The following is a 67,796-nucleotide window of genomic DNA, read 5'->3' on the forward strand; positions in this document are numbered from 1 at the left end:
CGGGTCCCCCTGAGCCCCCCACCCCGGCGGCGGCGGCGGCGGCGGCGGTGAGAGCGGCGGGGGAGGCTTCGAGCGTGGGGGAGCTCCGGGGATGGGGGGTCTGCGGAGCGCCCTGGGGGGCAGCAGGACCGAGGGTGCCCCCGGCAGCCCCGCAGCGAGCCGTGGGGTGCTGCAGGGCGTGCGGGATGCTGCAGGGCGTGCGGGGTGTGCATCCCGCTCAGCCCCCGCCTCGGCTCGCAGCGTCCCTGCCCGGGCTGGCGCGCCATGGGGAGAGGAGGGTCATGTCCAGGGTGCAGATCTTGGGGTGCAAAGCTCTGGATCGAGGATAGGGAGAACCCCAGGGGTGCGCAGTGCCGCCTCCGGTGGGCGAACGCCGAAAGCTCCCCCTTCTGCTGCCGCCTCTGAGGACGGAGCATCTGGGAGCTCCGCGTGAACTTCTTACAGTTGGATAAAGCAAATGCAGCATCTCGGGGTATCTGGGGGCTCTGCACAAACTGGAGGGGTGCCCCGAGAACTTTGGAGGCTGTTTTTGCACTGGAGGGAGATACCGGCGGGGTGCGGCTTCGGTGCAGCCAGGAGGGGGACTGTGGGCAATGGGGTGGCACCGGGCAGCATCCGCCAGGCAGCTCCTTTTCCACCGTTGCCAAACCCTCCCGGCTAGCCCGGCTGCACCAATCACCCGTGGGCTGCTGGGGATGCTGAGACGGTCTCGCACTGCTGCTCCGAATGCTTGTAGTTGAGGAAAAACTCCCCAGTGCTCAGCCGGGTCTGATAGCTGGGATGCGGGGCTGCAGCCCCTCAAGGCACGCGGTGCCCTGTCCCCATCCTCACAGAGGGCTGTCCCAGCACTCTGATCAACGTCGCTCACTCTGATCGAGGGGCATTTGGCTTACTCCAGCCTAACGCGTTGCCTAATATCCTGTCAATAATTAACCAAGTGCTGATTCTGGTGAAGAACCGCCTTCCTCCTGGTGGGATGGGATGGGTGCGGAGCGTCAGAACGCAGGGACACGATGAGCATTTCTCTGCCACGGCCGTGCTTCCACTCGCCATTACTGGAGAAATGTGATTATCTCTGGTCTCAGCGCTGCCCCGCGAGGCGCCTGCCGGGGACGATGCTCGGACACAGCGTGGCCCGGCCCTGACCCAAAGCGTCTTCCTGAGTGCGGAGGAAATGCTGTCAGCGATGGTGTGGTTTGGTTTGCTTTGTGGCAAGGCTGGACCTGTGCTGGCAGTGGGGCTGAGTCGGTGCCCGGGGAGGGTCCGTGCGACTGGGAGAGAGGCAGATACTCACCCTGATGGGGCCATGAACCTCCCTGACCTGGGGGTACAATAAACCAGCCTCTCTATCTGCCAGGGTGAGTTGTCACCCATCAGCGGGATGTGAGTGGCTTTAAACACTCGTCTGGTCTTTTCAGGACCGGTGTAAAGAAGGTTGTTTTCCTTAAAATATCCAAAAGTCAGCTTGTCAACCATGGTCTGTGGCTGGCTTGTAAATGCTGCTCCCCATCAGCAAATGCCCTTTTTTGGGGCATTTGGATTTTGCCCCAAGACACCAGTTGACATCAGTTTTATTCTCGGTGGGACAGTTGTCTTACAGCACACCTCCCTGAGCTTCCTTGTGCCCTTAGTCTTCCCTCCACCCCAGCCTGGATTGCAAAAGCTCCCCTAGCTTTTTTCTTTTTTCCTTTTTTTTTTTTTTTCTCTTCCTGGTATAAGACTGTAGAGAGAAAAATTGCTTTAATTTGCGGGCAGTGCTGGTGCTGTGCAGAGACTTTGAGCGGGGTTTGCACTTCCCCTTCCGCTTCCCTCCCACCTCCAGACCCAGAGCATGTTCTGGCAGTTTGCTCAAAGTCAAACGCTTTCTTAAAAAAATAAACAGCAAGGCAATTGACCCCTTTAAAGGTGGAATATTCCCTCTTAGTTTTTTACAGCTGGGATGCCCTGCCTGGGCATGAATTCTGGTAGCAGCCTGGCTGTCCTGCAAGATTTTTATGGGCAGTTCTTAAGCGTTTAACTGGGTTTGTCGGTGCTGTGGGACCGTGTCTCCCGTGGGCTCTGTGGCTGTGGACGTGCTGGGACCAGGAAGTTTGGCTCCCTCTCTCCGGAGCCATGTGCCACCGATCAGGTTTCATCCTCTCCTGTGTGTGTAACTGAGGTATTTTGGAGTTTTCACCAGTTTCAATGTTGCACAGATGTTGCACAAACCCTGAGCGTGAGTGCCTTTCCCAGAGGGCTCGTCTAAAGGAGGAGTCTTCCAGAGGAAGGAAGGTGAAACTGCTGTCGGAGGGATGCCAAGGTGTTCCCGAAGCTGCAGATGTCAGTTCTGATTCCACTGGGAATGCGCTGCCCCCACCAGCTTCAGAGGAGCTGAAAGGCTCTTGGAGGCTGAGTGCGACCTGGGTCCCGCTCCGGGCATTCCCAGTGTGGAGGTTTGGGAACAGCCTGACCCCACCAGCCCCTTGCTGCCACCATCTCCCCCCGTGTCCCTCCTGCCCAAGCCAAATTCCCGGGACAAGCTGAGCCTGCAGCCGCAGGAGTCTCTGCCTCTGCCCTGGGGTCCCAGTTAGCTTCAGCTCATCACTCAGTTCCTGGGGAAAGCCGAGTGGGAATGCTCCCTCTTAGCAAACGGTCTCTCTGGGCTGGCACAGGAGGGAGCAGGTGCAGGGATTTTCCCTCCTGCAGCCCAGCACAGGGTCCTGCGGAGCCACACTCGGAGCAAACTGTGTCTCCCCAAACCACTGCCCAGGTTCCCAGTGTCTGTGGGTTTTTCAGGAGCTCATGATACTGGAGCAATTTGACTGGAGCAGCTTCCAAGCAGCTCCAGAGGGTCTGCAGCCCCTGCCAGTGCTGTGCTGCCTTTGCTGTCTTGCTGGGGATCAGCAGAGCATCCCTTGATGCCCTTGGGCAGGAGACACAGTGTCCCATGCCCTGTCCTGCCTTCATAGGTGCTCTCCTGAATTTTTATTGTTTCCCAAATTATTTCATTTCAGTGGAAAGCATTTTCTCTGCATCAGTCAGCAATCAGGCAGCACCAGAACCTCTGCTATGGCTCCAACCTTTCTTTTTTTGTGGTAGAACCAGAGCAAAGAAAGAGCTCCCGACCCCTGGGCTGCAGAAACAGTTTTAGTCCAATGGCCGTGACCTTGTTACAGGCAGAGGATGGGATATCCTGGCTCTCTGCTGGCCTCAGCCCATTCTGGGTCAGGGCTGCTCTTTTTCACTGCCAGCCTGCACTGAGTGCTGCAAGTAAAGGTTTGGAAGTGAAGGCACAGAGATGAGTCGGGGTGATTTAGCTCTGGGTGCAGAGCTGATGCCGTGGCACAGTGACCCAAATCAAGCCAGCGCTGCCGTGGGAGTCCACCACGGAATCCCACGGCTTTCCAAATCAGAAACCTGCAGCTCTGCCCAGTGCCAGGCTCGCTGCCAGGCCTTGAGAGATAAACTGGGCTGGTGTTTATCCACTGAGCACGTGTCCGACCTGATACACACAGAGAAGTAGGATTAGGTGGTTCCTTCCTGGCTCGGCAGCGGGTGGGTGCTGTGACACTGGGATGGGAGGTGAGGACCTCTTTGAGGTTGAGCTGGGAGGGTGGGTGATGCTCCTGCCACTTCCAGCTTGGTGTTTGCTACCTGGAGCTCTAGCTGGAGCGGCAGCTTCAGCACGCCCTGCCTGCCTCCCCCAGCACCCCTTTAATCCCAGAGGAGGGAAAAGGATTCTTAACTAAAAGTGAAAAGTATTTCTGCAGAAGCAATGCAAGGTTTGCCCTCCTCCTCCATTGTCCACTGGACCTCAGCTGTAAATCTGTCTCATCCCCAGTATCACTGGAGAGCCAGTCCATGGTGGCTGCTGGTCAGGAGCCCTCGGCATGAGGCTGGTGGCTTTGCTTAGCAGCACACCCTGCCCGCGGATGTGCCTGGGCATGTTTCCTTCACCCCGACCACGTGGCCCAGCCACCAAACCCTGCAGCATCATTCCCAGGGACGTTCCTGGCCTCTGGTTACCCAGGAAACTGATGGCAAATGCCGGAGCTGGTGGCCGGAGAGGGCAGTGAGCCGTCAGTTGCTTTCCTCACCGCCAGGGCTGAGCTCTCCCAGCCGGATGTTTACTGAGCTGCCAGCTGGAGAGATGCTGGCAGGTCCCTGTTCCTGCATGCCCATCTCCTGGCCGTGGGTGCTGCATCCCAGGAGCAAAGAGGGTGGTTCCTTCCTTAGTTAATTCCAATTAATCTTTTGTGCCACGAGGGCAGATGCGCTGAGGGGCTCGAGCTGGGTTCCTCCCACTTGTTGTGGGGCTGCCCAGCCAGCCCAGAGCAGAGAGCAGGAAAAAGAAAGAGAAAGTTGGCAGGAGGGAACCGAGGTGGGGGAGGCGCCGGCAGCAGGAAGAGGAAGTTGGATAATGTGGCTGTGGTCTGGGGGGAGCTCTGTGCCCACTGTGGGGGCCGGGGTGGGTCCTCTGGGGCAGCCTCCACTGCTTTGCCATGTTGGGTGGTAAATGCTGATGGTCTACGGGCTGTGGCACACGGGACCAGGCTGAGCCCTGCTGAGAGCCAGCACCACTCAGCAGCATGATCCCTGTGGGACATGGTCCCCTGGGACCTGGGGTGGTGGGGGAACAGAGCTAGGTGAGTGGGTGGGGGCAGACCTCAGGTGCTGGGTTGCCGAGTGTGAGGGTGTCTGGGCGGGGCTCCTGGCTGTGCTGTTGCCTCTGTGTGCACCCAGCCAGGAACTGTCTGATATTTCCTGCTAAGTTGCTTGTTCCTTGTTCCTTTGTCAGGCTTCATGAGCTCGCACCAATGGCTGGTAGGTACACAGTGAGCTAGGACACATCCACTCGCTCCATGGCACCTCCTCTCCCTGGCATCACCTGGTAGGACCTTCCCAACATTCATTTTGCTCTGCTCAAGCCACCACCAAAGATGCCGACAGCCAATGGCCCAGGGGTGCCGCTGGGCAGCCTCCAGAAGCATCTGGAGCTGCTCCTGGTCTGCTCCAAGTGCAGCGTGAAGGAGAATGAGATCACCTACCACCCGCGGGAGGTGGAGCACAAGTGCATGTACGAGATCCTGCTGGCCCGCTGCCGCAGCCACCGGAGCACGGCCTGGAGGAAGGTGTCCCGGCGGCCCGGCTTCCCCAACCCAGCACGCTACGCCGTCTGCAGGTACTACGTGATGGGGATGGGCTGCACCAGGCACAAGAACCAGTGCACCTTTGCCTGGAGCGTGGAGGAGGCCATGGTCTGGAACTTTGAGAGAGAACACCAGCTGGAGCGCCGCTGGCTGAAGGCGGCAGTGCTGCAGGCGCAGCTGGGGAGTCACCCCCACACTGCCCCCCACCCCACTGCCAGCGCTGCCAGTGAGATCACCAGCGAGTTCGGGGGGCACTTCCAGGAGATCTGCAGGCGTTGTTTTTTCGGCTGCCCCCAGCGCATCTCGGTGGGTGGCCACAGGCGGCTCTGCGAGTCCCACCGCGCCTGGGACCCGCTCCTGGTGCACGTGGTGCTGGACAGCCGGAAGAAGCAGCAGTACACAGCCATCCGGCCCTGCCCCGAGTTCATCTCGACCCTCAGCTACTGCCGGTTCGTCTCCCGGGGCCAGCCCTGCAGGCACGGCCTGCACCGCTGCCAGTTTGCCCACAGTGACGTGGAGATGGCCGTCTGGGAGGCCGAGAGGGAGGAGGGCTTGCTGCGCTCCGACCTGCTGCCACCCGTGGGCACCTGCAGCACCAACGGTGAGCCAGAGGCACCCACACCAGTGCACTTCTACTGCCGGATCTGCCTGGTGACCTTCAGCTCGCAGGAGAGCTTTGAGAACCACTGCTCCTCCATCGAGCACGTGCAGATGCTCTCGGCCGACGGCTCTGTGCAGTGGGTGCACCGCGCGCCGCCGCTTGGGCTGACCAAGTTCTCGCTGTGCAGCAGGTAAGACGTCCACCGGGGAAGAGGGCAGGGGCAGCAGGCAGCTGCCGGCTCCCTGAGGACCCCCATGCCACCGGACACGGGTGGCACCTGGGACACCTCTCTCCCGACAGAGCGGAGGTGTGTGAAATGGGGAATAGCTGCACCAAGGCTCATTCCAAAGAGGAGCTGCAGGAGTGGATCCAGAGGGTGAAGGTTGCCGACAAGAAAAAGAAGCAAGCCCTGAAGGACGGGCTCTTGTCCTACCAGGACCGGCTCATTGCCGAGTATCGGACGTGCTCCAACGAGGTGTTAATTGTGAGTGGCGGGCACAGGGTGGGAGCGCGTTGGTCCAGTGCAGGAATCTTCTGGTGTGAGAGCTTGGGAATGGAACCAACTGCTCACCTTCCTAATGGGGATGCAGAAAGGGATGTGGCATCCCCCTTCCTTCACCCCTTTTGAGATGGCAACCTGAGAGCCTGCTCGGGGTACCCGAGCTGTGCCATAGGTCCTCCCGCTTCCCACTGGGACATGGAGCAGCGGAGGGACTGTTGGTCCCTCTTGGGAGGATATAGTGTAAAGCCCCATGGAGGGCTCTGCAGTGTGTCTCTGGGACACTGTCTTCAGTCCCTCTCATGCCTCCCACAGATGTCTGAGCATGTTGAGGGTGCCAGAGTTGTGTGTGAGCAGCCTCTGCAAGTGCAGCTGGAGGACAGGAGGATGAAATACCAGTGGAGGTTCAAGGTCCACGCTCAGGTAAGCCCAGCCCTGTGCAGAGGGAGGCTGTTCGCTGCTGGCAGTGCCTGCTGCTGGGTGCAGTCCTTGTCCTTTGGAGGGTTTTGTTTGGTTGGGGCTTTTTTAATTATTATTTCTGCAAGGGGCAGAAGGACAGGGCTTTGGGGATGTCAGAGTGAGGACATGTGTTGGGTATTCAGGAGCAGGTCAGGTGGTGCCTGCACCGGGGCTGTGTGTGAGGGGTGCAGCCACTGTGCCTCCCATCTTCTGCAGTGGAGCTGGGGTAGACTTGGCTCTTCTTAACACCTCCCATGTATCATCACATTCAACTGCTTTTCTGCCCAGGATTTTGTGGGTGTTGTGGTCAGGAGCCTGTCCTCTCCAATGCAGGAGATTTCCCGTTTACAGCACACTGGCTCCATTGATATTAAACTGAAACCTGAGGTTCTCTGAGACCTCAAAAATAATTGCTGTGAGATTGCATGAGGATTAAGCTATGGTGGGTCTGACATGGCATTTCTCTAGGAAGTGCTGCTGGAGCACTTCACCAGATGCTGGGCTCTTCCCGTGGGCTGCCCTCACTGTATCCCTGTCTTTTCCTCAATGGCAGATGTCTCTGCAGCACGTGGCCCTGCTGAAGCGGGAACCTGGAGTCAAATTCTACTTCTCGGGGAATGGCCTTTCCCAGGACCTCCAGTACCTCCGGGGGGAGCACGTGGCCATCGTGTCCTCCTCGCCCCGCACGGCGCTGGTGGAGGTCAGCATGGAGTGCTGCACACTGGGGGTCTTCGAGCAGTGGGTGGTCTTTGACTTCGGCAAACGCCCCGTCCTCATGCAGAAGATCAAGGTGAAGGTGGGCAGGAGGGAGACCCCCCAGCACGTCCCCAGCAGCAAGGAGAGCAGCCGACTCGTCAACTTTGAGCGATGGGATAGAGGTAACCGGATCATCGTTCCCAGCGTGCCAAGGACTGCCGAAGACATGGCTCTGCTGGCGAAGTACAAACCTCCTGCTCTTGCACTGGATTACCAAAGTGAGGGTGGTGCAGTGGTTCCCATCACCCGGCTCAACTATCGGGACAGGATGCACAGCTTCCTCTTCCGTGAGGAGGAAGCCGAGCAGGCTCTGATTGCCAAGTAAGTGCCAGGTGTGGATCCAGATGGTTCCTCCTTGATGAGGACCATGAGCCCATGGTTAAACCTTGGGGCCTTGCTGCTCCTGAGGTCTCTGTCCCTTCTGGGTTGGGTCCTGGGGTGCTTTCCCAGAAAAATGGGAACCTGCCAAGGTTGGCTTGCTGAGTGGTGATAGGAGGGTAAGAGCTGGGTCTTATCCTGTGGCTGTGGATTAGTGAGAAGCATGATTTCTGTCCCTCTGTGCTTGGGGGGCTGGCAGACCCTCTCTGGGTGTGGGTAGCAATCCCCCTTTCACTGGGGAGGACTCATGAGCTGCTGGGTCTGTTCTCTGCTCTTCATTCGGGTGTTTCCTCCTTTCAGACTCAACCTGCGGGTCCTCATCTCCCTGACCCCCATGCTGCAGAGCCTCTCCATGGGGATGAAGTTTGCCATCTCTGGGGAGCTGTTTGCTGAAGTGCCTACCCCATACAACCTCTCGCCGGACACGGACGAGGGGTACCTGCTGAGCAGGTCCGTGCCCACCGCTTTCCTGGCACCTGACCCACCTATAGACAACCGGGTTTATGAAGTTATTGTGGAGCACAAAGCCACCACAGAGAAGACCATCTGGCTACAGATACCAAACAGATGCTGCTTGGAGCTGAACTTCAAGGCAAATGCCTCCCACAAGGTGGAGATCCAGTTCCAAATCGACCAGCTGCTGTTCCGGCAGTGGCACCAGGCTGTGGACCGCCTGTTGGATGAGAAGTTGGTCCTGCCAGATGTTGCCAGTTGCACCATCCCCTACTCTCTTGGGTCACCACAGAGAGGGAATAGCAAGCAGAAACAAGCCATCTCCTTCATCACAGGCCAGAAGACCACGAGCCGGCAGGTCCCACCTCTGCTCATCTATGGGCCTTTTGGTACAGGGAAGACGTTCACCTTGGCCATGGCCACCTTGGAGATCCTCAGGCAGCCCAACACACGGGTGCTGATCTGCACTCACACAAACAGGTTAGCAGGGAAGAGGCAACCAGAGTTTTGGGCAGTCTGGTCCATTGCTCTCCTTGGGGGATTGAGGGGGAGCCCAAGTGTATGAGCCAGAGCTGAGCTGCCCTTTTCTCAGTGTGCACTTCAATTGTTTGCTTAAATAGGTTAGTTTTTACTGAATACATCTTAAACTCCTCTAGCAGTTCCTGCTAGGAGGAAGCCAGGCATAGGTGGAAGTATTTGTGGAAGCGGCAACATAAAGTTATAGAATCCTAGAATGGTTTTGTTTGGAAGGGACCTTACAGCTCATCTTGTTCCAAACCCCCTGCCATGGGCAGGGACACCTTCCACTAGGCCACGTTGCTCCAAGCCCCATCCAACCTGATCTTGAACACTTAACATATTCCTACCTCATTATAAAATGAGAATGGGGCTGGAGAGACAGTTCTTTCCAGCCTTTACTGTGTACTGCAACAAGTAGAAAGCTATTGCCTGACTGTGCTGGGATAATATTGTGCTCTAGTTGTCCTTGAAGACTATTTTGCTTTGTGCACGTGCCAATTTACTGACTTTTCCAAGGAGAGTTTGGGGGAGAGGAAATGCAGATCTGGTCTGAATGCCATTGAATCTGCCTTCAGAGAAACCAGGCCAAGACTGTTAAAATTAGAGCAGTTACACTGAAAAGAGTGTCCACATCTGATCCTGCAGGCTGATGCTGCCTCAGTTTTTAATGCATAATAGATGGTGACTGCTAATCTTAGCCTGTTCCAGGCTGGTTGCTTGCACGGAAACTTCTCCAGCAGATCTTGTCTCGCCCAGGGGTGGGGATGCTGTCAGAGGAGAGCTCCGTGTCACTTGGCCCTGGGCAGCAGCAGGGCCACAGATTTTGTTGGGCACATCACATTTTTCCATATAGGTGTTGAGAGATGCCCTAGTCTTGAGTATCAACTCCTATTTTTTACCATACTCTCGAAAGAGGCTGGGAATTGGTGGCTACACAAACACTGGCTTGTTTGTGTGGTCGTGAATGTCTGCTGTGACAAGAGTGGTGTCACCAGAGCAGGGGGAGAGTTTGGGTGCGTGGTGGGGAATGATCTGAGAGCACTTTGGGAGGACAGTCACAGAGTTTAGGAACAGCACCTACAATTCCTCAATGCTTTTCCCTTCTGTTCCCTTCCAGTGCTGCTGACATCTACATCCGGGAGTATTTCCACAACTACGTGATCAACGGGCATCCGTGGGCTGTTCCCCTGAGGATTATATCCACCGACCGGCCCGTCAACCTGACGGACCCCATCACCCAGATGTACTGCTGCCTCTCGCCAGACCAGCGCTCCTTCCGGCACCCCACGCAGCAGGAGATCGACAAGCACCACATCATTATTACCACCTCCATGTTATCCAAGAACTTGAAGGTTCCCCCAGGCTACTTCACCCACATCATGATCGACGAGGCTGCACAGATGCTGGAGTGTGAAGCTTTGGTTCCGCTCTCCTTCGCCACCTTTGAGACCCGGATTGTCCTCGCCGGGGACCACATGCAGATAACCCCCAAGCTGTTCTGTGTTGGGGGTGGGCAATCTGCTGATCACACCCTCCTGAACCGGCTCTTTCAGTTCTACCAGAGGGAGAGGCATGAAGTGGCCATGAAGAGCAGGATCATCTTCAACGAGAATTACCGTTCCACTGCAGGCATCATTGAGTTTGTCTCCAAGCACTTCTACATTGGCAATGGCAATGCTATCCAAGCCAGTGGGAACATCCCACCCCATCCCGAAATCTACCCGCTCGTGTTCTGCCACGTGTCCGGTGTGGCTGAAAGGGATATCTCCATGATTTCTTGGCACAACGCCTCCGAGATAATACAAGTGATTGAGAAAGTGAAGGAGATCTATCAGAGGTGGCCAGATGAGTGGGGTGTCCGGGATCTGAAGAAGATCTGTGTGGTCTCCCATGGAATGCAGGTGTGTGCTAGAAACCTGTGTTCCCCACCTGAGGGGGCTACACCTGCACTGATGACTAAACATTCCCTAATAAATGCTTTTTAATCTATTTATGATAAACCTGTCTCTTGTGCTAGTGAAAATAGGGAATCTGGGGTCTCACATGCCATCAGTGGTTTTTTTGAGGCAATGTCCATTTAGGCAGCGTGTCCTGGGTAGTCGGAGCAGAGATGCCTCATGGTGGGATGGCTCAGTTGAACACTGCTTTCAGCATCTTCTAGGCAGGTTAACAACAAGGCAGTGGGAGCCCTGCATGAAGTCAGCCCAGGACTTGTGGCTGCTGCCAAGTAACTTGAGGAACCTGCAGCTGGGCAGGGTGAGGGACCTCGGTGTTGGATGGGAGGTGTTTCTGAGCTGAGTTCAGTTGTGCCTCTTTCTTTCTTATCAGGTTTCTGCAACAAGACAAGAGCTGAGGAAAAAGCAGCTACAAGATGTGGTGGTGGAAAACTACGAAAACTTGCCAGGTGTGTGTCTTGTGCTTGGCCGCGTTTTGGGGTCTTCTGCGTGCTAGTCATGGACAACTTTTGCAGTCATGTTGGTGAACGGGAGAGTCCATAGCAACTACAGCCACTGTGTAACAGGCTGGGGGAAGAGGCAGTGGGGTGTTAGCAGAGGAGTTTTCAACATATTTACATTTCCCTCCCTGCTAAAATGCAAAATATTGCCTGTGGAAAAATACCTCTCTGGGAGGTGCTGCCAGGCAGAGCTCCCCTGCCCTCCCCATGGCTTTGCCACTGCTGCAGCCCACGTTAACACCGATTAGGATGGAGTGTCTGGAAATCTTTTGGCTGATTTCCATCCTCTTCTGGTTGGCAATTCTTTGATTTCATCTTTTCCTTAGTGAATAAGATTTCACACTGAACTAAATCTGCACCCAACTGTCAACTCATTTCAAATATATGGATTTTGCTTTGTAGGAGGGTGAAAATTCTGTAAGTGCCATCCCAGAGACTTGGGCATGTGTGAATCATGTGAAGCCCTGAGTACCAGTGGGGGAGGCAAGTGATAGAAGGGAATTGAAACCAGGATGGCTTGTGGGTACCAATCACAGAGCAGCTCACTAGAGGAGGAATCTGCTGCTCTGGATGACGAGGGAGGGATAGGGCTGGTTTTGTCCTCAAGGACTTAGTTTATGACTCATCTATGTTTTTATTATTATTATTATCTTTTTTTTTAATGTGCAGCTGAGACTCCTCGTGGTAAGAATAACTGACCCTGGGGGGTGTTTCTGATCCCCACACCCTTTTTTTGCAGTGTCTTCCCAGCTCTGACATCACCAGGGTGCCTCTTTTTGGTTGTTATTTTTTGTGTGATCAGCAGAGCTCTTCTCGAGGGGAGAGGCATTCTTGTGAATGGTCACTGCTCTTGTTCCTGCAAGACCCTCAGTCCCTCAGGGAATTTGGGATTCACAGCAAACCCGTGTTTGCAAGGAGCAGCTGGCGGGGCTGCTGGTGGCACTGGGCACACAGGGCTACTCCATGGGCACACATGGCTGCACTGCCCCAGTGCCCTTGTCTCGTCTCCACACTGCCCTTCCCTCCCTGGTGTGTGGGCAGTGGTGCATTGTGGTGTCCATCCTGACTCGTGCCCAGAGGATCTCACCACCCCCAAGAGCTGCTTTACTCACATCGGGTGACTCCCGTGTTTCAGCCAAGCAGGGTTACATCAGTCTATGGCCACGGGACACAGCATAGATGGGTGAGAGCCAGGCAGGGTCTTCCCTGTTGGATTCCTGTGAGTGACTTCTCCCTTGTCCCCTCCGGTGCAGGGCGGGAGTTTCGGGTCATCATCATCAGCACGGTCCACACCAGCGAGAGCCTGCGCATCTCAGCCTCGCACCACCTCGAGTTCTTCAACGAGGCCAGAGTGCTCAACACCATCATGACCCGGGCTCAGTCTCTGGTGGTGGCAGTGGGGGATGCCGTGGCCTTGTGCTCCCACGGCCAGTGCAGCAAGGTGTGGAAGCGCTTCATCCAGCAGTGCATCGACAAGGGGAGCATCTTCCCGGAGAACCTGACGATGGCCCAGATCAAACAGGCTGCGTGTGACAAGGAGAGCTGGAGCAGAAGCCCAGAGAGGAATGAGGAGGACAGTGACACAGATTCCTCCAGCTCTGAAGATGAGAGCATGAATCCTGATGATCCCATCCTCCAGGAGCTCTTAGATGAGAGCAAGAACATGCTGGTGACAGTGTCCGAAGAAGGGCTGCTGAATGTGAAGTCTGAGGCTTCAAACCTGTGGGCAGACAAGCAGGAATACACCAGCTTCTCTTCTCAGATGATGCAGCTGTATCTGCACATGCACCCCAATATGTACAAGAGATGCGAGCTGATCAAAGAGGGGTTCGACAGAGCTTCTGCCTTCACCCTCAACGACTCCCCTGCCATGAACATTCAGATCAAGGGCAGAGTTCACTGCGGGACGGCCTTCACTGGGGACGAGGTGCTGGTGGAAATCCTGCAGGGCAGCACGGCCGACAGCAGCAGCCACCGCCCGCAGGGGAAGGTCGTGGGCATCCTAAAGCGCGCCGAGAGAGAACGGAGCTTCATCTGCATGATGGACGAGTTTGATCCCCGGGTGATGATACCCATCGATCCCACTGTCACCAAAATATTTGTCCCAGGGCTGAAGGAGAAACCCAATGTCGTTCCCATCCGCAAGCTTGTCAATGGGAAGTACAGGGTGGTCAGCTGTGAGAAGATCAACCAGGAGACGAGGAGGTGCCAGTTCTTCTGCGTCCAGGTTATCTCCTGGCGGGAGGGGTTTTACTACCCTTTGGGAATAGTAACAGAGATCCTGCATGCAGCACTGACTTTGGAAGAAGGCTTAAAGATCCTTGCCTTGGAGTATGGTTTGGAGAATAAATACCCAGCTGCTGTCAACAGGGAGTTAGCCAAATACACTTCCAACAGCAAACTCAACCTCACCAAGGAACCCCTGAAGGACTGTCGGAGTTACCCGACCTTCACTGTTGACCCCCAGGGTGCCAGGGATTTGGACGACGCTATCAGTGTCAGGGATCTTGGGCGTCACTATGAGATTGGGATCCACATTGCAGACGTGGCCGGCATCATTCCCAAAGGCTGTGCCTTGGACCTGGAAGCGAAGAAGCGGGGCATCACCTACTATGCTCCCAAGCGGGAGCCTCTGGGCATGTTCCCACCCCACATTAGCCAGGACGTCTGCAGCCTCCTGCCGCAGAAAGATCGTCGGGTGATCTCCTTGTTCGTCACCGTAGAAAAGGACACTGATCAGATGTTAAAGGAAGTCTTCACCATCTCTGTGATCCGCTCAGACAGGCAGCTGTCCTATGAAGAGGCAGAGCTCTGCATTAAGGACTGCTACAGGGGGGCAGCAAACACCCTTCGTTTTGATACCCTGGAGGACTGCATTGCTGTGGCTTATCACTTCTCCAGGATCCATAGGAAGTTTCGGCTGCAGGAGGACTGTTTCTATGACCGGCTGGATGAGGAGAGTGCCCCAGGTAAGAGGGGGTCCCATCAGATGATAGAGGAGTTAATGATCATGTTCAACAGTTTCGTGGCTGAGTTCCTCACTGACAAGGAAGCGACCAGAAATGTCACTCCTCTCCGGTGTCAGTGTGAGCCAAGTCTTACACAGCTGTCACACATGAAAAACCAGTACAACCACATCGTTCCTTTGTCCATCCATCTCTCACATCACCTGGGAGAAGTGCCTCCTGGACAAGACACGCCTAAAAATGTGGAGTTCAGTCTTCTGGCCCCCATCTGGGAGCACCTGCAGTCGGCTGCCAGTGCCCGTGACTTCCAGAAGATGCTAGACCTCGTCGTCACTGATGACATCCACCCAAAGCTGGCCCCTGTGGCCCTGGAGTTCAGGAGGCTGCTCAGCCGCTCCTATTTCTGCCGCTCCAACTCCACTGCCCAGTCGAAAGCAGGCCATTACTCCCTGCATGTTGACTCGTACACCTGGGCTTCCTCTCCCATCCGCCGATACGTGGATGTCGTGGTCCAGCGGCACCTTCATTCCGTGCTCCGCAAGAAGCCTCTCATCTATTCTGTGGATGACATTGACTTTCTCTGTCACGACTTCAACAGGAAGAATTCCCAGGCGATGATGTATGAGAAGAGAGCCCACTGCCTGCAGATGGCCACCCAGCTGAAGGGCCAAGTCCTGCAGAAGATTGCCTTCGTGGTGGATATTGAAGAGATGAGCAGGTTTTTTAAAGCCCTGTTTCCCCTCAACAAGGAGAGTCTTCCGGATCCACAGAAAATTAACTACAGGTCCCTTCAGCTGATAGAGCAGCCCGTGTTCATCCAGCAGCGGAGCAGCATCAGGCTGACGTGGAAGAGGAGGATATACTCTGCGGAGACGAAGGAGCACAGCCTGCGGGAAGGACCTCTCCGTGACCAGAGTGTCACCCTCTTCCGCACCCAGACGTGGCAAGACGTGCTTACGGCCATCAGGAAGGAGCAGTTTGAGAGGGCTGCCTCCCTCCTGCAGCAGAGCAAGGAGCTGTACCAGCGGCACGTGGGATGGGTGCGGAAGAGCCCCTGCTCACACTACATGGAGCTGACCCTGGAGCTGAGCGCCGGCGATGCGCTGCGGTTCCAGCTCACCACCGACGTCCGCCGGGGCTTCCTGGTGCCCTTCGTGCAGCTGTGGTGTGTGACGCCGGGTTTTGATGTCTGCCTGCAGCACACGGAGAAGCCAATTGAGTGCTTCTCTGCCTACGCCACGCTGCAATCCAAGGACAGGTACAAGAACACGACGGAGTACAACAAGGTGTGGATGCCAATGAGTGCCATGGAGTCTGCGTCGTGTGCCGTGGCCGAGAACGACTCGATTGTCCTCCATGATGTTAAAATAAAGTGGGCAAGGCAAAGGACAAGCAAAGGGCAGCTGCAAGGGAACTTCATCCTGAACAAAAAGTGGTTGGAGGATTGCTCCATTGAAGTGGACTTCTTCAACTGTTACCTGTGCATCCGCTTAGAGGGGCTGAAGCTTGGGAGCCTCCAAAGTGATGAGGAAAGCCTTAGCCATGGCCTCCAGAACCTGACTTTACTTGACAAGGGAAGGTCAGAGAACAAACTTGTGGTCGATCCTGATACCTACACCTGGGTGGCTCATGGGATCACTGAGGAGTTCGACGATGACAAGAAGTCAGACAGGACTGGTCAGCAGACAATGAACTTTTACATCCACTATATGTCTATGGAGAACATCCCCGTGGAGATCTCACAGCCCTCTGCCAGGTTCACGGTGGAGCTCATACCAAAGATGCTGCCAGATGTGTAAGTGGGCTTAGCAGTGTGCTCTGGTTAACCTGTCCATGCAGAGCAGTGGCTTCCCACAGGGCCCCTCTGCTGCATTCCCCTGGGGCCCCTCTGCTGCACCCCCATGGGCTTTGCTCTCTGCTGTGGCTGATCCCCTGAAAAACCTGCCTTTACCCAGCTCTTACTGACCATACTGTTGGGCTGTGGATCTTCAGGGGGATGGCAGCACTCCTAAGGTTTGTTCTCCAGAGGGTTTCATGCTCTTCTGGTTGTCCCTGAGACTGGGGAGATGGGTGCTGAAATTTCCCTGGGCATCTTTTCTTATGTTACTGAGTTGCTGCAATACATGTCATATGTGAAGCACTGGAGTGGAGTTTGTTTAGCAGAAGTGCTCCCTGATTTCCAAATCATTCCCCTTGGTTGTTGCTGCAAAGCAAGATCTGCTCTTATTAAATCAGAGCTGATGTCTAGTTTGCCCTTCCTCATACACAGCACAGGCTGCTACACACCCATGGTGTTGTAGCTTTCTCAGGGCAGAATGTGCTTCCTTTTGTGCCGTGAATTTTAGGAAAAATTGGAAGCTAATCCACAAAGAGGCGGTGGGCCATAATAAAATGAAGTTAGGACAGAAGTTGTGCTCCTTGCCCTCAACATCTTTGCAGGCTCAGCTCTTCAGTCAGTTAAGAAATAGTCCCAGAAGCAGAGGAGCAGAATAAGTCTAAGTTATTTGTGGTTTAAGTTCTTTGTGGAAGGAGTTAATGCAACACCAAAGCAGAGAGAAAGTATAAACAAGGCAGCTGTGCAAAGCTGTATTTCAACTTTTGCTATTCTGTGCTGCATTCCATTCATTCTTACTTTTCCTTGTCTGTCAGACGGAAAGAAAAGGCACTTTGGAGGCTGAAATATGCCTCCGACCTTGCTAAAAGCATCGCCCTTGGCCATGAACCTCCTCAGAAAGGTAAGTGCAAATATTAATCTTTCTTACCTTGTGGCTACTTGCTTCTGGCCAGGCAGGTGCCCTGGCAGCTTCCATGGGCCCTTGCCGTAGGACTGATGCTCCCACACCAGGAGGTTACCCTGACAAGGGGGTGAGAGGAGCTGCTACATAATTTGGGATGCCCTGCTGAGGTTGTAATCCCCAGGACTCACAGAGAAGGTTCACAGGCAGAGTATTTTGGCATGGGACAAGGATTATTTTTAGGTGGTCTTAGTATCTGCTCCTTAGTACCATGACTCCTTAGTACCTGCTGCATCCTCCTGCTCAATCACTTCTGTGCTGCCCTCAGTAACCTTCTTTAAATTTGTTTTCTTGGCTCTGCTGTAACAGTGACAAAATCCAGAATCCTGAAGCAAAGATCCTTTGATCTCCCTGGCAGCCACAGGAAGCTTAACCAGAGTCAGTACCAGGCTATCCTGAATGCTCTGAGAGATTCCTTCACGCTCATCCAAGGCCCACCAGGTAAGGGGGGACAGCAGGACAACCCATGGTGTGAATGGCAGGTGAGAGCTGATCTGCTGCTTTCCATAGGACCCTCAGTGAACCAGGAGAAGGGAGTATGTGTTGGCATCACCCACAGCTGTGCAAGGCAGTCCCCTCCGTTCTTGATTTTATTTCATGACTGATGAGGCAGATGCTGATCCAGAGCATGGGTGTTATTGTTGAAATGTTCTCAGCATCCTCCTTGTTTTTCTAGGCACAGGGAAGACCGTTGTTGGAACTCACATTGTCTACTGGTTCCATCAACTGAACGAGGAGAGCATTGAGAAGGATGAAACACCATGCTTGGAAAAAGAAAAGCCCAAAAAGAGAAAGTGCATCTTGTACTGTGGCCCATCCAACAAGTCTGTTGATGTTGTTGCTGGTAACTATCGTTTTTTAAGCCCCTGAATGGGGCTGGAGATGGAGAACACGTGGTGTGAGCAGGAGGGGCAGAAAGTGGGGATGGTCCTTACAGAAGACCCTGCGCTGCAGGGCGAGGACCGGTGAGGGTGGGATGAGGAGTGAGGGGTGGGGAGAGGCAGGCCATGAGCACCATCAGTGCCTGGTGCTGTCTGAGCAGACCTGTCCTCCTTCCCCAGAGATGCTGCTGAAGATGAAGAACCTGAAACCACTGAGGGTTTATGGGGAGGCCATTGAGGCGATGGAATTCCCGTACCCAGGGAGCAACCGGCAGCTCTCCCGTAAATCCCTGCGGGATACAAAGCCAAAGCGTGAGCTCAGGTAGGATGGCAGGGCCCTGCAGGCAATGAGGGTGCTGGGGAGAGGTTGCTTCTGCACCAGTAGCCCTGAACAAGCCAGAGCAAATGCAGTTTTGCTCCACCACTGTGGAGCAGCACTACTAACCTGCGTTGTAATCAATTTGTAATTAATTTTTTCAAGTGAAGGTGTACAGTCTAATGTAGCACTAGTCAGGAAACCCAGGTTGTTTAAAAGTCCCTAGATGTTTTCATCTCTTTGTGGAACAGCTCTAAAAGTCTCTGACTTCATTCCTGCTTGCAACTGCTAAAGGGAAGTGGTTGTATTTTCTGTCCTCGAGTGTGAACTGTTGGATCTACAATGATGGGACAATCTGGTTGTGACTTTTTTAGCTAGTGGGGTTTCTCCACATAGACAGGTGGTGTGGTTTGCTTACTGTAGAATAGATCACTTGGGTCTGTGTTGGGGGAAAATATTTACATATTGACTCTTTACTCAGCGATATAATCCTGCATCACCTCATCCGGCGGGCGCCCAGCCCCTTCTGGCAGGAGATCCGTCACTTTGACGCTCGGATGAGGAATGGAGACCAGATCACAGAAGCAGAAACACAGAAGTGAGTAGGAAGAGACCCTGGTGAGAGATGGATGACTTTGGCTGTGTGCCACCTCTGAAGCACAGATTAATAAACTGTGTGTTCAGAATAATGATAAAAAGAGATGAGCTCGAGATTAGTGGCACAGTGCAGAGCCTCAGCATCATTTCTGTGCTGTTGTCCATCTGGACCAGAAGTCCTATTATGCCCTTGTGACCCTTGAATCCTCCACCTGCAGCCCCCGCCCTGTTGAGTTCAGGACAAAGTACATTTCCTACAGTGTCCATCCAAAGCCTTTTTCTGGGAACACCAGCTCATCCTAGGGAGGGAGCCATAATCATTTGGGAAAGTACAGGCTCTGCCTGGTTCCTGAAGAGGAATCTGGAGATGTTTCCCTTATGCATAACCCAATGTTTTTTGCATCGACCACCAGGTACAAAGAGTGGCTGTCAAGTGGTCGCACGTATCAGCTGCAGCATCACGATGTCATCCTGTGCACGTGCTCTGCCTCATCTTCCAACATGCTGGAGCAGCTCAATGTCAGGCAGATAATCATTGATGAGTGTGCCATGTCCACGGAGCCCGAGACCCTCATCCCCTTGGTCGGCCACCACCGTGCTGAGAAGGTACGTCCTTCCCAAACACATGTCCCTGGGACAGTGGCTCAGGGCTCTGGAACCTCTTCCATCCTTTACCATGCTGCTCTTCCAATTCTTACCGCATGTTAAGGTTTGTGCTTCTTTATGGGATGGGTATTGCTGTCACCAAAAAATTGTTCTGGCCCAAGTACAAAGTATTAACATGACAAGAAGCATAGAGCAGATCTGAGTAGACTTAACTACATGATAGAGCAAGTCCAGAGGAGGCCTGAAGATGCTCTGAGGGCTAGAGCAGCTCTGCTGTGGAGACAGGCTGAGAGATTTGGAGCTGTTCAGCCTGGAGAGAAGGCTCTAGGGAGACCTTAGAGTGCATTCCAGTGCCTAAAGGGGCTTCAAGAGAGATGGAGAGGGACTTTAGACAAGAGCCTGGAGGGACAGGACAAGGGGAATGGCTTCACACTGACAGAGGGCAGGGTTAGATTAGATACTAGGGAGAAATTCTTTTCTATGAGGGTGGGGAGGCCCTGGCACAGGTTGCCCAGAGAAGCTGTGACTGCCCCATCCCTGGAAGTGTTCAAGGCCAGGTTGGACAGGACTTGGAGCAACCTGGGCTGGTGGAAGTTGTCTCTGCCCATGGCAGGGGGGTTGAAATGAGATGATCTTTAAGGTCCTTTCCAACCCAAGCTATTGTAGAATTCTATGATTTTTTGTTTTTCTCCCATCAGATGGGAACACATTATCTGGACAGGATCTTTATATCATGGCCACTGTGGTCTTTGACTGAGGTTGCTGTAACCATAACATAAATAAGTAGCAACAAATGTCTGTGTACAAGCAGCCTTTCGAAGAGCTGATTTCCTTCATGAGTGCCACCACCCTCGCAGCTGAGCTGTCTGCTCTTCCTTCTAGGTTGTTTTGCTCGGGGATCACAAGCAGCTGAAGCCGGTGGTTAACAATGATGTTTGCAAGAGTCTTGGCATGGAGACGTCTCTCTTTGAGCGCTACCGGGAACAGGCGTGGATGCTGGATACACAATACCGCATGGTGAGGCCCTCGAGGGGGTTGTCTTTTCTCCATCACAGAAAATGTGGGCTTGCCTCAAGCATCACATATTCTCCATTAGTGCTTTCCCTTTCCTAGATATAGGATTACATCTAGGAATATACTAGAGCCAGCTACAGCACAATGTCACAGTGGGTGAAGCCTGCCCAAAGAGATGCTGCAGGCCTGAGAAGTTCCTTGGGTTTTGTTCACCTCGGTTTCTCTCCTTTTCTCTGCCAGCACAATGGCATTTGCGAGTTCCCATCCCAGGAGTTCTATGAAACGCGGCTGAAAACGTGGCCTCAGCTTCATCGGAGACCCAGTGTGCTCCACCACAGGGATAACAGCTGCTGCCCCATCATCTTCGGGCACGTGGAAGGCAAGGAGCAGTCCCTTATGATTTCCACTGAGGAAGGAAACGAGAACTCCAAAGCCAACCCTGAGGAAGTGGCGCAGGCGGTGAGGAGGGTCCTGGGGGATTGCTGGGGACGCAGGAGGGGGGGGTGTTGTGCTGGGTGACTCTTGGGATTGTGGAGGGACAACAGAGATGTAAGGTTAAAGATCAGCAGGGTGCAGTGTCTACCTGGTGTCTCCCGGGTCTGGAGCACACCAGGACACCCCTGGGCAGAGGAAGGCCTGGGGCAGCCTGACCCCAAGGCAGGCACCGTAGCTGCCCCGTGGAGAGGATGCTGGGGGGCCGTTCCCTCAGGCCCCTTTCCCAGGTGAGCAGGACGCTGGTCTCTCCAGGTGAGGATCGCCAAGCAGCTGGCACTAGATGGCACCATCCGGCCAGAGAGCATCGCCATCCTGAGCCCCTACAACGCCCAGGTGTCCGAGATCAACAAGAGCCTCCTGAGGGAGGGCGTCCGCGGGGTGACTGTCTGCACCATCATGAAGAGTCAAGGTGAGGGGGCAGGAGAGGGGAGGGGCGTGTCTGTCTCCTCCCACCTTCCTCAGGAGCTGCTCGCAAATAGAGTCCCTGAGCAAACCCTACCCCAGGGTCATTTCAACCATGGAAGATCAGATTTCTGGGTGGTTTGTGACTATAATAAATCTTTTGGAAGCCTCTGGAGTGCTTGGGCAGGGTGAGACTGCTTAAGGCAGGAAGGAAGGTGGAGGATCTCTAGTGGAAGGTTCCCCTGCCCATGGCAGGGGGGTTAGAACTAAGTGGTCTTTAAGGTCCCTTCCAACCCAAACCACTCTGTGATTCTATGATTCTGTGTCTGATGGGGGTATTGGAGAACTGCCCAAACATGTTCTCTTTGGAGAGCAGCAACCAGAAGTCCGATGGTCTCTGAAGCTAGAGAAACCCAGAGGGTGGATGCAGTAGAGAAATGAGTGTCCTGTGGGGTGGAGGGATGACCAAAAGCTTCCTTCTAAAAAAATCTGGTTTGATTCCACTTTCTAGGAAGTGAGTGGAAATATGTGATCCTCTCGACTGTACGCTCCTGCCCCCGGTCTGAGATTGATAGGAAGCCCACGAAGAGCTGGCAGAAGAAGTACCTGGGGTTTGTTACTGACCCAAACCAGGTCAATGTTGGCATCACACGAGCTCAGGAAGGACTCTGCATCATAGGTGGGTCTCCTTGGACGGTGCACAGGCCTGCAGGGGAACAGGATGCTTGGATAAAGGGGTGGTGATCCAAACTAGTACAACCAATGGTCTTGATTTATTCTTCTGCCCTTTCTTTAGTCCGTGGTTTTGAAACTGGGCAATCTGGGCAAAGCAGGGCTCATGCACGGCTTGAGTGCAGCACGTATAGTTAGTTTTTCTCACCCTTTGGTTTGGACCACATTGTTCCTGTCCCTCGCATGCTAGAGCTCTCTCCTAACAAAATCTGGCTGCTTATTTTTCTCCTAATTGCACAGGCATAGGCTGTGGGGAAGCTGCTCACAGATATGACAGCATGGAGAAGGGAGCTGGAAATGCTCCTGCCAGGGACCCAGCCCCGTTAGCTAGAGATGTTAGACAAAAGTTTCTGGGTGATGGTATCAGCCGAGCCTCCTCTGGCCACTAACCCGCTGGCCCCATCGCTGTGCCCGCAGGGAACCGGTACCTCCTGGAATGCAACCCCTTGTGGAAGAGACTGCTCCAGCATTACCGCCAGCGCAACTGCTGTGCTGCAGCCCAGGACATTCGTGTCAGGAAGACCACAGCGATCCGATGAGGATGGGCCCTCTCTGCCAGAGCTGCGTTACGTGTGCCTTGGGAAGGACCAGATCTTTCCATTCTTTAATGACCCACGGAGCCAAATGCAGCAGGGGAGCTGGGAGCTTCCCCTGCACCGTGACAGCTCAGAGCTTCAGCACCTCCTTCAGCATTTTGGGGTGTTTTTAATCAGTGCAACCTTGGACAGGAACTTTCAGCTATTAGCAAACCAAAAAGCATTGGAGATGGATGACGGGCGTGTGACTTTATTGATGACATTACTGTTTTTGTAACTGTAAGATGCTCAGCAGAACCCCCCCATCCTACCTGCCACTGCAGCTGCAATTTTTGGGGACCAAATATTTAGTCCAGCCATTGGAGTTGCACTTTGGGGATCAAATACTCAGTCTATTCATTGGGGTGGAGCAACCACACACAGCAGAGCTGCTCCGCAAGATGCTGTTTACCCTGGAGGACCAAAGCTTCTGAGTAAAAAAAGCCTCTCATTTTAAAACCAAGGCCAGGGTGATTTTTAAGACTTCTCATTTTTTATTTTTTTTTTCTTTTTTAAGTGAAGGAAGAAAGCAAAGAGAGATGCATGCACCACTCTTTGTCCAGCCAAAATGTTGTTCTCTGAGCATGTAAATATTTCAGTGCCAAGGCCAAGGTGATTTTGTAAATAGATTTACGTGTTCTTTGTACAAAGGAGGTTGTCCTCACCAGCACAAAGGTAAAAAAGGAAAGGTGGGGACTGCTCCTACCAGGAAACGCTGGGATTTGTCAGCCTGTTTTAGACTGTTAAGAATTTATTTGAAATTTCCTGTTGAGCCCCTCTTTCCTACCCCACATAATTTTTTTTTAAAGCTGCTTCTAATTTATTAACTTTTAACTCTGTGAATTTGTTTCACAGCCTTATGGCCTGAGATTTTAAGAGTGGTGAAGGAAATTTGATAAATGTACCATGGTATATGTGTGTATAATGTATTTTTCTATTTTCTGTAGCCAAACTGCTGTGAGCTGGAAGCTGTGATTCACTAGAGGGGCTGCTTTTGCCCAGTGTGGCTGGTGGCGATGTATCACGGTGAAGTGGTGCTCTCTGAGAATCATGGAGCTGCTTTTTGAAGCATGATAGTTTTGAGGGAGGGTGTCTTTTATCTCATTTCAACTCTGAATGTATGAAGTGCCTGCCTCGGCTCTCCCCAAACCACGTGCTTGGCTGTCTCTAGGTGTCCGTGTGGGACAGAGATGAGATGCAAACACGGTGTAGTACCAAGTCTATACTGTGCTGGGACACAAGTTTTCCTTGCTGTGAGTCCCTGTGGTTTCACAGCGCTGTGGGAGGATGAATTTCATCCTGTTTGCAGCTGAAGTGCAGTGTGGCTCTTTCCAGTGTGGAGGAATGTGCAATAAGGAAGCATTGTGTCAGGAAAAGTCTGTATTTAACGCCGTGTTTCTTCTCATGACTCTTTGTTAGACTTGGCTAAAGAACACATGGAGAAGTTTTGTTGTTCTCTTCCTAGTTTTAAACTACCTTCCTGCACATCTGCCTTTGGGGGGTTTGAGCTCCATGCCAAAGACCACCCAGGCTCACTCTTGTCCTGCTGAAGCATAATAACAGGCATATGGCTGGTGATTCCATGAGGCATAAAACCCCATAGGAAGTACATCCTGCTGGTTCTAAAGATGCTGGTAAGATGTAAAATTCATTGTTCCTCTTTGAAGTAATCCAGGATGGGACCTTAAAAGATTCTGCACCAGCCTGGTTTTGCAAATATTATTGCAATTCCAAAATAAGATTGTCTGGGAATCATTCAGCAGACTACTGAAATGCAATCATCTAGCTCCAAGATGATGCAGAGAATTGCAGGAGAGGCTGGAATTCTTGTGATAGCTACTTTAACATGGGGCCAGCATCGTTCTAACAAAGCCACCTTGGTCCCTTTAGAACCAGTGGGCCTCATTTTCATGATCACCCGTAAGTGTAGAGTTTCTCTCCTGGGTTTTTTCCTGGTTATTTCATACATGTAACACATTATTTCATATGGGAGAAGACTCACCCCATGTGTAGTGGCTTAGTCCGTGCTCTTGGAGGGGATTTGGCCAAGAGAGAGACCTTATAAAGCAACTCCTTTTGTCCTCAGTGGGGAAAAAAATGTTTATTCCTACTCCACAGAGGCAAAGCCTAGACTAAAATGCTTTGCTTGGTCATTTCTGTGTTGCAAGACAATATACATATTATTTTTTTTCCTCTGAAGATGTATTTTATAACTGGTGTTTAGAAAATACACCCAAGCAGCAGTTACAGCCAGGCTGGACCCTTGTGCTTCTGGCACTGTGAGCAGGTTCCTGGAGAGCTGGACATGGAATAGTCAGGGATAGCAGAAAGTGCAATTAAACTTTTTATAGACTGTAGTGACAGCTGAATATCATGTTTTTGTCCTTGTGTTCATGGAGAGAATCATAGAAATCAATAGAGGAAAAAAAATCCAAATTGGTTTGGTTTCATTTGCACACAGAGCTTTGAATTAACTTTTGAAAGAATTTTACATTCAAGCAAATGTTCTTAAAATACCAAACCTTTGGGAATCTCAGTGGGAACACCTGGCAGCGTGGTGCCCAGGGCATCTGTCCAGTCACAGGCTCTGTGTTCTCCACAGTCACAGCCAAAAGCACATGGTTGCAGGACACAAACGTCAGTTCATCCATCAGGATTAACTTAATTTCTTTGGCATTAGGTAGAGCTTGAGCACAAATTGAACAAGGGTGCAGGGAGCCAGTGGTGTGCCTGGTGTCAGCCTGGGATGGGCCATGTGGTTCCAGGAATCCTCTCCTTGGCCAGCTGGACTGTTTCTGAGGACTTGGACAGATCTATGTAGGACAATCAATTTACTGCAATAAATTGATGGGTTTTTTTAAAAAAATAGAAATGAAACGTCAAGTGTCATGAAGTGTGAATTAAGGAACTTGAAATGCAGCAGGTTTTTATCTTTTGTACGTCTGTGACTTGCAGCAAACCTCAAATGACCTTTTGGATACAAATATTTTTACCTGCTTCGGCCGTTTATAAGAATGAACCTCAACATTCCTTTTTTTGATATTTAAGCCATAATTGTAAAAATAATCTGAATTTATTTAAATAATAAATTTTATTACTAAAAGGTCTGTTTATGTGATGGTTTGTTTAGAATCTATGTGGGGACAGCTCTGTTTGGACTGAACCAAATGGTAAAAAAGAAAATGAACATTACCTGCAGTTCTTGGCAGAGAAGATAATTTTCTGCATTTTGGTTGTGTGGATGTATTACCCTTCCCTGTTTACTGGGGAGCTTGGGGTTATTTATTGTTGGGATTTGGCTGGTTTCTTTTAATTAGAGTGATCTTTTCATGCAGTTATAGAGGGATGAGCATGAAGTCATGCTTAGATACCTATAAGGCGCAGGGTGTAGAGGGTGAGAGGAACCAGTGATGGAGATAAGTTTGGGTGGGTGATTTGAAGAGCTCAGGGTTCAATTCAGATATTTTGTAGGGTTCAGTTCAGGTATTTTGGAAGAAGGACAATAACTTGGGGTAAAAAACCCAAAACATCATTGCAAGGAGCTGGCACCAGCATCTTGTGGTGTATGGAAAGCACTGCATGGTGGAGGTGCTTCTGTCTCCTGTGCTCTGCCTCAGAGGTGTCCTGCAAGATTTTCTGCTTCTGGCTGCTCCCACCTATCGGTTCTGGCAGTGGGATACAAGCGTCGAGCCCCAAATGCTTCCTAAGGATGTTGTTTTGTGTGAGAAATTTGGAATGGGTTACTGTTTGACTGGAGGGATTTGGGGAAGGCGCTTGTAAAATTGCTGTTGAAAACAGAACGAGTTCAATTTTGTGCAAAATGTTTAAACAATTTATTTTGATTATTCATCTTTTCCAAACCATTACAATGAGGAAGATGTTCTGGTGAGCCGCCTTGTAAACCCGAAGCTGCCGTTGGTGCTGCCATTGTTACTGCCGTTGGTGCTGCCGTTGGTGCTGCCGTTGGTGCTGCTGTTGGTGCTGCTGTTGGTGCTGCCATTGGTGCTGCCGTTGGTGTCTTCAACAGGGACAGTTTTTGTCTCCAATACAAGGCGGTCATGCCACTGTGAGTAGACAAGTGTGTGAGTGTCAGATCTTTTAACTCTGAACTCGTATGATCTGCCAGGCTGCAGGTGATGGATTACGCATGGGTTGGAGATGACTTCCTGAATCCGACTGTATCCTGGTTCTGTCTGACTGTCGTCTGTCATTAACTTAATTTCCAGTTGCCATCGTTCGAGGTGTGACTCTTGATTTTCATTAATCCACTTGAGCTGGGCCCAGTTCTGGGATGCAAATGACTCTCTCCGATCAAAAATTGGTGGCTTCTTTGTATATAGATAAAGACTAACGTGAGGGTGTACAGCACCTCCAAGAATTACCTGTGACACCAAACTGTGCTTGACGTGGAGCTTTCTTGGCTCTTCCAAGGCAATGAGTTTACTGAAAAGCACAGAGAGCTTGAGCACTTTCTTTATAGTCAAGTCCCATTGGGAGAGGAAAGTTGCCATGTCACAGGTCTCTACGTAGTGGCTCAGCTCCTTTCGTCCTCGATCCAGCTGTTCCAACACTCCAGCTAAAAGTGCCAGCTGGATTTCAGTCTGGTTTTTTCCCATCTTCTTAATCTTCTGGAGTTGGCAGGGGTTTGCGATTTGCAAGATGTCAGCGCAAATCATCATATTGTTCGGGTCTCTCACGCACAGGTGTCTGGGCTCAATCTTCAAGTAAAAGTAACACTTCTTCAGAAGATTAAGTCTGTTCCAGTGGTACCGGAGGAGGCGAGGGTTCAGCTCATTGCGAAGGAAATCCAGAACAAGGTTTTTATTTCTCATGTACTGCTGCATGGTGGCATTGTCTTGCCCTTCTCTGGTCGCCGTACTCTCCGAACTGGTTTCAGTCTCATTGAAAACCTTAGCCATGCTTCCAAAGCTCGGGTGCTGTGTAGGAAAGCAGCAATAATAACATTAAGAACTGAAAGAAAAGCAGCTCTGAGGGAGCATAATCACGGCTGTGACTCTTCTCTCTTAATTAAAGCTTAGTTTATGTAGATGGAAAAGAACTGCTAGACTAAATGTAGTTCCAGAGGAATTTTCCTTTATAGTTGTGTGGTTTCTCATATTTTATATTGTCTACTTATATGTATTCCAACCATGGCATCCTTCTATCCCTCCCTTTGAGAGGTTCTACCTCTGCTTAATATATTCACTGACAGGAACTATTCTCTGAGACACTCTGCCAAAATTTCTCCCTATCTTATTATCTTCTGTTTCATTCTAATTAGCTGCCTTTGTACTCCTGTAAGCAATTTCTTTCCATTCTTCTGCCTCTCTGGAGATGTCTATTTTTCTCTCTTTGTAATCTGCCAGGCTGTTGAGGTTTGAGACCCATCTTCTCAGCCAGTTCTTACAGCTACATAATCACCTTGGTGATTCAAATTAACCCTCTGCCCCCACACGAGGTGGTGCGCAGCAGGCAGAGCAACACTGTCACCTCATGACAGCTTCCAAGGGGAATTACAGCGTTTTACTCGCACTTCCACCTTCAACAGTGGATTGGCAGTCATAACCTGACTATGTTTTCAGTGATGTACTGCTTTCCCTTTCTTTGGTTTTATTTTGCATTATCCCAGATCACGATGCTTTTCTGTAGAATGCCCGCAGTCTATGAACAATGTACAGTAAGAGAATGAAACACATGTAAAGCACCTGCAAACAGTTCGATGTCAGGATGTTTACACAGGGATTCTTGTAGCACTATATCTGCTGGTTTAATCTTAGCTGTTTACCAGGGCCTGGAGTGACAGGACAAGGGGAATGGCTTCACACTGACAGGGGGCAGGGTTAGATTAGATATTAGGGAGAAATTCTTCCCTGTGAGGGTGGGGAGGCACAGTCACAGGTTGCCCAGAGAAGCTGTGACTGCTCCATCCCTGGAAGTGTTCAAGGCCAGGTTGGACGGGACTTGGAGCAACCTGGGCTAGTGGACGTTGTCTCTGCCCATGGCAGGGGGGTTGGAATGAGATGATCTTTGAGGTCCCTTCCAACCCAAAACAGTCTGGGATGATTTTACACTTCATTTATTGGCAAAGATGTGCCCTGGCTGGTGGTGCCCTCTGAGCCAAGGTGGAAGGTGTTTCTCTGTTGTGCTTTAGCTGAAGTACCTGTGGCTCACACAGTTTATGTACCACAAACAGCAATTAGCTAAATAAATGCCTGTGTCCCTGTTGCCAGTGATACTGTAATGAGAACTCAGCTGGACACTGAAGTGGTTTTCACAGGCTGAACACACTTGATTTGAAAATGAAATTGATACAGAATTTTGAAAGTAAGATCTAACATATGAGATTTTAATTCTTCCATGCTCTGTAGAAGCTAGATGGTGACACCTGCTTGACAAACACATTTTCTTTAGCCTCATTTTCGCTAAATTCATAACGGAGCTAATAACATTTCCTCATAGGAATTCCAAGCGTTTGTAAACCTTGTAGCTGTCTGGCCCTGAGCTGCACCATGGTTTATATACTAAGTCACTCATTTGCAACTATTTCTCTCCAAGAGAGCTGTCATCTAAAAAAAACACAAAACAAGCCGTATTTCCTTTTCACTTCTTTTCTTTCCCCCAAAAAACCTCCACCTAAACCAAGGCAGTGCCAGCTCCTGGCATCCCGTAGGCAGCAGCAGTGCCAGCACATGTGCCAGGTGACATTCCCCGCTCTTGGAGGGATTTGGCTCTCCGGAGAAGTTTGTTTGCCCACAGATCGAGCTGTCATTGTGCTTGTTTTCCCTTGCTGTTTTTACATACATATTTTTCTTTTTTCCTGCCAGGAATGGCTGGCTGTATTCCCTGCAGTATTGCTATGCTTGCAGCCTGGGGGGGGGGGGGGGGAGTGGTGGTGCAGTCACCCAAGGAAGGGGCTCTGTGTTCACCCAAGAGGGGTCGAAGTGGCACGCAGGGGGGTTTCCGCCTGAGCCCCGACCCACCTCGTCATGCCCCCGGAGGTGTGTGCAGGTGCCCCGGTCCCGGTGCGGCCCGGCTGGATGGACCCGCGGCCCGGCCCTGCCCGGCCCCGCAGCCCCGCAGGCCGCCGCCGTTGCCATGGCGACCCCCCGGGCCCGGGGAGCTGCGGCTGGAGCGGCCCAGGACCAGCCTCAAAGTCCTCCACACATTGCCCCTCCGCAATTCACAGGATCCCAGAATGGTTTGGGGTTGGAAGAACCTTAGAGCTCCTCCCCGTTCCACGCCCCCGCCGCTGGCGGCGATGGCGGTAAATCCCAGTAACCTCCTTCGCAGCCGCCCATTCTGGTCCCTCGTACCTTCGCCTTCGCGGGCTGCTGGCTCGGGGACACCGGGGACACCGGAGACACCGGGGACACCGGAGACACCGGGCTTCGTGAGGAGAGCATGTCTGCTCTGCCCGTTCAGCAGGAGGTGTCTGCTGTGGCTCCAAAAACAATGACACAGGTTGTGCCCGCTGCTGCATCACAATGGCATCGTGGAACCAGGGAATCTGGAAACATAGGGTGATGGAACCATGGAATTGTAGAATCATAGAATGGTTTGGGTTGGAAGGGACCTTAAAGCTCATCTCGTTCCAACCCTCTGCCATGAGCAGGGACACTTTCCACTAGACCAGGTTGCTCCAAGCCCCGTCCAACCTGGCCTTGAACGCATCCAAGGATGGGGCAGCCACAGCTTCTCTGGGCAACCTGTGCCAGGGTCTCACCACCCTCAAAGGAAAGAATTTCTCCCTCATATCTAATCCAAATCTCAGAAAGCAGGAATGGTTCTGGGGTATGAACAGGACCTTCTGGGCTTTATGGTGTGCTGTGAGTGAGGGCTTTTTTTGCTTTTTGAGGGCAAATCTTGCAGAGTACATCTGAGGCCAGACACCAGCACTTTGCTCTCCACAGCGAGACTGTTTCACACTGTCAGAAGTTTTGTTAACTTAAATACATAATCCTTATTAAAGGGCTATGGTGAAATAGGATATAAACTGCTCCGTTAAGTGCAGCAAACTTCCTTCTGGGGACGAAGTGATTTTCCTTCTCTGTTTTCCTGTGGGACCCAGCTCCCAATCAGCTGTGTTACTGTGGAGAAGAGAGTGGCTTGTCTGATTCACGATGGCAAGCTCCATGCCACAACTGGTGAGTTCATCAGCAAACTGGACAGGCATCCTGGGCTGAAGGTGCCCTTGTACTCCCTGCTATTAAATCTTTGGGTCAGAGCTTAGCCTTAATGCTGTCTGGTGTGCTTAGCTGGTGCATCTCTCCTGAGCTTTTTTAATTGAATGATAGGTAGGATCCATAACGCCAGCCCTAAGCTCCTGCTTGAACACCAAGGGAGGAGGTGATCTGTCATTTTAAGAAATCAGTGCATCCTCTCAAGGCAACCAGAGCTTACCATTTCATTTCACAGCTGCCAAGAGATTAACTATACAATTGTCAGGTGTGATTTGCTAACAGCCAAGAGAGATACCAAATATGATTGAAAGCAGGTTGATGGCCTTGCTTGGGGGGAGGGCCAGTGGAGATCAGTATTCGGTGATAATGCCAAATTTCTGCAGGAAATTAATGTTCATGCTCATGTCATGGATCTCGATCCTGTTGTTCAGATTGTGTGTGCTGGGAACTGGAGGAGTCCTTTTCCCTCAGCCTTGGTGGTCTGAGGGTATGAGAAGAGACCTGTGGAGGTCCAGCTAACCTTGCCTCCTCATAAACCCACTTAGAGTCTGCAGCTGAAATTTTAGTGTTTTCCGTCATTTTGCATCAGGGATCAATTCAATGAATCTCTTTGAATTAATACACATACAAATGTGTTTGAAGCATTGAACACCACGTACTCCTTTGCCTTCCCTCTCATCAGCTGAGCTGTCTCTGTGGCAGAGCTGACAGCTGCTGTCACTCCGTTTGTCACTCTGGCTGTCCTGTCCACAGCATCAAAATAAAGAACTTGTTAGTCCTGTCTGAGATCAAGATATAAGCAGACGATTGATTTTCTTCCCTCTTCTCATTAGCAAGCTCTGACACTTAATAAAACATATATTTCCTCACTTGGGGTAAGCAAAACACCCAGATAGTGCCTGTCAGAGCGGGTTGGGAGCAGGGATTAATCTTTATGGAAAATCAATAGCTGGAACAGAAAAATTGGCAGAACCCAAATTAAAAGTCGCTGGCAATTTCTGTCTTCATATTTCACATCTGCATTTCTGAAACAGTGATTTGCTGCAAAGGCAAAACAGGGGCAGGGATGGGGGTGAACTCCGTGCCTGGTTCCTCTTCTGCTGCTTCCTGGTGGGTGGAGGTGGATGCCAGGTTTGGAGCAGCTGTCTGAGCAGCACCAGGTTCAAAGTGATCCCTGTCCCAGGGCAAAGGGCTGTTCAACACTGACCTTTCTGAGCGAGGTTGTGTCCTCACAGCAGCACTGTCTTTAAAGTCTTCCACCATCATCACCTCCTCCAGGGTCCCTGACTGTGTCCCTGCAGCCCCAAAAAGTACCCATCCCTCATCATGCTCACCTGGCTCTGTGGGAGCAGGATTCTCAGAGCAATATAAAGGCTGCAATCCCCATCATCACAAGGGTATGACTGATTTACTCAGTGCTTGCTCCCAGTTTCACTGGTGCCTCAGATACCTGAAATAAATTATACATTCCAGATAAATTCCAAATCTAAATCATTGCCACACATCAGTGAACTCGTGGTGTTCGTCAGACTGTGATTCAGAGGCTCACTTTGAGAAGAAAGAGGGATGGAAGTTTTCCAAGGAACCGGGGAGGGGGGGAGAGGGGAGGAATTGCTCTCCTGAGATGCAAAAGCCCCAGTTGGACCAGGGCAAGAAGGAGTTAATTGTGTCCCTGAGGCAGCAATTATCTCCAGCTCATTACACCCACTAATGGCACCCCAGGAGGGAGCCCCAAAGCCTGGACCTGCCAGAGTTTGGAGTGGCCTTTTGATACAGCAGGCCAATAAATTTGGGGATTTGGAGGCTGTTTAGGGGCAAAAATCTTCCCTGGTCTGAGCCCAGACCCACAATCTGCTCCTCCAGAGCCATGGTCTGTTAGCTCTCCATCTCACATGGATGAATCAGCCCAAAGCATTTGATCCCACAACAGGCTCCAAGGAAGGGGAGGCTGCAAACCCCCAGGGCACAAGCATGGGGGCTTTTATTTCTTGCCATTGAAGACTACATTGGGGAACATTTATCCATGTTCCTCAGACAGAGGGCCAGTACTGGGACAAGTCTGTGTCACAAGGAGGGATTGAGGCTTATGGTGAGACAACGACCTTCTTGGGTTTGTGGAGAAGGGGAGGTGGACCCTGCATGGCCAGTTTAGTGCCCTCACTGATTCCCAGAAGGCTTTACAGAGGGGGCACGAGCACCTTTCATAAGACCACAGGCACTGGCCCTTCTTGGGTTAAACAGGAGTGACTGTGGGGCTGGATCCATGTGGAGGGAGCAGAGTTGGAGCTTGGAGGGATGTGCCAGACTCTGCTGCTCACAAGGGTGCTCACCCTGGGGCCTCATCCAGCCCCAGTGCTGGGGCAGGGGCTGTGGCACCCATGGCTGTGGTCTGGGGGGCTGATCAAGGGGGGCTGGAGGAGCCACAGTGCAGGGCCAGAGCAGGGGCATCCTCTGGGAATCCTGACAGCCCCCGGCTCCGGCAGCAGGACAGAAGGGTAAAATCATGCCCGTGTCATCCCATCCATCTCTGCCTCTTGCAGGCTGGTCCCAGGGGAAGTACAGGCTTTGGCAGCTCTAAGTGGGGTTGGAGGCGGATGCAATTCTGGAGAATAAGATTCCCTTGCAAAACCTGTAAAAAAAAATAAAAAAATTAAAGTTCTTGGCTGAGAAGCTTGTTTAAAGATCTTATCTCTGGCAGAGGAAATAAGTTTTTAATTCCTTCCCTTGCTGCCTCTCAGCAAGTACTGGGTCCCCAGAGGGGCACAGGCCATTAGCTCTGTCAGGAAACGAGCTGGAGAAGCAGCTTTTGTTCATGGAACTGAGACTGACCTGAAGTGGCTCTGGGTGAAGCTGCTGCCTCTGCCACGTGCGGTCCCTGCTGTGGGGAGAGTCAGGTGGGGTGCAGGTGGAGTGGGCACCCTGCATTCAAGGCAGATGGAAGGCAAAAATTACCTTTTCTGAAGCCTTGGTTGGAATCGGGAGGCGGTTTGGGCGATGCTGCTCCCCCTGCTCCATCCCCAGGATCCCCCTGGCAGGACTGGCATCCCAAGTGCCACCTGGGGCTCTGCAGGAGGAGGGACGGGGTAGCCAGGGCCATCCCGCACACACTGGGGGCTGCACTGCTCCTCATGCACGGCTCTCTTGAGCTGATGCTGGAGAGCTGTTGGGATACTGTGTGCATTGGGATAAAAGGTATTTAAAAAGTGACATCTTGGTGCCATCCATGGCCTTATCCACTGTGTGGCAGAGCACCAAGGCTGGGCTGTCCCTGTGCCAAGGACCACTGTGACTGTCCTGCCACCAAACAGGGGGACAGAGGGTGAGGAGGGTCCAGGCTGCTGCCTCTCAGCACGGTGGTCCATGGGGAGAGCAGAGCCCCTGCTCGCTCAGCTTCGTCCCTTGTGTTCACCGTCACCTCCACCTGCATCTGAGTCATCTCCCAGCTCAATGGAGTGTGTGGGCTTAGTGCAGCTTTAGCTGTTCATCCTCTGCTGTGCTGGAGCCTGACACGGATAAAGTGGAGCAATTCATCAATGCAGGGATGAGGCGGATGAATGTCCTGTGCCAATACAATGGACCTTGTTCTCCTCCCACCAGCTCAGGCAGCAGCGGATGTCACTCTGGCCCAGCGAGGGCTGCTGAAGTGGCTGCTGCTTGAGGAGCTCAAGAGATCTTAAAAGAAATATGGACTTATGTTTTGTGCTGAATGACTTAGTGCTTCAGCTGTAAAACACAGTCTTTGTGGAGAGGAGGCTCTTGAAAAATGTTCCTGTGTGCAAGCAGGGGAGAGGGAGAGCGAAGCCATGGCGGCAGCATCTTGCCTCTGCTCTGATGTTAAATCCCTCTGGGGTGAGATTGGTGCTGGTACTCAGGACTGTGATTGGCCTTGTGGCCAAGGTGGCTACCTTTCCCACCCTGGCCCTGCTGCCTGGCTGTGGCCTTTCCCACGTGCAGTTCTGCACCAGCACGTGCCCCCCTGGTCCCTGAGGAGCACAGGGCAGGCGGTGGCTGCCAGGGTACTTCTGTCAGCTGTCAAATACTTGAAGCACCTTTGTGGAGTTCAGCAAACCTCTTTGCATGCAAAATAGCAGGTCTCCAGAGAGCAAATCCAGAGTGAAACATCTCTCCTGGTGACTGACACCAACATCTCTCGCTAATGACGCTTTTTGGTTGTCGACTGTGCAGTGTGGTCACCTGCCCTTACCAGCTCCTCGCCTGCAGCACGGCAGGACACGTGCAAGGCGACCCAGGCTCCCATCCCAAGCTCCTGCTGGGGTTCAGTTTCACCCCACTTGCAAGGGATGAGCTGGGAGCCAGAGGCCATGGCGCTCACATGTGTGTCTGGTCACAGAGAAGCGTGGGATGCCATGAACCTGGAGATTGGCAACATGATCCTCGTCACTGGTGTAGCTTAAACAAGTCTTGGAGGTGCAGCAACATTTGAGACAGAGATTTTGGGGGTGGCTGTATTTGGTGGGGCACAGCAATGTAGCACAGCCGCTCTCTGCAGCTGCACTTGACGCCAGGACAGGGACAATGTTGGGGTGTGTTCACACCAGGGGCCAGTGTGACTGGAGCTAAGCTGGCCTCTTCTCTGCCTGCAGCCAGGATGCTCTTGGCAGGACTGGGGGGAGATGTTTGAGCAACCAGTTGGAAGGTGGGGGGCCCAAGGGAAACACGGCTTGGGCCCCCTTTGCCGGCTGGTGAGCGGGGCCATCACTCCAGCTGGGGTTGACCAGCCTCACTGCGGCCCCACTGGGCTGAGAACATCCATTTTCGGTGCCTGTCGGCAGCGATTAGGGAGCACAATGCTGACGGGTGCGCGGGGGGAGCCCAGGGCCGTGCGGCCGGCGGTGCTGGGGCTGCCGCAGGGGGGGTGGCAGGGGAGGACGGGCTGCCCTGCACGTCCCAGCGCGGGCGCTGCCGCTGCCTCGGGTCGCGCGAGGCTGCGGGGCCGTTACGCAAGGGCTGGCGAGCTGGGCCGTGTGGCCCCGCGTGCCGGGACATCCTGTGTCCCACAGGACACCATGTGTCCCACCCAGGGTGGCCCCAAGCTGCTCAACACCTGTGGACATCACCCACAGGAAAACAGCTGCAGGATGCAGCTCAGCCTTGTGGTGCTTTTCCCACCATGGATGTCGATCGCGGTACTGAGAGTCCCGGTTGGAAATGGGGCTACGGGGGATCCCAGCTGATGTGACCAGCTCGGATTTGGTCTTGCATCTGGGATTTGGGGCAGAGCATCTGTGCAAAGGGAGAAAGTGTGGCTAATAAAGCAGCAGTTCTGCTGGGCATTTTCCTTGGTGGGTTTGTAGCCACGACAAGAACAGAAAGCCAACTGTGCGAAGGGCTGCTTATCCTCTCTGGCTCCCAAACGGGGCTGCTGGGGAAGTGGCCAGATGGGAAGGAAGGGGCAGGATGGGGAGGTGTTTTCGGGCAGGCAGAGGTTCCCTGTCCCACTAATCGCTGTGGCCTAGTTGGGTGTCTGCAACAAGAACGGGGCTAATCCTAATCCAGGGCGAGGATAAAGGGCCACAAGTGCCGCGTGCCAGAGAGCCACGTTCTGGTTGGCACTGGCCACCATGCCTTGGTTTAGTGCCCTAAGCCCTGGGGTCAGTCCAGCTACCCCAGACCAGGGTTAGCTGGACCTGCCCTTTGGGATGGAGTCAGAGCTGCTTCAGGGCCTTGGTCTGTCCATTGCTGCCAGGGGACACCCTTCCAACCCCACTGCTGCCAGCACAGCGGAGGACAAACACACAGAGCTCATGTTTCAAGTTGTGTGTGGCTTTTCAACCCCATCAAATAGCTTTATTCACACAAACGTCCCTTAATTTACAAAGCCTCTGCCATTCATACACATCAGGGGATCCACAGTGTTCAAAGAACTTAAATAGAACATCTCATACCAAACCCGAGTAAACCAAGTACAAAAAATATTTATATAAAGTTGTTCACACATAGGTCCTAGATTACCAGCTTCTGTGCAAAAAAAAAAAAAAAAAAAAAAAAAAAAAAAAAAAAAAAAAAAAAAAGAAAAATACAGATTCATTTACTAATATTATCTTTAGTTTGGAGTCTGGGTTTAAGCCTTCTGCTCTTGCTAACTCAGCACAGGGGCTGTGGGGACCAGGAGGAGTCCACAGCAGGGCTGGGGCAGGGTGCCTGTCCTGGGGGTCAGCCAGCACCCCAGTGGTGTGGCAGTGAAGCTGCTCATCCCTGCAGAGCTGCTGTGTTTTGCTGGGTGAATGAGCTGAAGGCCCATGGTGGGCTGGGCAGCTGCTGGGAAGGGGAAAGGTGCCATGATGGGGATCAGCAAGCACCCCTATGTGGCCCATGAGCTCTTCCAGCAGCCTAGACATCACTCTCAAAGCTAAAAGCACTACAGGCAGGCTACAGAGAAATAATGTGGCAGGTCACAGCTGGAAGAGAGCAGCTCTCTGTGCTTCCCTCCCAGCTGCACCCACCACCCCAGACACCCTGGAGTGTGAAACGCTTTTGGACATGAAGGGTCACACTGTGGGATGTGCCTGTAACCAGCGGAGGAGCACAGGAGCTGCTGGCACAGCTCTCCCCATGCCAGTGACAGCTCCTGGGTGAGGGAGCCAGTGGCAGGAGTGTTGGCTGCATCCTGCTGCCGAGGGATTGGGGGCTCTGCTTTCCAAATGCTGCTGATGGGATGGGGAGGGCTGTGAAGAGTGGAGTAAAGCCCACAGCCTGCTCCTGCGGCACGGCCAAGCTGGCACAGCACTGAGCACCACACACCCATCCCATGTCAGCATCGCCAAAAAGGGGAACAGGAGCCCCCCTCGCCCCACGCAGCTCTAGTGTGAGGCTCAGGCAGCAGAGGCCTGTGGCGAGGAAGGAAAGCAGCAACGGGTTTCCCTGTTCTCCTGACCAGCAGAAAGCCCAGGGAAACAAATCCCAGTTTGTGCCCTGAAGCAGCTGTCCCATGATGCTTGGCAGGCTTAAACCCAGACTCGAACTGCATACAGAGGAGACAGACACCGCACACAACGGAGGATTTCCACGACGATGGTAATGCTCGTTTTACATCTTATTGCTCCAGAAAGGCTCCGGGAGCCTGTGATATGTGAAGGAGCTGGGTCCTGAGGAGTAAAGGAAGACCACAGGGGTAACTCTTATCTGTCACTAGCACTGCTGAACCTCAAACACAGCAGCAAGGGGATATGGGGAAGCTAATCTAACCCCTCTAGGCTAGAGCCACCTCTGCTTTTCTCCCCATGGACCAAAGCTGGCCGGGAAATCCCCGTGACACCTGCATGATGCCGGTGGTGTCAGCCTTGCTGCAGGCTGGTGCAGATAACATGTTTCCCAATCCTCCTGAGGCTTGGCTTGTTCCCCCCACCCACCCCACATCCCTCTTGTAAACAGCAAAGTCAGAAGTAAACAGTTTCATACAATCACTCCCCCGGCGTGGGCACCGGCTGGGGCCGCATGAGCCCAGAGGGCGACAGGGTTCTGCAACAGGGGCCTTGGCTCCCCCCACACTGACCAGGTACCCCCTACCCGGATGCCCAGCTTCACTGCAGCCAAAAAAGACAGAGCCAGCCTGACCCAGGCTGGGTTATGGGCTGCAGGCTTGGTGTTGCTTTCTTAAGCTTGGGTTTTCCCAGCGGCGCATCCTAATGCCAAGAACATCCACAGCGGAGGGTGAAGTTCAGCCTGCAGGAGCTTAGGCAGGTAAGGCCAGATAGACCCACCTGGCAAGAGAAGCCTAAACATCCTCTATCCCACAGCACATGCAGGTTTGAGCTGTTCCCTGTTCCCAGCTTGTTCTAGAGGGAGTGCTGGTCTGGGCCAAAGTAACTGGGAGGAGAGATGTGGGGAGCTGTAAACACAAGGCAAGTTCCTGTATAGTCTGTGGAGTTGAGCACAAACAGCAGCAAAATCATCAGGGAGAAATGCTCTTAAAAGGACAAACTAATCAGGGAAACATCCACGTTGGCCAAAGGCTAGCAGCCCTAGGACTCCTCCTGGGAAGTGTTTGCTAAATCCTAAGTAAGGCACTACGGTCTAGCTCACTAACATCAAGCTGCTTTAAAAACACATCTGCAATTCAAAAGCTGAGGTGGAGACGTGTGGTTTGAACATGGCCTGAAACAGCAGTGGACCAAGAGGACTGACCCTCCCAGGGCCTGCCGGGCTCATTCCTGTCCCCAGAGAGGAGCAGGAAGCTGGCAGCTGGCTGGAGGCAATGGTCCCAGGGAGCAACCCCACTCAGTGCCTTCCATCCTCACCTCCCGCCTTTCAGGCTTGGTATTCCTGCTGCTAGGAAGCTCCCTTCAACGGCGATGAGACACCTGCTGAGGTGCCATTCCAGCAGGGAAAGCCCTGTGAGCAGGGCTGGGAGGACAAAACCCTCTTACTGCACCCGTTCAGGCCAGGGTTCGGTTAGAACAGTTGTAACAGTCAGGAGCAAAGGCTCTGCCAGGTGGAGGAAGGATGGGTCCAGTAATCAGGGCACTAACACTGCACTTGTGAGCTACAGGGTTCACTCTCCCCCTCCTCAGGGATGCAACACAGAGAGCTGCAGGAGAGTCTCACCTGGCTGCACCCTACAGAAGCATCCCTAGGGAGAAACACAAAAGCAGTGTGAGAACAAGGGCTTGGCGCTGAATCTGGGCTGTCTGAACCTTCACAAGTCACAGACAGATGGTCTGGAGCCTCCAGGTCCTTCTAAGAGGGACTTGGTCTTCCTGCAGCCACAGCCTTAGCTTTGTGTCCTGGAATAGATGTAAAAGAAGAAAGAAGCCCCTCCCTCCTTTCTCTGCTCTAGCTCTGCCTTAGCCCACCTGAATTTCCTCCATTTCCATTCATTCCCATGAGGTCAGCAAAGTACGCCGAGGAGATACACAGAGGTGCTGCCAGTTAGGAACCTTCCAGTGATGACACAGGAAAGCTGCAGCCTGCACACAGGCAAGGAGCAGTTCCCACAGCCAGGGGGCTCAAGGGGATCCCCTCCTGCCCATGGCCATGGCCAGCTCCAGGCTGAGCACCCCAGCAGCTTGGGAGCATTGCTGGGTCAGACCAGCCCTCTCCCCAAACCACTGCTGGGTGATTTAACCTGGTGAGAAACATTTTAGGTGGTTCAGAAGCTGCAGGGTGGAGAAGAGTTGGTGCTTTACATTGCATTTACAGTGAGCAAAGTCTAAAGATCATCAACATGGGGGCAGCCCCAGAATAGGAGTTTAACTACAGGCAAGGAAATCGAGTATTAACTGCTCAGCCTGAGGTTCCAACCTCCTTACCTGAGCTGTACTGTATTGTAACCCACCCCAAACAGCAGCACTGCCTTTTGCTTCCTGGAGATCATTAGCTAGCAGGGAAAAGTGTCCCATGAGAGGCAAGAATCCAGCCCATGAGCCACTCAGGCCAAACCTCCTCCTCTCCCCAGCATTGTTTCTAAAAACTAGAGCTCAGCATTAAATGGATCAGAGCAATGGACTGCTTTGTGTTTCTCTTGTATGCAGGTGATGTCCACCTGAAAATGTACTCAGCAGCTCCACAGTTACCTCTGTACAGAGAGTACCAAACATCATAGTGAAATCCAGCTCAGGGAGAGCAGAGGTCTGCCCACCACAGCAGCAGATATGCCTTGCCAAATGGCTTTCCAGCTTGTTTATCCTACTCTATCCTAATGTCAACTGCTCACAGCCTGGGCAGCACCCACCTATTCAGGAGCTGCCTGGCTATGAAATTATTATTATTTAGCTGCTTGCAACATGTGATTCAAGAGACTGTTTTTTCCTAAAGCACTGCACTCCCAGTGCAAACCTCACCATCACTTTGCTTCCATTTTCCCTAGGCTAAATCAATAGCTTTCAACCCAAAATTGTGCCCAGCTGGACTCAGAGCTGGTGCCTGGCAGCACACCTCAGTGCCAGGCCGCCTCCTTATGGAACCACATCTCTAGAAACATCTACAGAGTCAAGTGGCAGCACAGGGGATGTGGGGAGGGCTGGGCAAGGGCAGCTCCACGCTCTGGATGTTGTTTAAAGGTCTCATCAGTGTGACAGCTGCCAGCTTGTGCTCTTCCACAGGCCCCTGCATCCCCCTCCCACACCCCCACAACACCCCTTCCTGACACAATAAAGTAACACCCAAAGATTTCACATTGCCAGAGATCTTCTCTATTATCATCTTCCCTTATCTTTGACTTCCTCGTTGCATGTAAATAACGGAGATTATGGGTCCCTGGTAAATAAATCTGTAAGAGAAAACAAGAGAGGAGAAAGACAGGTCAGGTTTGTCAGTGATTTGTTCCAGTTACTACACTGTAACTTCATTGTCACTGCTGGATGGAAAGGGTGTAGGACACCACTCCCACTGCCTGCCCACTGACCCCAGTTAGTCCAAAACGGGTGCTGCCACATCCCTCTACCTCACAGTGCTTTTGCTATCGATCCAGATAGGAACTGGGCTCAGTTTACAGTCAGTTCTTTCCCGGAGGGACTCAGCAGTGCATGGAGCACACTGTCAAGGTCAGCACACATCCAGCTGCCCCAGCACAGGGGCTGAGCTGGGATGGGCTGACTGGGGGCTGAGCGTCGCCCCATCCCACAGGGCTCCCTGCAGCAACAGCCCTGCTGGAACAAGGACAAGTGTTACCATGGCAGAGCCTGGCCTTGAGCATCCACGTAATGCATCCGTGAGCGCTGGCTCCCTGTGCTCCACCAGGAAAGGTGGAACAAGCTGTGATCCTGGGATGCCCTGCACCGCTCGCCCGGTGCGTCAGCAGCAGCTTGGGCATCTCAAGTGGCTCTGCAAGGGGTGGCTAAAATCCAGGTTGGTACAACTGGAAGCAGAGTAGGATGGGTTCACAGCTCAGCCCACAAAGATGCTAAGCACCAGGAATTTTAGGGAAGAGCAGGCAGGTATTTGCTGCCCCAATCCCTGTTCTGGCCAAAGCCCTGACACTCAGCATCCCCCATGGTCCTTGTAGAAGCTGGGGTGCTGTACCCATTCATCCACAGCCCTGGCACTGCACCCACCCATCCTCTCCGCTTAGGGATGCTGAAGTGCTCAACTCCACACATAAGCCACCAGCATTTTCCATCCAATTCGTCTGCAACCCAGAAAACTGCCTGCAGACATCCCACACAGCAGCAGAGCTGGACCCAGCAAAGGAACAGGACACACGCACATGTCACTTCTGTACTGGAAATACACCCTTCAGGATGCCCCAAACTCAGAGGAAGGGACCAGCAGAGCCAAGGGCAGCAGTTGTGCTGGGAAGCAGTGGTGGTGGTTCCATGAAAGTCTCACTTTGTCACCCCTCCCTCATGCTACACAGGGGTGGTAATTTTCCAGGAGTTAACATCAGTTTAATTTTTCCTCAAACTTGACCTCCGAGCTCAAGTTATATGGAAAAAAATTGGGGGCTGGATTTAGCTCCCCCCTTCATCAGGGGCAGGTCCCCCCCCACCAGGGATAGGACCACAGGCTCTGCAGAGACACTGAGAGAGCAGCAGGAGAGACCTACTGCAGAAAAAATGCCACTGCCCAGCAAATTACTCCAATCCCTTAGCCCTAGGAAATCTCATTAAAGAAATCCATGCCTGAGGAACACATTTCTAAAGGGAGAGGCTGCTCAGAGCAGAAGGCAGGGTCATGGGCACACTCCTTTTCAGGAGAGGTCAACCAAGAGATGCCACTTTTGCAGGCTGCCATCAGAAAAAAACCTCTTCTGTTTGAGGAGGCGAGAGGCACCCAGACATCAGGTCAGGGGCAAACACACAAGGATTTTTCTGGAAGATTTCTCCTGTTATGCAGCTTCATTAGCAAGTAGGGCACTGTTTCTGTTTGTGCTTCCCTGGAGTAGGAGCATTTTCAGGGAGGGCTCTTGCTTGAGTAGCCCTGAGCTCACAGCTCTGAGACCCCACTGACGCACGTTGTTGCAGGAGCTTGTTCAAGAGCTTTTAATCCCTCCTCTGATGCCACTTATAGTTTTAATCAGCTCGAATGTTCATTCAGCATCAGCAGGACATGAACCAGCAGCCCATGGAGTCCTCACCCAGCATGCAAAGGTGACACCAATGCGTGGGTCTCACAGAGAGGGGAGTTGGCAATGGGGTCCGCACGGCAGAGAGGACAGTGCAGGGGAGGGAGAGATAACCCATCACCTTCTCGTGCTAACCACAATATCTGCCCCCGTGTGGGAACACAGAGTACCAGGGAAGGGGGCTGAGAGTCTGATTTATCTCCTGAGCCCTTTCTCACGCTCTGTACCTATATTTGTGATGCATTCTTTGGGAGCAACTTAAATCCAACTGCAGCAGTCTCCCCTAGAAGGCAAAGCAGGGCTGACAGTGAACAAACACAAACACTAATACATCTGGCCACAGGTGACACAATCCAATTCACCTGCAGGGCTTCATTTCACCCCAGATAGAATCAATACTGCCAAGAAGAGTATCACCAAACTTTGGGGTGGCCTTGTGATGCTGCACCTGCTGCTATGGCCGAGAAGAGGAACTGACTTTGCTTCTATTGTCCCATGGCTTTTGTCCTTGCCAAGATCCACAAACCATGTTGGAAACAGTCCAAAGTCAAAACCAACTGTTTCAGGAATGAAATTGCTGTCCTTAGACTGGCCAGTGGGTAAAACTTGAGCTGAGTGGTACTAACAGACAAGATGTAACTTGATGCAGCACCCCTGATCACCAACAGCTATCAGAGCTGCTGCTGTGTCCCCAGTACCTCTCTGTCCTCCAGCTCCGAAATTCCACAGGGCAGCAGTTTATCAGCGGGCTGGGAGTGGGTGGGCACAGCACCAGGGAGCTCTGGCCAGACAGACACCGTCATGCAGGGTGAGCAGATGAGCTGGTTCAGCATCACCTCCCGGTGCACGTTGGAAATGCAAAGAGCAGAACAATGCAAATGCAAACAGCTACTTTCAGCCAAAACTGGAATGATCAAACCCAGTGACAGAGGAGTGCTGGAGAGAACCAGGCTGGCCTCAGCTGTCAGACACCCTCCTGCTGACAGCAGCCCCCAAGATGCTGCAGCAGCCTGCAGAGATTCCTCCCATTCATCTTGAGCATCCACCCCAACATCAGACCAACTGTTTCATCCACAGTGAAAATATCATGGAATACAATCTGCCAAAACAAGCTGCCTTCTACACTGATCACAACCATTGCAGTTTGATGTCCTGTGTGAATCAAAACTATAAAGTTTCTTAAAAGCATAGCAGTCAGTGCTGGGCTAGCAATCAAGAGATACATTAGCAGGTACCCAGCACAACCCAGCCACTCCCTAACTGTACCAGAAAGGCTTTTGTCCTCTTTGCCCAAAAGGCTTTGGAAACAACTATAGAGACCTGTAGATAAACTTGGCTTTAAATAAACTTCTGCAGAAGATCTCAGGCTGTTTATAAACTTCTGCCCAAGGTGGGGAAGCACAGTATTCAAATGAGAAAGAGAATACCTTTGTTTTCCCCAGGAAAATGTTGCCCACCTCTGCTGGAAGCACTGCCCCAGGGCCACCGGCAGTGCTGGGGAGGAGGGCGAGGAGATAAGGAATCATCTCCACCTCAAGCACCCCCATCGTCCAGCAGAAATCAAGCCAGAAACACTTTCCTCTCTGAGAACTGACATTTCCTATCTGCATTTTGGAAGAGCAGCGGAGCATGGAGCTGGCAGGTGTGTGCAGCATCCCTGGCAGAACTAAAGGCAAAGCTGCTGAGACACGAAGCGAAATCTGAAGAGGTCAGTGGCATAGCAAAGAATAAGCAAAAATCCGATTGCCTGGGTCAGGGAGGGTTACAGTTTTCCAGGTTATGACATGAACCAAGGCTGAGCAGGTCTGAACTATCCTGGGGAAGAACTCACTGCATGACCAAGCTACACGCCAGTGGCCACAAATAAGTTGGAAGGGGTTACGTGAGTTTCTCGGTCAACTAAAATTACCTGAGAGCAGAATTCAGGCCCTGCTCTAAATCCCATTTTAAGCTTCTCAAGCAGGTTTCCAATTTAAGATTTGCATTTAACAGCAGCCAGAGGAAGGCTGATTTGAATGCACTACTACACCAGGCATTAGAAAATCCCCATAGCAAAGCCCACCAAATACTCTGGTGCCCCACGAGTGAGGCAGAGGAACGCTCTGGGCTTGCAGGGAACATATGGTTGGTGCTGGGCTCTATGTGGGCCAAGCGACCACGCTCCGTGTGCCAGGCTGGGTTATGTAAGAGCATCCATGGCTGCTGCAGCTGTGTCACCACGGAGAGGAGAGATCGGTGCAGCCTCACGGATGGAGGGGGGGTGGTTGCAGGAGGCAGCTGGGACTGAGCAAACAGCCGCAGGGTAGGACTGTCCCCTCGGTGTTTGTTATCCCTTCATGTACTATTCCGCAGATCTGCGCAGGATGAATTTTCCCCGGAGGGCAGGGGCTGGTTGCATAACTCAGCAGCATCATGTCAGCACAGAGCAAGCCCAGATGGCACAGCCCGGCCTGACCCTCGGTAGAGCTGCTCCCACCCCGGACTGGACCCCATGCCTCGCCCCGGGGGACAAGGTGGGGTGTCTGCTCTTGCCCCGGGGCTGGAGCACACCCTTCTTAAGGGCTCACATTTCCGCAGATTCACTCCTCTCACACTAATCCCCAGCCCACACTTGCACTGGGACCAGTATCAAGCCCCAGGCAGCAGTGCTTGAATCAGTTACCTCCACTTGAGACCTCAAGGGTGTTAAATATTTTGTGCTGTGGGATGGTGCAAAGGGGATGGTCCGTGCACAAGTTTGGACAAACCAACAGTGACAGAACGAGACCCACCCAATGGGTCTTTCCATTTCCATATCCTTATTTTTCTACATACAACACAGAGTGTACCTGGGCACATATAGAGGGGGGGATAGGCAGCACATTGTTTTCCATAAGCTCAGGAACACTCAGGTGGGCAGCAATGAGGGGTTTTAACAAAATCTGCTAAAACAGCCCCACCCTCCCCACTACCTGTTGCTGGAGGCTCCCTCTCAGAGCAGGTCAGGCACACAGCCATCAGCTGAGGGCTGGTGAGTGCTGGCCAGGGAAGCCATTTCCTCCCTCTTTGCCCTCTTGTATCCATGGTCTGCTCCAGTCCAGCTGGCTCTGTGTGGTTTTGGGGTGAGGTAGGTGCTGGGGGGCCAGGCTGCAATGCCAGCACCTAACAGGTAGGCTGTCAGAGGTCTCCTGTGATCACTGACAGGCAGGCAGCTCTGCATGAGCCTGAGAAAGGACCTAGGGTAGGAAGAGATCAGCCTCACCCCTGGTAATCTGTAATTCTTCAGTTCCATTGAAATGCTTGGCTGGGAAAATCCCTAGTAACAGCTCCTGTTTACAGACAGCTTTGCCATGTAGGCAACACCTCCCAGTCCTTCTGTGTCACTGGTTAATGACAGGGCCAGTTACCCCGTCCCTGGGGATCCTTCCAGACCATGTGTGACCACCCAGGTCTCAGGATCAGGACCTCTGAGCTTGAGACTATTTAGCTGGGGGGAGAAGGGAGGGGACTCTTGAACAGAGCAGAGCTCAGTCTGAGCACTGCTGTTTTGTAAGCTTCCTTCCTGAGCAGACACAGGTCTACGAACACAGATGCTGGAGGCCAAAGCATCTCCTGGGTTTGGGCCACTGCAGTTCACACCAAAGGGAAGTCCTACCCTTAACAGGGAAATGAAACAGAGCCACAAGACAGACCCACGTGCCTCGTAGGTGAAAGGAAACAGCTTTGTGCCGAGGCAGATGTGCCACTTGGTGCCTGCTGACAGAGCCAGCTGAGCCCCGAGGTGCCCTGTCCAAGTCCCACAGGGGAGGGAGATGGTGCCAGACAGTGAGGTGCTCCCAACACTGATCACAGAAATTACACTACATAGCAGAGGCAGAACTGGCAGCTCCCTCCCTGCCCCTGGGGGAGACAGACGCCCCCATATATTATACCAGGTGCTCACAGGTCTCTCTGCCACACCCCATCCTGTCTCAGACACTGGCAAGAACCTGGGAAGAGCAGGACTCCTGCCCAGCCTTTCCAACTCCACTGGGCCTTCGGGCAGTGGCAGGACATACAGCTGCTAATTCTATTTCCCACCTCTACTTTATTTTTGCTATTTTTGCAGTAGAAGAGGTGAAAACAACCTCAGAAGCACTGCTCTGATGAGTCACTACAGAAATAGCTCTGGGAACATAAGACTCCTTTGTGTCACTACAAAGTGCACTATGGGGCCAGTATAGCAGACAGATTAAGACAAAAAGTGTGAATCACTTACCCAGCTGCAAAGCACAGCAGTGCCCTGCCCTGAATTTAAGCAGCACATGTAACCTGGTCCATTCTGGTTTCAAGCTCAAAGGCATCAGGTCGATCCTGCGGGTTAGCAGCCAACATGTCTTTCAAGAGCTGCTTGATCCCCTCAGACATGGAAGTCCTGCGTTTCTGAGGGATGTGCAGCTCCATCTTTGGGTTTTCTAGCAGCGCTTCCCCAACGGGCACAATCTCAGTCCCCTGCTTGATGTAGGTCCCCAGCAGCTCCTTCTTGGTCTCGGCGTCAATGAAAGTGATCCTCTCAATCATGGCCCAGATGATGATGCCGAGGGCGAAGATGTCAGCCTTGGCAGTGTAGTGTCCTTCCCAGACCTCGGGCGCCATGTAGAAATCAGAGCCACAGGCCGAGGACAGCCAGTACTTGTTCACATTCACATTTTTGTTCTCGTGCCCACCCTCCTTGCCCCGAGCAGTCAGGCCAGCGCAGACCTTGCTCAGCCCGAAGTCGGCCACCTTGAGCACAGGGGTGCCAGACTTCTCTGTGATCAGGATGTTGTCTGGTTTCAGGTCCCGGTGGACGATGTGGTTCTTGTGCAGGAAGGCAATGGCGCTGGTCAGCTGCAGCATGAAGCTCTTGTTGGTCGCCGGGTCGGGTCTTCGGGAGAGCACGTACTGGTTGAGGTCTCCCCCTTCACAGAACTCCATGACGAACCACAGGTAGCAAGGCTCCTCTGCATAGCCCAGGATCCTCTCACCTAACCAAGAGGGATAAGAGAGTGGGTTTTTCAGGCACATTACAAAGTCTATCCTAACCCAGGGCGGATAAGGCATGGGTCTGGTTTATGTGGATACAGGAACGTGACCGGGACCTGTCACACTGCAGGGCACTATCAGTGGCACTGCTGTGGCTTCAAGTGCTTTGGGATCCCATTGAGCACCACGCACCAGCATCCCATTTATCCAAGCCACTGCCTGGGAGCCAGCTCAAGGGACCTCTTCCCAGCAAAGCACAGCGAGTGGCACTGAGAACACCTCTGCTCCAGTCCCACCATCAGGCCATTCTCCCCAGGCTGACAGCCAAGGGACAGAGGCTAAAGGCACAATTAGCAGCAAGTCTACAGGAGGAAAAAAAGTCAGTTCTATGTGAACACCTCCTCTCCCACCTGAGCTCTGCTGCAGGAGGCAAAGGCTGGCTCACTCTGCACAATTTACTGGAACTGCACGTGAGGAGTAACCGACAGCCCTGAACTGAGCCAGTGCAACCTCACTAAGAGTGGTCACACCAGTGTCCAAGCCCTGCAGCCCACGGGGTGTTCCCAGGCCAAATTTGTGTGTTTAGCTGCATTTGTGCTGGGGGAGCTCTGCCACTTCATCCAGCTTTCATTAAGTGCCAACAACTCTTTAACGAGATGAAACTGGAGGTCCAAGCAGCAAACCATGCCTGCTGAGTGTAATCTCAGCCACGCTGGTGACTGTTACTGTTGCTACTACTCAATATTATACCCCAAGCAGCTTCTCCCTTCACCAGACATCAAAGTGAGCTCTTCAAACTCAGAGCATCTCAGGGTCGATTGGTTAAATCTAGGTTTTACTCCATAAACCTCCTGCCAAGGAAAGGACTCTTCTGCACATAAATTAGATGAGTAGAAAACACAGCAGAATCATATCAGCTAATGGGGTCAGGTCTACCACTGGTGCTCCCTGGGGATGCCAGGGTGCCCCAGGGAGCACTGGCAGACCTCGCCCTACTAGCTGGTGCCAAGATGCAAACCTCACTGCCAGACCTCAGGTCTCTTCCATAGAGTACCCAGGTGACAGGCAGAGCCTGCACACACCACCAGAGCATCATTTTACTCTAGAAACCAGCTTTTTTTACCCTCAAGCACCATAAGGGAGAAGCTGGAGGACACCACTCACCTCTGCCACTGTTAACAAATCCCACAGCCAAACTCCAGTGTTTTGAAAGCAGTTAAGTAACTCCACCCATTTGACAAAGTTGAGTTTTGTTTGAGCAAAGCCCTAGAGAGCATCTGGGAAAGCTAAAAACTTCCAGCAGCAGGTAAAGCCAAGGACTACCAGGGACACCCAGCTCTGGGCTGCACTGGTCAGTGATCGGTGTGGGTGGGAATATCAGTTATTTGCACAAACAGTCTGTATCCATGGCTACTGCTATGGAAATGGAAAGCTGCACAACACAAGGATTTGGCTGCACCTCTCTGCCCTCAGCAATCTTCTGCTGAGATTAGGTCTGAAGGTTAAATCTAGGGAATGGAAGAACAGGCTGGAGATACTCAAGGCACTGGGTGCACTTTGGGGGTCTCATTTGGCTGGAGGAGGGATCAGCTTGCAAGTCCAAGGGCCAAGTGGGAGCAGCACAGGACAGGCTTGGCTCTGGAGACCAAAATGCTGACTAGGAAAAGCAGCTTCTCTGGTGTGAGCCACCCTTTGGCATGACAGCATGGAAACTGCAGCAGAGGCTGCTTGTCCTGGGAGCAGAGCCCTTGGCACAGCCAGGACAGCCCCAGCTCACACCGCTGCCACCACCACACTTTGCTAAATCCAGTGACATCACAGCAGGACACAGGGTTTGGCTTTCCTGCTCCCCTCTGCATCCATACAGCCCCAACCTGGGGAGCAGGAGGGTCTGGCTCTTCTCTGCTGGGAATCAAGCCATGACGGGGAGCACAGCAGAGCCTCACTCCCCTCACACACAACCAGGTGGGAGCATCCACACACTTCTGCCGACAGCCCCTTCCCACAGGACGTGGCTCAAACACTGGCTCAGCAGCAGCCAGGACCTGTTGCCTCTGACAGGCCAAGGTTTGTTTTTAGCATAACGAAGGCTCTGATTTAAAACTTGCCCCCTGAACCTCAGCAAGCGTGGGGAGGACGGCGACCCACCAGTAACTGCAAGCACCAGGCACTTCAGTTTGGGTGGAGCGCTGCTAGGAGAGGCTTAAGCCAAAAGTAATATTTCCTCATTTTCTTTCTATAATCTAAAAGTGTTTTAGTTGTTAAATCATCTTCCTGCCTTCAAAACAAACAGCTTTAAACATAAAGAGCTGGCAAGCTGCTTCCTAAAGATGAGATGTTAGCAAGCTGAAGCCAAGCAGCCAAGAGCTGATGACAGGCCAGACCTGTTCTCCATCACCAAACCAGCTCCCAGCCCAAGCCCAGGATGGCACACACTCATCCTCCATCCTTCCAGCAGCCCCCCCCACCTATCCTGGGAGCTCATTAGCAGCATGCTAACTTGCTTGGCTTCAGAGGGAAAACAAAAATCTAGGGAGAGCAGAAGCAGCACCACAGCGCCTACTACCACGTGTAACCTCTGACTCCCTCTGTGCAAAGAGGCTGTGCCAGAGAGATGGGAGCTGGCGGCACCGAGCTGGGTGCTTGGAATGATGGCAACACACATGGGTGATGCCAGGGCAGCCCACAAGTGAGGCTGAGTGCTGGTGGCAAGTTGGTGGCCCCACAGGTGACACGCTGGGAAGCAACACCTTATACCTGTTCACTTAAGGGAGCTCTGTCACTGCTATAGGTTAGGAGCAAGAGGGGCACATGGTGCCCTGGAGGTGCTCCTGTATCAGGGCTCTGAGCACATTGCACTGGTCTGTGCCTCTCCTCCAGCTCAGCGCTGGGCTTTCAGCCTCCTTTTTATACCCTGCCCTTAAATTTAATTATTCCGCATCTCGTTAAAACGATAAAGGTTCAGGTTCTCATGCTGTAGCTGAGACCCAACATTGCCCGGGTGTCCCGACAGTTGTGCTCCCAATTCAGAAGGTCTTGGATTAATCCTCAACGTGCCCTGAGCCCCAGCACGTTGGCACAGCATCTGCGCTGGCCCGTAAATAGCCCAGCTGCGGTCGTGCAGAATGGCACGGCAGCACAGCTCCACGGCCACCGCGGCAGCCCCGGCACTGCTGCGCACGGGGAACGGGAGCAGGAGACCTGGGGGGGCTCCTCCAGCTCTGGCTTTTGCTTTGGAAATATTTATCCACATCTATCTGGACCCAAGGTTCGGGAAGGCAGCAAGCACAGGCTGCCCCGGCACAGCGCAGCCCCGGCACAGCGCAGCCCCCAGGGCAGGCAGGAGGAGGGCAGATGGAGGGGGGAATGTGCTCTGGTTTGGGGAGTCAAACTGCTCCTGTTCAGCTCGGGGCTGCAGCAGGACTGGGGCAGGCAAAGCCCTCCCTGGGAGTTCAGGGAGCTCAATCCCCACCTAGAGATGGGGGCATCTATGGGGCTCCCTCCCCACCTGGAGATGAGGCACCTACAGCTGCCCAAGAGTTTTCCCCAAGCCAAGCTACCTCTCCTTGGGGTGTGCAACATGACAGAGGGGGTGTGGGAACCCACCCCTGTACCTGCCAGAAAGAGCTTGACCTGCTACAGCTGGACACACACCCGAAGGGAAGAGTTGGCTCCTTTCCCAGGGAGCCCTGAGTCCAGGCTGCACAGGAATTCGGACACTGCCCTTCCCGGGGAGCCTCCCTTGGGTGGCTGTGTGAAGGGAGACAGGAGCTGGGCTGCATGGGGAGAGCAAGGCAGGTCTGGACATGTCCCCCCCAGGGATACAGAGGGGACAGGGAAGGCAGGGGCAGTCAGAGCCACAGGTTTGCTCAGAGGATGGGTCTCAGCAGCCTCACATGAACTCTGTGCCTGGCACAGGGTTTGGGGGCTGCCGATGCCGGGGGCTCAGCTGGGGGCACTGAGAGACTGAGCCCCTGAGAAGCAGACAGGAGCCCTGGCACACAAATTTGGGGCAGAGGGATTGGGGTGAGCTGGCTCTGCCCAGAGCAGGCTTGGGGGCCCAGGGGGCATCAAGGGCTCCAGTATTTTTCCACATCTTCACAGCACGTTGGCAAAGCTGCGTCTGACAAGCAGCCAAGAGAGCAGAGGGAGGGAGCATTTTGGAGATGTCACCATCACAGCCATCGGCTGTGACAGGAGAAGGTGACCCCTGACAGCCCCGTGATGCTGCTGAGGGACCCCAGGGGAAAATGGGGGTGTCAGCCCGGGCTACAGGCATTGATGCTTCTCCTGGGCTGTTCCCACAGAGCCGGCACTGGGGGAAAATGGGGACAGTCCCAAAGCCACGAGAGTTCAAGGGAGCAGGCAGGGCACCCTAACAGGCTGCAGCCTTGGGGTGCTCAGAGATGGGACATCAGGCAGAGATGGGGAGATGTCCCCTTGGTGTGACTGGGGCAGAGGCTGTGAAGGTCTCCAAGGGATGTGTGTGGGCTGTGGTAGCAGAGGGAACCCCAGGATTTGGGGTGCAAGGGAGGAGGACAAGGTCAGTGCTGGCACAGAGTGCAGGGAAAGGCTGGGGTCACCACACAGGGATGTCCCCCAGGGCTGGGTCTGAGCCTGGAGGTGGCAACAGGGTTCCTCAGAAGAAGGGGATGGGGCTGGGGTGCTGCAGGACCCCCCCTTGCATGGGGCTGCAAGACATGGGTGTGGGCTTAGTGAAGGGTGTCACTGGGAGCAGCACACAGGAAAGGGTAGAGAGGATACACAGGCAGAACCTAAGGGCAGGGCATGGGGGGACAGGGCCCAGAACAGGGATCCTCCAGGTGTGCTCAGGGTGGGTGGCACCAAAGAGGGGCAGCAGAGAGACCCTGTAGGGGAGCCTGCAGGGACAGGATGGAGGTGGGTGATGGGAACAGCAGGGAGCAAGCCTGGAGCAGGTACCCCAGAGGGAACCCCAGGGCTTGCAGGGCTGATGGGGTGCCCAAGGGCACAGTGGGGGGAGCCCAGGGGTGGTTATGCTCGAAAAACAGTGAGTTAAAGTGGAGGGAGGGGTATTATGAGAGCTGGGGGGAGCTCTGGGTGCTCCTGAGAGCAGGCACTGCCATGGAAGGATTTGAGCAAGGGGGTGATGGGGAGCAAGGGAGGGCAGCAGCAGTGCCTGAGGTGGGGGGTGTTGGAGAAGGGTGTCCTATGGGAAGGGGGAAAACACCAGGGTGTCCTGCATGGTGTATCCCAAGGGGGATAAAACCTGGGGGTGGGGTGAGAGGGGGGTGGGCAGGAGGACCTGGGGGGGGGGGGCACTGAGGGTAGCAGGGAGGGTGCAAATGCAGGTACTCAGAGAAAGGGGGGGGGTGACACAGGTGCCAGGGACAGGGGCCCCGGAGGCCCTGGGCGCGGAAGCAGCCCCGGGGGTGCCCCAGGAGGGGGGTCGGTACCTTTGAGGGAGGTCTCGACGAGGCGCAGGTAGAGCTGGCTGCGCTTGTTGCCGTGGCTCATGCGCTGCCCCAGGCCGTGCCGCTGCAGCACGCACTCCTCGAACCGCACCACGTTCGGGTGCTGCCGCCGGAGGCTCGTTAGGGCCCAGAACTCGGCCAGCGCCAGCTCCACGTTCTCGGGGGCGTCGCAGCGGATCCGCTTCACCGCCAGCCGCGCTCCGCTGCGGCCCGACACCGCCTCGTACACCACGCCGTAGGCGCCGCGGCCGATCTCGGCCAGCAGGCTGTACCGCGGGCCGCCGGCGCCGCCGCCGATGCCCGGCCCCACCGCGGCCGCCGCCATGGCCCCGCGCCGCAACGCCCGCCGCCGCCTCCCCGCCGCCGCCGCCGCCCTTTGTGTCCCGCGGCGGCCGCCGTCCATGTCCCCCCCCCCGCCCGCCCCGCGTGTCGGGCAGCGCCGCGCGGGCGAGGGGGCACGCGCGGGGGCACGCGCCGGGGCCGCGGCCGCGCCGCGGGGCGGAAAAGCGCGCGCTGCCGGCCCCTTTAAGCGCCCGGCCAATCGCGGCCGCGCGGGCCGAACCACCGCCGCGCCGGGGGGTGGCGGCGGCGGCACCCGCCGCCGCCCTGGGGGTCGGCCTCTCCTCGCCGCCGCCGCCCCGGGTCTCGGAGCGGGGCGTCCGGCTTTGCGGCCCCGCGCGCGGCCGCCGGGGCGCGGCGCCGCCAGCGCGACTCGGCGGGCGGGGGGAGGTGGCTCAGCGCGGCGGCCGGCCCCCCCCGCTGCCGCGCCGCGGTGGTACGCGCCGCGCCGGTGTAAACAGGCCGGTCATGGGGGCCGCCCCGGGTCCCCCCGCCCGGCCCCCCCGCCCCTCCGGGCGCGGCGGGAGCTCGGGACTGCCCCGCGGGGCTCACCTGGGGCGCGGCGGCGGCGGGGGGTTCCGGGCCGGGCGCTGCGCGGCGTCGTGTGAACGGGCGGGGCGGGGCGGCGGCGGCGGCGGGATAAGAGCGGGGCCGCGCGCCCTGACGTAACCCCTTATGTAACGGCGGGGGGTGACCCGCCCCCACCCGCCCCCTCCCACCGCCCCGGGTCGGGCGATGTCCCGGGAGGGGCCCCGTGCACCGGCGGTGGCCGTGCGGTGGAAGGGATCTGGTGCACCGGGGACGGTCGGGTGTGATGCCGCCCGGCGAGTGGCGCCTTGGGAGGCGCCGGTGTCCCGGGAACCCGTGAATCCCCGGGAGACGCCGTGCCGGCAGTAGCCGTGCGGTGCTGGGTGCTCGGTACACCGGGGAGCGGGGCGATACACCCGGGGGTGATGCCCCGGGGAGAGGGTGATGCTGTCAAGGAGGTGATTCCCCGGAGAGGGGGTGATGCTCCGGCACCCGGTGAATCCCCGGGACCGGGTGAATCCTCTGCGCCAGCGGTGGCCGTGCGGTGTTGGATGCTCGGCACGCCGGGGGCGTTTTCACAGCCCCGGCAGTATTTGGGGGCCCCGCCGGTGACGGTCCGACCCCTCTCCCGGCGGTCACCGGGAGATTTCAGCTGGAAGTTCCCCGGAAAGTAGCCACGATCACAGGAGGCATCGCCCTGCTGCCCTGCGGGCCGGGACCGGGATTTTTTGGGGCAGCCCAGGCTGGCGTGGGGCGGCGCGGCACCCACCGGGTGTCCGTGTGTGGGACGTGCATCCATCGCCGAGAGCGGGACGCGGCGACTGCCCCACGCCGGGGCTGCAGTGTGTCCCCCCGGGATGGCCGTTTTCCCCAGGATTGGGTCCTGGCTCCCCGCGGGGCCGCATTTCTCCCGCGAGCAGGGAGTGTGGGATGGCCGCGTGGCCACGCGGGGGTCCCGGTCCCACGCACCGCCCCCAAACTGCTCTTCACAACTGGGGTCTCATCCTGGTTCTGGCGGTGCTGGGGGCTGGCAGCCTCCTGGGATCGAGGCTTTCCACGCCGCCGTCCCGCTCTCCGTGGATTTCGGGGGGGGGGACACGGGAGGGGGGAGAATGGCGACGAAACCGCGTAACAGGTACTTTTCCAGCCGCGTTTTCCTGCCCCTCGCGCGGTGCCGTTGGCACCGGTCAAGGAGATCGTCTGCAGAGCCTGTTCACGGAGGAGCTCTCGAAAGTCCCTGATTTCTCGCCTCGCTGCTGAGCCATGTGCCGCTGCCATCACGCAGCCCCGGCAGCTCCGGGTTGCGTCACGCCGGTCCCCGCGGGGAGGGGACGGCGACCCCTGGAGCCACCGGTGGCTCCAGCGCGGGGCTGCCCCGCGGTGACACGGCGGCTGCAGCTCCTGCGAGTGGTTTGACCTCAATTTGCTTTTAAATGGAGCCACTTCACCTCCCCGGGGGGGGGGGGGGGGCCTGCGGGCGCCGCGTCCCCGGTGCCGCTCGTCAGCGCCGTGACTCGCCGCGTTCGCGTGGGCGCCGCTTCTCGCACCGCCGTCGAGTGGCCCTTGTGCCTCCTGCCCACGCAGGGAGGTCACCGTGTGCCCGCTCCCTGCTCCGGTGCCCTCTTTGCCGGTGCAGTCGCCGGGGGTTCGCTCCGGCGCTGTCACGGGCGGTGGGAGATGGTGCAGCTCCCGCGGGAGGTTTAGAGCAGAAGCTCATCCCGCATTTCTCCCAGTGTTCCTCAAAATGCATCTCCTGCAGGGCCAGGCAGGAGTGTGAATGTTTTAGGAGTTTCTGGAAAAGCCCTGCCCCGCTGAATGGGATAAAGCTGACCGTGCTGGAGGATCCACTGCCAGTCCCGCCGGCAGCGCTGGGTCACGATCCCGCTGCTCGGGGACAGCCCCGGCGGACGGCAGAGCTTGTCCCAACCTGCAGGGACAATTTACCCCATCCCGGGATGGGGGGTCGAGCGCCCTGCCTGGTTCGGGGCAGGGTCCCCGGGGGGATACTGGGGGCGCAGCGGCAAAGTGGCAGCGCCGTGTGACGTGAGCTGCCATTTAACTCCCACCTTCTTCCGCGAGTGCCTGGCACGCTGGGCCCCCTCCTCGCCGAACCCGCCTTTCACTCATGTAGTTAAGAAAAGTTAACTTTTCTATTACCGCACATTCCTCTTACCCAGGTGCTTAATTACCATTGTCCCAGGGAAATGTCAGTGTGACTCAGAGACACTTTCCCATTAGGAAGAGACAGATGAATATCAATTAGAGTTGCTGGTGGGTGGGCTGGATCCCAGCTTCTCTCCTGGGGGACCCTGTCACCCCCCACGCCTGCCTGGACCCTCTCACCCAGCTCAGCACACCTGTGACACTTTGCTCTGGGGACAGGAGTAACTCGACTTCCCACCTGGAGCAAAGAGAAGGAACCTTATTCCAAACGACTTTTCCCTCTGTGTCCATGGGGTTTGCTCCATCCCTAGGAACACAACTCCCTCCGGTGCAACTACCCTGCACGGGGAGGTGGTTGCACCCCAGGCTGCTGGGTGCATACATATATATATATATATATATAAATAATGGATTTGGTGCAGAAATGGTCCTCTGCACCACATTTGCAGTGCCTGCAGGACAGCCAGTCCCCAGCAGCAAGGATTAAACTGCCAGGGGGCTGCCCACAGCCCCTCACCCAAGGTGTCAGTGGTGGTTTGCAGCTGTGTTTTGTTCTCAGCTTTATTCTGTGCCTGCACAGACCAGCACAACCCAACACAGTGAGGGAGGGCTGTGGCTGCTCTCTGCTTGTGTGCTCCATGGGGCCTTAGCTCCATTCCCCCTCACTGTAGCACCCGGGGTGGGTTCCTCCATTGGGCCTGGAGGGGATGCAGGATGCTCTGCCCTTGCCCCCCACCCCATGCACTGCTCCCTTGGTCCCTCTGTGCAGGCACAGCCCCAGCCCGGATGAGTTAAAATTCACCTCCAAACAAAAGCTGTGGAGTCCCATCTGCTTTTGGGGAGCAAACATGGGTGCCAGTGGAGGTGACCACCAGCCTAGGGGATGGAGGACCACGTGCCCAGGCTGCTGTGGCTGCTGGGTCCTGGCTGTGCCAATTGCCTCCATGTCCCTCACCAGTGCTGGGAGAGCTGAGCAGGGGGCACCAGGTCCAGCAGCTGGTGTTCGAGCTGGGAGAACGGCAGGTTGCTGGGAAACATCCCTCTTGAGCTCCGATAAAAATAGCTCCATCTTCAAGGCAAGAGGATGGGCTGCGCTGCCGGCGGCACAGGGGATGTGTCTGTGCCCACCGGGCTGTGGAGCCGGGGCAGGCTGGCCTGGCCTCACAGAGTCTGTGCCATGGACCCCCATCCCACACCTCTGTTGTGACACGGTGCAGTGGGATGGTGGTGCACGGGCTCGGGGTGTGCCTGTCATTGCCCAGTGCTGCCCTCCCTCACCACCAAATCAGACTTGGAAATGTGAGAGAACAGGAATCAGGGCTGAGCAGGGAAAGTGGGGTGTCTCTGTTGCCCCACACAGCTCCCCCTGCCCCTTCAGCTCATCTCTGGATTTGCTCCCACGAGGAGGGGTGTGGGGGATGTGGACTTGGGGGGAAGCTCAGTGGGGTCTGAGCCTTGATTTTGTAGAGGTGGGAGGTTTCCATGTGAGGGTTTTTTCACCCAACGGCAGCCAGGCTGGGTGGGTTGGGGGCATCCAGCCTTTCCCAGGGCGTGAAGACCCTCTCTCCCTTTCCAGCAGCTTTGAATGGGTTCACTCCTCTCCCTGGCATCTCCACGGAACAGTGCCTCTTCCCAGCCTGAGGAGTGGGGTAGGAGGAGGTCAGGGCTTCACTCCCTCATCCTTCTTGGGCAGGATTTGAATTTGGTGGTCAAGGGGATTCATACCCCCAGCAGCCAAACTCCTCTGGCACACAGCTGTGGGAGACGATGGACCCCATCCCGGTCCCCAGCCGCCTCCCTTGTTCGGGGCACGCGTTTCGGCCCCGAGGACCAAAGGCTGGCCCCGACGGAGGTCCCCGAGTGATGCAGCCGCCGCGGTGGGACGTGCACCCCGGCCCCAGGGGCGGCCGGGCGGCTGCGGGGAGGCCTCGGCGGTGCGGGCGAGGGAGCTCGGGAGGTGGCGGGGATGCTGCGGGGCTGATTATTCACAGCTTCCCTCGCCCCGATTGGCTCTGCCGCCGCGCACAGCCGGGCCCCGCCGCAGGAGGAGACTCCGTGGCCATAAAAGCGGGGTGGGAGCCAGCGGACGGCGAGTCCGGTTGGCAACCCGGGCAGCACCGTGAGGCCACTCGCCAGTGTGGCCTTGCCACTGCCACCGATGACTGGCTCAGCCTGACGCCCGTGGAGGGACACCCATCACCCACGACCTGTCCTGACTTGGCGAAGTGGGTGCTCGGGGGGACGGGGAGCGGCACAGGTAGGTCTGTTGGGGTTGTCATCCTGCTCCCATGGCATGGGCACAGCTGGGGATCGCTCCTGCTCCCCTAAAAGTGGCTGTTTAAAAACACACCCTGAGCTGCAGTGCTAAGAGCAGCTCGTGGTTGGGCTTGTGTTATTTTGAAGGGGCTCCCACCTGGCTGCAGGTGCTCCTCTTGTCCTTCAAGTGGTTTTTCATAGCCCATGAACCACTGTCCAGAGCTCTGCTGGGGTTGATTTCCGTGCTGATGCCATGTCTGCCACACTGGCAGCAGGGTCACCCAGGGCTCAGAGGGGCAAAGGGAGCAGGGAGAGAGGATGGGGCATTTCTTTCTCCCCACTGCTTGGCTTAAGCAGCAGTGGTGGCCACAGCAGTGGGTTTTGAGCGATTCTGTTCCAAAAGTTACCAGCTTTTTTGAGAAGCCTTGTCCAGGTAAATTTTAGCAGTGAGGAAAGGAACAGCTGGAAGGTTGATTCTTCTTCTCCACTAGGAATACCTGCACGGTCCAAACCTGCATAGTTAGACCTGTGTGGGAGGAGGGATCTGGTCAGTCTGGGGTTGCTGTTCGTTTCCCTCATTAGGAATAATCACAGGTTAATCAAGAGAGGGTTGGTGTCTGCTGCTTGGCACACTCCATCCTGATTCCCCATCCCTCCTTGGGTCACGAGGTCTATAACTGGCCCCTTGAGTGGATGGATGCAGTTTGTGGCTTTTCAAACACAAGCAAAGCCTGAGCTCTGGAGACTCAAGTGGAAATGGGGCAGGGCAGGAGAGGATCCTGGCAGGCACCTGACACAGGTAGAACAGAGAGTGGCCACAGTGGCTGGGACCCAATGCTGGCATTTCCAGACCCTGCCACAATCCTGATGAGGTGTTCCTGCAGGAGGGGTGGCTCCGGAGCCTTGGGCTCCTCCAGGTAACGCAGGATTGAGCTGGAACTCTGCTTTTCTTCTTCCTCCCTTTGTGTTCTTTTTACTTCTTCCCCCCCTGCTGCTTCTTTTCTCTATTGTCCAAAGCCCTTTGTTTTCCTCCCGTTTTCCTGCTCCCATTTTTCCAGTCCCCCCTCCCATCCTCAGGAGCAGGCAGAGCACTGCCTGGACCCACCTGGACACGGTACATTTGCTGTGGGGTGTCTCGGGGTGTCCTTGGACACGCTGTGCCCGGAGAGCTGCAGCTCCCCTGAGTGCCATGAAATCCTCCTTCTGCAGCAGCAGGACAGGGATGGGACACACCGTGTTCAGAGTGCCAGGGGACTGAGCTGTGCAGTGCCACTCTCACTGGCAGCTTGTTCCCGGCACAGAGTGAACATTCCCGCTACTCTGGCGTCACCCACATCGGCAGCAGAGGAGCACGGCAGGGCAAGGGAGGGGAAGCAGGTGGAAAAAAAGGGGAAAAAAATGTTCCCAGTGGGGCTGCTGGGAAGCAGCTGGTAGCTATTTTTGGGAGCTTCATTCCTCCCGGTGCTGCAGCTGGCACCTACCTGTGCGACCGGCAGGTCCTCGCTCCTCGGTGCTGTCTCGGTGGCTTCGAGGCAAAAGGGGACCGTCCCTGTGTCTCCGCAGTGAGGGCTGGGTGAGGTCCCACCATGCTCATTGTGGTCCCTGCCGTGCTGCCAGGGCACTGGGGGGATGCACGGAGCCGGTGGCAGCGCAGCCGAGGAATGCAGACAGCTCGACACACGATGGTGCAGATAATTCAAATTAAATTTTAATCTAGCGTGAATTAATACTGTGGCATTAACATTTCTTCATCAGTACCAATTACAGTACATTAGCAGCTACTGCTGGAGAACACAATAGTCTCTAATATGCGTCATTAATGTGTAACAGATCCCTCTGGGTCATGCCTTCCCACCCCAGATAAAAGCAGCCACGGAGGCAGGCAGGGGTTTGCAGCCAGCACACCCCTTTGGGGTTGGCTCTTACTCCCGGGGCCATCGTGGTCCTGGTGGTACCGTGATCCTGAGCAGGGGTTGGCACTGGCCCCTCCAGCCTCATCCAGGGTCTGGCTGAGCACTGCCACCTGGAGAGTCCCTCTCTCAGCTGAGCCCCTCTCTCAGCCCTCACTGGCCTCACCCACGGATGCCAGAGGCTCCGTCACAGCTCCCAGGCGGCTGCAGGACAGCAATCAGGGCTTGCAGGTAGGCTTGAAGCCAAAATCTGGATTTTTCCCCCCTCCCTCCTGATGCACCAGCCCAGCAGAGTTGGTGGGTGGGAGGGAGGAGAGATGAGGCTGCCCTGGTGTGGGGTACAGCAGCCTGGGGTGAGTCCATACTGGGTGATGGCATCACCCCATCCCCTTCCCACCACGGCTCCAGTTGCTGTGGTTCTATTCCCCAAGGCCAAGGGGAAGAGCTGGTGATTCATCCCTCCACACCACACAGATGTGGCAGTCGCAGTATCACAGAGAAACACAGCACTAGAGGAAAAAGGCACTTTTCTTTCTAATGTTATGATAAGAGGGATAGAGAGGAGAGAGGGGATGGAGTCGGATGGGATGGGATGCATTGGCGGCTCTGCCCCCCAGTGACCTTGGTGTCCCGAGGGGCCTGGCTGTGGCTCAGGGCTTGTGCCAGGGACCAGGCTGCAGCAGGGGTAAGGGATTGCATCCTCTAGTGTCCTTGCCAGTCACTCCTGTCCCCTCTCTCCTGGCCTGGAACCCAGGAGCAGTGCCTGAAGATAACTCCCTCAGAGAGGGGCACAGGCACAGGTCCCTGTGTGTGTCCCCAGGAGCAGCTCACAGGTGGAGGTGGTGGGTGCTTGGAGCCCACGGAGCAGTGGTGGGTCTCCCAGAGCCAGCACAGGGACGGTGATGGGCTCTGTGCTCTCTCCCCTTCCCCGGGCAGTGGCTGCAGGGCAAGATGGCACGGTGGGCACTGGCACTGGCACTCTGCCTGTCCCTGGCTGCGGTGGCATCTGCTGACTGTGTCACCCAGTGTTCCCTCTGCACTGCCCAGACCCACGGCACCGAGAGCAGCGTCCGGCCCCTGGTGAGTGCTGGCCCTGTGCAGATGTGAGTGGGGTGGTCGTGGCAATGGGGTGTTGTGGGTGCATGGTGGCACCTGGGGGGTGGTCATGGGCACCCCGGGGTGCTGGGGATGTGCAAGTTTTGGCTCCTCACTGAGCTGTGCAGCATGGTGGGCATGGACCCCTGGGCTTGGGGTGGGGGCATCCCCAGGGTGGGGTGGAAAGAAGGTGGGGTGGAAGGTGACCCTGAGTACCTGGGGCCGCTGTGGCTGCTATTTTGCAGATGTGTCTGTGGGAATGCCAGGGCTCCTTGCCACCTGGCCCTGAGTGGGAGATGTGCAGGAAGGCACTGGCACTCCTGGCCCCACTGGTGGCCCTGGTTGAAGGGACAGACCCATCACCACCGGAGGTGGAAGAGAATGAGGCAGAGCTGGAGCAGGAGTTGGGTCCCGGGGAGCAGCCACTGGCACCGGCCAAGCGCTACGGGGGCTTCATGAAGAAGATGTCCAAGGGGAAGCTGCTGTCCCTGCTCCGCGAGAACGCCCACAGCAAGGGCGGCCTCACTAAGAAGTTCATGGGCTTCGGCCACAAGCCAGAGGAGCGGGCAGCCCCCGAGGACTACCTGGGGCTGGGGCCAGCAGGTGAGGGGAGCGAGGAGCCTACGAGTGCCGGGCCCGAGGGGCAGGAGCTGGCGCAGCTGCACAAGCGTTACGGCGGCTTCATGCGCCGCATCCGGCCCAAGCTCAAGTGGGACAATCAGAAGCGCTACGGGGGCTTCCTGCGGCGGCAGTTCAAGGTGATCACGCGGTCTGAGGAGGACCCCAGTGCCTACTCAGGGGAGGTCTTGGACCTATAGAGCCAGGCGTGGGACGACAGCACCACGGTCCCCACGCTGCCAGCCCCGACTGCTCTGTCGTCCCCAGCCCCGTCCCCTGCCCAGCCCGGCCTGGCTGGCGTCATCCCTGCCTCATTCCCCCAGTGAACCATGGGTCCCATCCCCAGTTGTCCCTCTCTGGTTCACCTGCCCATCCCTTAGGGACTCTGTGCATGGAGGGGACAGTGCCACCCCTCTGGCTGCTGGCGGTGTGGCCGTGGTCCAGCCCTAGGGCTCCTGGGGGCAAACTGCTGGAAACATGTATCCTCCGTTCTCCTGTGGCTGCTAAAGTGTAGCAGCAGGGTCTGGAAATCATCATAGCTGATGTACAGGACAGCGGCCTCTGAGCACCGGGAAGGATCAGGGAGGTAGCTCCCATGGCCATGGGCAGAGGTGGCTGGTGGCACCACAGACCTGTCACCGGGTGCTCAAGCGGTGCTGAACCCAACCCTGACTCCCCTCGAGATGCCCACCGTGTCCCACCCATCCCAGCGCCCTCCTGGTGCCCCTGGGCTGCCCCTCCAAGAACAACCCCAGAGGCAGGGCCAGCCCCACATCCCGATACCCAACTCCCCCTGCAGTCAATAAAAGGCAGATGCCAATGAAGCCGAAGCCACGCTGGGTGCTGAGCGTTCTCCATGGGGCAGAGCAAGCCCTTGCCATGAAGGGACCCCCCAAGTTTGGGGCTGGGCTGGGTGTCAGTGGTGCCACCTGCGAGACCTGCAGGCAGCACACAGTGGTCCCCTTCCTGTGCCATGGGTGTCAAAGGGAACGTGGGACCCCATGCCCTCTTGGAGCCATGTCCTGGGGGTGACAGGGCACTCCAGCTGAGCAAGGGCAGGGCAGGCATGCTCAGCATGGTGTAGGGGCATGCAGGGTGCTGGCAGGGTACCTCCTGCAGCAGCACTCAGGGGAGGCTCCCTTGGGAATCATGGCTGCTGCTCCAGCAAAGGCAGTCATGCCAAGGGGAGTGGGCACACTGCCCCTATAGTGCTCATGTGTGACCCCACCAGCAGCAGCACAGTACTGAGGAAGCCCAGCCTGGGCTTTTTGAACTTATTCATAACCTCACACTACAGTTCCTGGCTCCAGTGAGACACATCTTATGTCCCAGACATGGCCAGGCTGCCAGCTCCAGGGTGGGAAAGGGAGGAGGTCACTGCAGAGCACTGGCATGCTCAGCTCACCCACAGCACAGGTTGCAGCCAGCACCCAGCCCTGCCTGCACCCCACTTTGGGCACCCCAGCTCCAGTTCAGCTCCCAGGGAACAGGGGGCACCTAAAGATGCAGCAGGGCCAGACCCTGACCAGTCCTTGCCCATGTCCACTGTTGCCCTCCCTCATGCTGCCCAGGGGAGCACCAGCACAAGAGCCCCAATCCCAGGCTCAGCCTCCTGCCTTCCTCTTCCCACAGCACATTGCAGGGCTGTGCAGGATAAACCCCCTCCCTTTCCTTTTTGCTGCAGGGCACACAGACCCACAACCCCACCCTGCATGCCCAGTGCAGGTGACAAGGTGGCCTCCCTGAGCACAGGGACACGCTGATGTGCGGGAGCAGCACAGGACTTTTCACTTTTATTATAAAAATATCTTGCAAGCAAAAAAAAAAAAAAAAAAGAACAAACAAAAAAAAGTCTGTACAAGCAGTCACATCGCTCCCAAAGCACCCCCAGCTTCCCCCAGCCCCTTGCCAGCAGCCAGGGGGGCAGCCCCACACATTTCCTCTGCTGCAGGAGCCAACACAGGGCAAGACCCTGCATGTTGGCCCAGAGAGGGGGCACATGGAAGACATTTGTCCCCACGAGTGGCCTGGGGGGAGCCTGCCTGGCCCCCAAAACAGAGCTGGGGGTTGGGGCATGTAAGTCTCTTATAAACTCTGTAGGGGTTGGAGGGTCTTTTTACTGAGGCCTCGGTCTTAATCTCGCACATCTTATTCTAGTGTTAAGTACACAGCAGTACACCCACGTACAACACAAAAACATCGGGGGGGTTCAGCTCTAAAAATTAACAGTTACATGTCAAACAGTCAAAACATGTTACATGGTACCTGCGGGGAGCTCCCGGAGGGGGAGCCAGGCTGGGGGGACCCCGCACGCTTTGTACAAGCCTGGGGCAGTGCTGGTGGGTCCCGCTGCAGGGCAAGGCTGTGCAGAGGAAGATGATGATGATGAGAAGGATACTTGGTGCTGGGGAGCCAGACCTGGAGCCCCCCTGGACAGCAGGGTGGGGGCTCGGCTCGATGGCCTTCCAGCCTCTTGGCCTTGGGGCGAGACCGAGGTCCCGCAGAAGGGACACTTGGGAAGAGAGGCGGACACTTCGGTCCTTCCTTTAAAGCCAGAGTGTGGTGTCCAGGCGTGGTGGCAGAGCCCCAGAAGGCAGTGTGGGGGGCCCTGCTGGTCCCGGGGAGCCGTGGGCCAGGCAGTGGCATCCCCATGAGAGCTGGTGTGGAGGCACTGTACCTCTCCCCTCAGCCCAGCTGGAGCTTCCCAAGGAGCTGCTGCTCCGCTGGCTGAACCCGCTCGTGGGCAAACCCGGCACACTGAGGCTGAGCGACCCCCAGGGGGGGTCCCGAGGGGATGGAGCGGGCAGCCCTAAGACCAAGCTGGCCCCAAAAATCAGGTCTCTGTGGATGGGAGATGACCCCCCACAGTATCGCGGGCTCCACTTCCATCCTAAAACACAGGTACCGCAGCACATCTTCACATCGCTCCCAGTGCTTCCAAGAGAACCCTCCCGGGGAGGAGCAGAGCTGCCCCCCACGGGACAGGGGATCCCAGCAGCCACTGCTCACTTCCTGGGGATCTGGACGCTGGCGTACTCGGAGCTGGCCTCCTCAGGGCGCGGGGCCGGCCGCTTGGGTGCCTTGCTGAGGTGCACCATGTCCAGGTCGGCGTAGGTGAGGTTGTCGTCGCCGTTGGGTGCCTGGCTGGTCTGGATGCAGGCGTACTCCGACTGCTGGCCCATCTCCACCATGCGGCGGATGGTCTTCCTCTCCTTGTCGAAGTTCAGGTCTGCATAGGTCAGGTTGTTGGGGTCGGATTCCTGTGCGAGACACCAAGAGTTCCTCCTCTGGGAGGACAAGCAAAGACCTCCCTGTACCCACCACCCGCTCGCCAACCCACAGCTCCATGCTGGAATCAATCCCGCTGCAGCTTGTCTCGGGACACCTCAGTCCCCCTGCTTGTACAGGGGGAACAATGCCAGCAGCCACCATCCTGCAGCCATGCCCTACCCCATGCTACAGCTTCAAATCATGAGCCACCCTGTCACCCTGCCCTGGTAGGGATGGGCTTCAGAGCCACCGCCACAATGCCAGAGCCACCACTGAAGCTGCTCCATCACCCTGTCCCAGCAGGGCCAGCCTGCCCAGCGATGCCCACGAGGGAGCTGGCAGAGCCTGGGTGGGATGGACAGATTGCTGCTGATCACGATTTAGCTCGCAGCTGCGTCACCAAATGCAAAATAACTCCACAAATAGCCTGGCTGGCTATCACACAGCTGGTTCTCCAGGCAGCACAAACCCAGACTTTACTGGGAGGAGGAGGAGGAGGGAGGGCGAAGGCAGGAAAGATGCTGGGAAGTGGCTACCCCATTCCTGGGGCAGCTTCTCTTCCATCTCCAGCCACAGTGTGGAGACACCAAGAGGTTTCACTGGGGAACCACCACCCTCCACTGGAGACACTGAGATGTTTCACAGGGGAACCACCACCCTCCACTCCCATCTCCGGTGTCTCTCAGCCACTCTCCCTCCACAGTCCCAGAGTGAATGGACCCACCTGCATCGTGGCCTCGCTGCTCTTCTCTGGTTCATGTAACCTGGAAGGGGGAAAAAAACCAGACAGACAGACTGAGTGCCCTGTTGCCTCTTCCCTGGTGATGGAGCAGCTGGGGAGGTCAGATGCAAACCAAGGACCTTGCAGCTGCACCCAGCAGGATGGGCCCTGAGTGTTTGCTCATGTGCTGGTCCAGCTGCCTCTCTGCTGGCCAGAGACCAGCTCCCATATGCCTGCTCAGCCCCACCCCAAAAGCCAAAAATCACCATGGGGGAAGAACCCCAGCCAGGGAGATGGGCAGAGCCCATGCTCCTGCCTTCCCTTTCACAAGTTTTGGGGATCCAGCTCTGTCCCAATCCTGAGGGACTCTGTGGCTAGAGATGTCCCGGTTGGAGTGCCCACAGGATACCCAGTGACTAGAGGAGATCTGCACTCACCTGGCAGTTGGTGAGCTTTTACCTGCTGGAAGAAAAGTAGTTTAGGAAAAAAATAATCCAGGAAACAACATAACCTCCCACATTTCCCCAGGCATGGAGCAGAGACTGCTACAAGGGCAAGGACACATCTCTTCTCAGAGGCAAGTGCCTACATTTCCCTGGAGTTTCATTCCATTCCCTACAGGAGAGGACAGGGGTCAGACCAAGCAGAGCTTTCTCTGCTGCCTGCAAATAGCCAGGTCACCTCTATCCGTCATCCCACTGGGCAGGAGCCACCAGGAATTGTCCAAGCACTAATGTGAGAGAGAGAAAGGAGGAGCTTGGGAGCAGCTGCCTCCCTGCCACACATTCAGCTCTCTTACCCTTGATCTGCTTTGTCCGGATGAGGTACAGAATTGCAGCCACCAGCAGGGCCAGCACCAAGCAGACCACGGCCACCACAACATAGATGAGCAAATTGCCTGAAACATCAGTGAAAAGGTCACCATGGTACGAGAACCTGGTACCACCAGTCCCTGCAGACTCATAGCTGGAATTGGCCCAGTTACACATGAAGCCCCAAGGAGGACAGCTCGATGCTGGCCACTATCACACCCTCCATCCCCCTGGTACAGAGATTTGGTCCTTCAACCAGATTTTGATGGAGCTTTGAGCTTTCTCAGGGGGTTACACCATACAGCCACCCCGGCAGGCACCCCACCCAGCTTTGACGCACCACTATTTATCTGGGACCACTTGCTTGGTCCCTTCTCATCCGGGCTGGCGATCCACAGGATGGCTGACTGGTTGACAGGGGCCTGACCATCGTGTACCACCAGGCAGGTGAACACAGACCCATTCCTCTCCTCTGTCGCTTGCACCTCCACCTGGCTCCTCAGCTCCAACAAGCCCTGGCGCAACAGCGATGGCCGGGAGTCGTTCTGCACCTTCATCTTCATCCCGTTCTCCAGCCAGGAAACAGCCACATTTGCTGGGTAAAACCCCTTCACGTGGCAGGTGAATTTCACGGTCTTGTTCAGCTCAATGGGGCTCGTCTGGTCAGGGCTCACATCCACACTGGGGGAGACTGGGAAGAGAGGCAGCACCTGGTGTCTGACATCCCTGGCTCTGCTGCCCGCAGGGTGCCCTGTCCCCACCCCATGACCCACTGTACCCACTCCAGGACCCCCAGGCCCACAGGAGCAGGACACCCC

The 67,796-nt window shown here is 55.0% G+C and overlaps 5 protein-coding genes across 9 annotated transcripts in view; 2 read left to right on the top strand and 3 right to left on the bottom strand.

Annotated features, from left to right (window-relative positions):
- The first annotated feature begins 5,375 nt into the window (after positions 1 to 5,375).
- On the top strand, positions 5,376 to 26,319 carry HELZ2 (helicase with zinc finger 2). Its single transcript, XM_017833203.1, has 19 exons — positions 5,376 to 5,920; positions 6,031 to 6,214; positions 6,545 to 6,652; positions 7,242 to 7,765; positions 8,123 to 8,755; positions 9,912 to 10,695; positions 11,123 to 11,198; positions 12,503 to 16,010; positions 16,865 to 16,950; positions 17,320 to 17,451; positions 17,687 to 17,854; positions 18,072 to 18,213; positions 18,689 to 18,805; positions 19,218 to 19,410; positions 20,293 to 20,427; positions 20,665 to 20,883; positions 21,172 to 21,328; positions 21,833 to 22,000; positions 22,471 to 26,319. The coding sequence occupies exons 1-19, from the start codon at positions 5,649 to 5,651 to the stop codon at positions 22,590 to 22,592; spliced, it is 7,728 nt and encodes a 2,575-aa protein (XP_017688692.1). The 5' UTR covers positions 5,376 to 5,648; the 3' UTR covers positions 22,593 to 26,319.
- Positions 26,320 to 26,431: 112 nt separating this feature from the next.
- Positions 26,432 to 30,092, bottom strand: FNDC11 (fibronectin type III domain containing 11). Its single transcript, XM_017833204.1, has 2 exons — positions 29,942 to 30,092; positions 26,432 to 27,565 (listed from the first exon to the last, which is right to left on the bottom strand). The coding sequence occupies exons 1-2, from the start codon at positions 30,029 to 30,031 to the stop codon at positions 26,492 to 26,494; spliced, it is 1,164 nt and encodes a 387-aa protein (XP_017688693.1). The 5' UTR covers positions 30,032 to 30,092; the 3' UTR covers positions 26,432 to 26,491.
- A 6,745-nt stretch (positions 30,093 to 36,837) lies between these two features.
- STK35 (serine/threonine kinase 35) lies at positions 36,838 to 53,591 on the bottom strand. Its single transcript, XM_017833155.1, has 3 exons — positions 53,249 to 53,591; positions 47,068 to 47,815; positions 36,838 to 41,036 (listed from the first exon to the last, which is right to left on the bottom strand). The coding sequence occupies exons 1-2, from the start codon at positions 53,589 to 53,591 to the stop codon at positions 47,103 to 47,105; spliced, it is 1,056 nt and encodes a 351-aa protein (XP_017688644.1). The 3' UTR covers positions 36,838 to 41,036; positions 47,068 to 47,102.
- Positions 53,592 to 58,382: 4,791 nt separating this feature from the next.
- On the top strand, positions 58,383 to 63,000 carry PDYN (prodynorphin). Its single transcript, XM_017833171.1, has 3 exons — positions 58,383 to 58,553; positions 61,399 to 61,542; positions 61,803 to 63,000. The coding sequence occupies exons 2-3, from the start codon at positions 61,414 to 61,416 to the stop codon at positions 62,373 to 62,375; spliced, it is 702 nt and encodes a 233-aa protein (XP_017688660.1). The 5' UTR covers positions 58,383 to 58,553; positions 61,399 to 61,413; the 3' UTR covers positions 62,376 to 63,000.
- Positions 63,001 to 63,938: 938 nt separating this feature from the next.
- LOC108506344 (tyrosine-protein phosphatase non-receptor type substrate 1-like) overlaps positions 63,939 to 67,796 on the bottom strand; it is an 11,561-nt gene continuing 7,703 nt past the window's right edge. For 3 of the 5 annotated variants that reach the window (XM_017833264.1, XM_017833261.1, XM_017833265.1), the window contains exons 4-8: positions 67,319 to 67,669; positions 66,966 to 67,064; positions 66,604 to 66,628; positions 66,170 to 66,209; positions 63,939 to 65,435 (exon numbers count right to left, since the gene is read on the bottom strand). In XM_017833264.1, coding sequence (XP_017688753.1) covers positions 65,181 to 65,435; positions 66,170 to 66,209; positions 66,604 to 66,628; positions 66,966 to 67,064; positions 67,319 to 67,669 — 770 coding nt within the window. In that variant the 3' untranslated portion in view covers positions 63,939 to 65,180. The remainder of the gene's footprint in view (positions 65,436 to 66,169; positions 66,210 to 66,603; positions 66,629 to 66,965; positions 67,065 to 67,318; positions 67,670 to 67,796) is intronic. The other 2 variants (XM_017833263.1, XM_017833262.1) reach the window with 1 other exon arrangement.

The sequence above is a fragment of the Lepidothrix coronata genome, unplaced genomic scaffold (genome assembly GCF_001604755.1).
Source record: "Lepidothrix coronata isolate B3197 unplaced genomic scaffold, Lepidothrix_coronata-1.0 Scaffold212, whole genome shotgun sequence".
In the NCBI taxonomy this organism is placed as follows: domain Eukaryota; kingdom Metazoa; phylum Chordata; class Aves; order Passeriformes; family Pipridae; genus Lepidothrix; species Lepidothrix coronata.

Excerpts from the sequence above, each read along its gene's own strand:
- HELZ2 (XM_017833203.1), top strand. The coding sequence starts at position 5,649 with ATGGCCGTCTGGGAGGCCGAGAGGGAGGAGGGCTTGCTGCGCTCCGAC. Across the intron at positions 10,696-11,122 it reads TGGTCTCCCATGGAATGCAG|GTTTCTGCAACAAGACAAGA; the intron begins GTGTGTGCTAGA and ends CTTTCTTATCAG. Across the intron at positions 18,806-19,217 it reads ACAGAAGCAGAAACACAGAA|GTACAAAGAGTGGCTGTCAA; the intron begins GTGAGTAGGAAG and ends ATCGACCACCAG.
- FNDC11 (XM_017833204.1), bottom strand. The coding sequence starts at position 30,031 with ATGCTCTCCTCACGAAGCCCGGTGTCTCCGGTGTCCCCGGTGTCTCCG. Across the intron at positions 27,566-29,941 it reads AGCAGCCCGCGAAGGCGAAG|CACCCGAGCTTTGGAAGCAT; the intron begins GTACGAGGGACC and ends TTTCCTACACAG.
- STK35 (XM_017833155.1), bottom strand. The coding sequence starts at position 53,591 with ATGGCGGCGGCCGCGGTGGGGCCGGGCATCGGCGGCGGCGCCGGCGGC. Across the intron at positions 47,816-53,248 it reads CGTCGAGACCTCCCTCAAAG|GTGAGAGGATCCTGGGCTAT; the intron begins GTACCGACCCCC and ends CCTCTTGGTTAG.
- PDYN (XM_017833171.1), top strand. The coding sequence starts at position 61,414 with ATGGCACGGTGGGCACTGGCACTGGCACTCTGCCTGTCCCTGGCTGCG. Across the intron at positions 61,543-61,802 it reads AGAGCAGCGTCCGGCCCCTG|ATGTGTCTGTGGGAATGCCA; the intron begins GTGAGTGCTGGC and ends GCTATTTTGCAG.